The sequence below is a fragment of the Erigeron canadensis genome, chromosome 9 (assembly GCF_010389155.1).
Source record: "Erigeron canadensis isolate Cc75 chromosome 9, C_canadensis_v1, whole genome shotgun sequence".
Lineage (NCBI taxonomy): Eukaryota > Viridiplantae > Streptophyta > Magnoliopsida > Asterales > Asteraceae > Erigeron > Erigeron canadensis.
The window spans coordinates 27171122-27232069 of NC_057769.1; the positions used below are offsets into that span (position 1 = coordinate 27171122).

General features: G+C 32.9%; 8 protein-coding genes across 9 annotated transcripts; 3 read left to right on the plus strand and 5 right to left on the minus strand.

Annotated features, from left to right (window-relative positions):
- The first annotated feature begins 4806 nt into the window (after positions 1-4806).
- On the plus strand, positions 4807-6413 carry LOC122583454. Its single transcript, XM_043755856.1, has 2 exons — positions 4807-5364; positions 5439-6413. The coding sequence occupies exons 1-2, from the start codon at positions 4807-4809 to the stop codon at positions 6411-6413; spliced, it is 1533 nt and encodes a 510-aa protein (XP_043611791.1).
- A 10998-nt stretch (positions 6414-17411) lies between these two features.
- LOC122583455 lies at positions 17412-18636 on the minus strand. The gene is made up of 2 exons (XM_043755857.1): positions 18344-18636; positions 17412-18199 (listed from the first exon to the last, which is right to left on the minus strand). The coding sequence occupies exons 1-2, from the start codon at positions 18634-18636 to the stop codon at positions 17557-17559; spliced, it is 936 nt and encodes a 311-aa protein (XP_043611792.1). The 3' UTR covers positions 17412-17556.
- Positions 18637-19451: 815 nt separating this feature from the next.
- LOC122582560 lies at positions 19452-24260 on the minus strand. Its single transcript, XM_043754965.1, has 7 exons — positions 24087-24260; positions 22702-22811; positions 22359-22508; positions 22043-22281; positions 21804-21914; positions 21381-21425; positions 19452-19785 (listed from the first exon to the last, which is right to left on the minus strand). Exons 1-7 carry the CDS (start codon positions 24193-24195, stop codon positions 19626-19628), a joined length of 924 nt encoding a protein of 307 aa, XP_043610900.1. The 5' UTR covers positions 24196-24260; the 3' UTR covers positions 19452-19625.
- Positions 24261-26621: 2361 nt separating this feature from the next.
- LOC122581772 (B-box zinc finger protein 24-like) lies at positions 26622-29157 on the minus strand. The gene is made up of 3 exons (XM_043754048.1): positions 28818-29157; positions 27569-27895; positions 26622-27204 (listed from the first exon to the last, which is right to left on the minus strand). Exons 1-3 carry the CDS (start codon positions 29001-29003, stop codon positions 26983-26985), a joined length of 735 nt encoding a protein of 244 aa, XP_043609983.1. The 5' UTR covers positions 29004-29157; the 3' UTR covers positions 26622-26982.
- Positions 29158-31496: 2339 nt separating this feature from the next.
- LOC122583985 (protein STRICTOSIDINE SYNTHASE-LIKE 13) lies at positions 31497-33512 on the plus strand. Its single transcript, XM_043756354.1, has 4 exons — positions 31497-31873; positions 32049-32333; positions 32833-33000; positions 33113-33512. The coding sequence occupies exons 1-4, from the start codon at positions 31497-31499 to the stop codon at positions 33510-33512; spliced, it is 1230 nt and encodes a 409-aa protein (XP_043612289.1).
- Positions 33513-37474: 3962 nt separating this feature from the next.
- On the plus strand, positions 37475-43645 carry LOC122582787 (electron transfer flavoprotein-ubiquinone oxidoreductase, mitochondrial). The gene is made up of 18 exons (XM_043755225.1): positions 37475-37893; positions 38776-38852; positions 39005-39111; positions 39532-39613; positions 39894-40002; positions 40081-40127; positions 40206-40280; positions 40371-40487; positions 40593-40661; positions 40773-40865; positions 41013-41115; positions 41212-41336; positions 41845-41894; positions 41976-42042; positions 42274-42353; positions 42577-42705; positions 42794-42860; positions 43335-43645. The coding sequence occupies exons 1-18, from the start codon at positions 37524-37526 to the stop codon at positions 43416-43418; spliced, it is 1851 nt and encodes a 616-aa protein (XP_043611160.1). The 5' UTR covers positions 37475-37523; the 3' UTR covers positions 43419-43645.
- A 497-nt stretch (positions 43646-44142) lies between these two features.
- On the minus strand, positions 44143-45979 carry LOC122583456 (probable transcription factor PosF21). Its single transcript, XM_043755858.1, has 4 exons — positions 45394-45979; positions 45168-45300; positions 44988-45072; positions 44143-44474 (listed from the first exon to the last, which is right to left on the minus strand). The coding sequence occupies exons 1-4, from the start codon at positions 45966-45968 to the stop codon at positions 44143-44145; spliced, it is 1125 nt and encodes a 374-aa protein (XP_043611793.1). The 5' UTR covers positions 45969-45979.
- A 2153-nt stretch (positions 45980-48132) lies between these two features.
- LOC122582443 (flowering time control protein FPA-like) lies at positions 48133-57846 on the minus strand. 2 transcript variants are annotated; one of them, XM_043754832.1, is made up of 5 exons: positions 57434-57846; positions 55782-56024; positions 54775-55664; positions 52514-53613; positions 48133-48340 (listed from the first exon to the last, which is right to left on the minus strand). In XM_043754832.1, exons 1-4 carry the CDS (start codon positions 57656-57658, stop codon positions 52518-52520), a joined length of 2454 nt encoding a protein of 817 aa, XP_043610767.1. In that variant the 5' UTR covers positions 57659-57846; the 3' UTR covers positions 48133-48340; positions 52514-52517. The 2 variants fall into 2 exon arrangements, with proteins under 2 accessions (XP_043610767.1, XP_043610768.1); XM_043754833.1 differs by having other exon boundaries at positions 52500-53613.
- Positions 57847-60948: the final 3102 nt, after the last annotated feature.

Genomic DNA, 60948 nt, shown 5'->3' on the forward strand with positions numbered 1-60948 from the left:
AGCGCAAGTTACGCCAGTTGGGCCGTAATTTACGCCCCTATGGAAAGTCCAATTTTACTTTACGTCAGAAAACCTCTGATTACGCCACGCTTTACGCCGGAACTCATCTTTCTTGTAATGATCATAACTTTTGAACCGTAAGTCCGTTTCCGACGATTCAAGCGGCCACAGAAATGTAATTGAGTCTACTTCCCAATGGTATAGGCCTCTGAGTCAAAAACTTAGTTTGAATAATTCAAAAGTTTTGATTAAGCAACAGTGGTCATGTCCCGATGAGTCATTGTGAAACAAAATGTAATGATTCCACTTCGGTTGGATCAAAGCCTTATAAATGGACATAATAAAGCTTTTATAGTAATATTAGGTCAATATTGATAAGACCTTACCTCTTTATATGCTTTAGGATTAATGTGATACGTGTATGATATGTTTCCGCTATCGTGGACGTCGGTTCTACTTCCTTTCATCTTGGGATTGTATTGCACGCGTCAGGTGAGTTCCGTAGCTCCCTACTCAATTGAGATTCGAGCTGAAAAGTGGACACATATGTGCTTGTTTGATTGTTTGGTTAATTTGACTGACGACTTATTGATTGACTGATTTATTTTTGATTGATTGATGGATAGTTATGGTTGATTATTTGATTGATGGATAGTCTTGATTGATTGTTTGATCGATGGATGGATGGTCGTGATTTATTGAATGATGGATTGATTTACACGTTTGGTTGATTATGTACATGATTGTGATAGGTATGGTTATATTTAGGATAGTTGTACAAAAATGGAAATCGATTATGCCTTCAAAGGGTTTGAGATGTGGTGGGAAGATTAGGGGTGACCCTATATATAAGCATCGAGAACTCATTGAAAGTAGAATGATGGACGTATCGATTTAGATGCTTTGATGGTTTGACGAATGATGGACTTGTAAATGAGACAAACACGCATATGTAATGATATGGTTATTGATGAGACACACGCACCCTCAATCTATGGGAAACGTGAGTGGGAACGTACGCACCCTTTTTGTACGGCAAACGTGTGCGAGGTCGTTCGCTCCCGGGGGAACTTAAACACGCATTTGTAATGATATGAATATTGATGAGACGCCCGCACCCCCAATCTGTGGGAAACATGAGCAGGAACGTACACACCCCTTTTGTATGGGAAATGTGTGCCAGGTCGTTCGCTCCCCGGGGAACTTGTGCACTTTTAATGATTGTTGAGAGACACGTCATATACACTCATACATTGCTTGATCATGTCGCATGCACATACACCTTATGTATCCTTATTGCTTCGCATACTCATTGATGTTGATATTACTTATGCTTAATTGTGACACACATTCCTCATTCCGGTTGATATATTATTGGCTTGTTATGTGACGAGGTTTACTATCTGTCTACCTATCTTGGTTGACTTTGTGCCTTGTAGAGGCTACTTGTAAGGCACTTCTTACTTCCTCTTATACATATTGTGATTGTTGACGATGGTTCCTTGTGATCCATTACTACGAACTCACCAACCTAGTGTTGACTTTGTTTATTACATTTTTCAGGTAATCAAGTGAATCCAAGAGATGGTGGTTGATTGATGATTGCGCTAGAACTTGGGCTTAGACTTACATGGATCCAAGATTCATTTGCCCCTTATTTTGTATTATGCATTATGTTCTTGTGGTTGATGTTGGATTCACCGAATCCCTTTTATTCATATAGTTCATATTCTACGATAATCCTATGCATACGCTATATTTTTTTAGTAATATTCTGAGCCTAGCTTGGGGTGTTACATCTTATTAACGAAGTGTAGCATTTACGGATTTACTGATATTGTTAGTACTTTAAGAGGACCTCTAACTATTTAAGCTGTAATTTCATACTAAACATTTTACCTCTTATTGTTCATACTACGTACACTACCAATTTTTGGTAATCATTTAGACTCACAATTGGCTTAACATGTGTCTTTTTCAACTAGAGATGTTTCTATACTAGAAATTTTGGGAGCAAAATATGTTTTGTTTTTATGTTGTGAAGATGTGTTTTTTAATAAATAAAAAACTGCATCCAATCGAACTTTATATATCATGAAGGCATCACTATGTTAAAATTGCATATATCATAACAAATAATTCGCTGGTAACTTACATTAGAGATAATTATCTTAAGTATTTCATCTTTGTCTATCGCTTGCTAGGTAATAGATTAAGGTAATATTTGTTATGATCTTAATAAAATAAGTCATGGCTTAATTAAAAATATTTAATTCATTAAGTCAATTTAATTCATACAAATATTATTTATCCATTCAGTCATTTATATGTTAAAACAACAACATATCCTGAATGCTATACACACTAGGGGTGTTCACGGTTTGGTTTTTACCCGGTTAAACTGTAAACCGAACCGTTTAAAAAACCGAAAAAAACCAAACCATTTTTGAATTTGGTTTTGGGTTTGGTTTGTAACCGAAAACGAATTATATATTCGGATTTTGGTTTGGTTATGGGTAAAGGATAATGAATTTGGTTAAACCGAAAAAACCGAATAACTTATATTATTATTATGTATTATTAAAAATATTTAATTCGTATCTTTTTTTTTATGGACAATTATTAATGTAATTTTTAATAATGATGACAAACAAGAGTTTAGTTGTTTCACTTATGTTATTTGTTTATCCATATGGTTTAAATTTACTACTTTGGTGAAATTTGAAATTATGAACCTATTTTGGTTAATCACAACTTAGACAAAAAGAAATGGTAAATTTGTGTTTTTCATATTTAGTTTTTTCGGTTTTAAACCGAAACCGAACCGAATTCTAATTTGATTTTCGGTTTCGAATTAGGTTTTGGTTTTGAAAAATAAAAACCGAAAAACCCGAACCAAATAGACCAAATAACCGAAAACCGAACCGATGAACACCCCTAATGCACACAGACACGTATTTATCCATCCATACAAAAATTATACAGATAGTCCTGTTTTCAAGTTTGGCACTAAAACTACATCGTTTATTATAATACATACATGATTATACAATACAATATATAATAGTTATAAGCATATAGTTATATGGAAAATGATTAATACTCCTAAATTTTAGCCTAAAAATCTTACTAAAAACATATAAATATGAAAAGTGGATTCCACTTGATTTCTTTTTTAATCTCATATATAATTTCTACATGTTATCATTCTATAAAATTAAGATGAATTTTTGGTTTATAAATTAAAAGGATTGGTCATTCCCCTAGTTATATATATGTAGCGTACAAACACCACTTAACTCGTACTTATACATACTCCAAATTAGACCTCAAATTGGGTCAAATGTTTTTATACTTAAAAAGTGAATGAGTATACATTGTACCAAAAGAAAGGTATTGTCATAATATCTTCAATGACACTTTGTTTATTTGTTCAATGAAGTAAAGTTTTTATTTTCTTTGGTTAAACTTTCATTTTCTAGAACCTGGACCTTATATATGTTTATAAAGGTCTTTATATACTAGAAGCTAAGAGCGTGTTTCCTTTGTAGAAATGTTTTCTAATTTTTCATTTCAAATTTTCTATAAAGTGAAAGGAATTTTTATTTTCTAGAAAACAAATAAAAATTTTGAAAACGTGTTAAAACTATGTCAATTTTATCAAGTTTATCATTTAAACATGTTGTTATTTGTAAACTAACTTGATTTAAGTTGAGTTGTAGGTTATTAGAAGTAGATGGACTGCTATTGTTCAAAAGTAAACGATTAAAGCCGAGGGACTTGAATGGTAAAGAAGAAAAGAAGAGGAACTAAAGTGAAGATTGAAAATGTTATATAAACAAGATCGATTTAGGGTTGAGTATAGAATCCTTTGTTGCTGTTGCTGCTTATATTCATCAATCATATTTCTCTCTTTATATATTCATATATATATATATATATAATCTGGTTCTGTAATATAATCATCATTGATGATTATTTGAGTTGATATGTAATAATCTCTAACACTTCTTATTAATCATTCATAATAATAAATCTTATCACTTCGTCTTGGTTGTTTGAGAGATTATCTGGATTGATTGTTGCTTTCTTTCATGGTATCAAAGCCGTCACTATTTATCGGTGATTATTGATTTGATTTCTTCTTGATCTGATTAGATCTAGGGCGTATTCCACTATTTGGAACCCTAGATTCTAATTTTTTTAGGGTTTTTTAATTCGCTTGTGTTCGGGTTTCATTTGGAAACCTTTATCTACATTCTTCTGCTACTGTCCTTGTTAGTTTGCCTAATTTTTTTCTTTGACTAAGAGAATCAAAGAAAATTAGGGTTTCTAAGTTCAATTTCAGATCCTGATTACTTCTCTTGACTAAGTGAATCAAGAGAGGGATTAGGGTTCCTCTTCCATCGGCTTATAATCACTGTATTGTATTCTTCTCTTTCTCTATATTATTTGTGTAAGATTCTACTTGTATTTTCTTCTCAAGTCTAAAACATTCTATATATATATATATCCAAAGTTTTTTTCTGTCTTTAATCTCATATAAACACTCGTTTTAATACTTGACCTGTCTTCATTTGAGAGGTTAGGAATCATGTCACTGACACGTTTATGAGATTAAGATTTATTTTTCTACAATTTTTTTGAGAAGAAGATATTTGTGGATTCTTTTATTTGGTTGTTTCTATTTGTTCATTTATTTGGTATTGTTGTTCTGTGCTTGCTTACTTAATTGTTATTTGCTTGTTTTTTTGTCTATTTTTGAAAATTATCTGCTTATTTGATTGATTCATATTACTTGTGAAAATGGTGAATACTCCTCCTGGTTCTTTTCATACTAGTAATACTCCACCTCATTCTGTGCATGATGAAGAATCTGAAAGTGAATCTAATTTTAAAATTACTGAAATAAGCAAGTTAGATTTGGGTGATCCTTTGTATTTGCATGCTAGTGATACTGTTAGTACTCCTTTAATTGGTTTAAAATTGCTTGGTACTGATAATTACAAGGTGTGGTCATGTGTTATGGAACTTGCTTTATATACTAAGAACAAAATAGGGTTTATTGATGGAACTTGCTTGAAATCTGTAGATAATCTTATTCTAGCTAGTCAATGGGATAGATGCAATGTTGTTGTGCTTAACTGGATTTTAGGTTGTGTTTCACAAGAACTTTATCTTGTTCAAATCTTCTCTAAAAATGCTGCAAATGTTTGGCAAGAACTTAAGGATACATACGATAAGATTGATGGGTCTGTCATTTTTAATATTCATCATAAAATCAATTCTTTGACTCAAAATGGTGCTTCTCTGTCTGAATATTATCATAGTCTTACTTCTCTTTGGAAACAATATGATTCTATGGTACACTGCCTGTTTGTACTTGTTCTGCTGCTGCTACTGTGAAGAGTCATAATGATTTACTTAGGTTAATGCAGTTTCTTATGGGCTTGGATGATGTTTATATGGGTGTAAGGTCTAATATTCTAACTAAAGAACCTTTACCTAATGTAAGGATTGCTTATGCAATTATTTTCAAAGAAGAATCGCATAGGGCTGGGTTAAGTAATAAGGTTAATTCTGCTAATGTGTATTCTGCAAAAAGCAATTTCAACAGAAACAATTCTTCTAAACCTTCTAAACCTCCTTTTGATACAAAAAAGACTTTTGATAATAATTTTGAATCAAAAAGAACTTTTGATAACAATGCTAGAACATTCAAACCTCCTAATCTTAATCTTCAATGTACAAACTCTCATAGAATTGGACATACTATTGAAAGGTGTTTTCAGTTGGGATATAAAAGGCCTAATCATCAGAATAATTCTAAATTCTCTAACAATCATGTGAGTGTGGATTCAAAGTCTGCTTATTCTGGTAATAATGTGAATGATTCTGCTCTGTCTTCTTTAACTATTGATCAAATATCTAAGTTGTTGAGTTTAATAGAGAATCATTCTTCCTCTCCTTCTACATCTACTTCTGCTGGTTTGCATGCCAATATGGCAGGTATGCCTTTGTGCAGCAATTCTTGGTTCTTTAGTTGTCATACTGCTTTATATAATGCTATTCTTGCTTGGATTATGGATTCTGGTGCAAATCAGCATATGACTAATTCTGAAAAAGGACTTTCTAATATTGTTGATATTTATGATCTTAATCTTAAAATTGGACATCCAAATGGTACTTGTGCCGTTGTAACCAAAATTGGTAATCTTCATTTAAAAAATGGAATTGTTCTTTTTGATGTTCTTGTTGTACCTAAATACAATGTGAATCTTATGTCTGTTCAGAAACTTGCTAGAGATAATAAGTTGTATATAGGATTTGATGAAGATAAGTGTTACATACAGGATTTACTTCAAAAGAATGTTCTGGGGACTGGTAGTCAACATGGTGGTTTATACTTCTAAGATGATAATTCTGCTTGCTCTAATGTGGTTTGTAATTCTACTCAACTTCCTTCTGATTCTAAATTCTTGTGGCATATGAGACTTGGTCATCCTGCAGACCAAGCATTACCTGTTTTATATAAAGAACTGAATATTACCTCTGGTTCTAAAGGTCCTTGTGATATTTTTCACAAAGCTAAGCAGATTAGAGAACCTTTCCCTTTGAGTGAACATAAAACAAAAGTTTTTGGTGATTTAATACATGTGGATGTTTGGGGTCCTTATAGGGTCACAAGCAAGGAAGGCTTTAAATATTTTCTAACTATTGTGGATGATTATATAAGAGCTGTCTGGACTTTTATGATGAAATCAAAAATTGAAGTGTTTGATCATTTAATTTTTTTATAAACATGGTTTTTACTCAATTTTCTGTACAAGTTAAAATAGTTAGAACTGATAATGGAACTGAGTTTGTTAACAATAAAATTCATTCTTTCTTTCACTCTAAAGGGATACTACATCAGACTTCTATTCCTTATATACCCCAACAAAATAGGGTGGTTGAAAGGAAACATAGACACCTTCTTAATGTTGCTAGGTCTCTTATGTTTCAGGGGGGAATTCCTTTGTATTTGTGGACTGATTGTGCGTTAACTACTACATATTTGATTAATAGAACTCCTTCCTCCATTCTAAAAGGCAAAACTCCTCATGAGTTAGTATATGAATTTGAACCAAATTTAAGTCATCTAAGAGTTTTTGGATGTTTATGTTTTGCTACTAAACTAAATGTGTCTAACAAGTTTGAGTCTAAATCTGAAAAATGTGTTTTAGTTGGCTATTCCAATTCAAAAAAAGGTTACAAGTTGTTTAGTCTTGAGTCTAAAACTGTTGTGTTTTCTAGAGATGTCAAATTTTATGAAAGTATTTTTCCTTATACTATGAATAATAAAGAGATTCTAAATTCTATTACAAGTTCTACGAATCATCTTAATTTCTTTGATAATATTGATACTACTAATTCATTTAAGAGTAATGCCTATCCAATGTCCAATGATGATGAGGAAGAAAAAGTGGGTGATCATAATGTTGGCAGTGAGCCATAGTTTGTCTTTGGCAGTTTTGATGATCATGTAAGTGATAAGTCATCACTTAGCAGTACTTTTAGTGCTACCAGTGATCAATCTTCACATACTGATACAGAAAAGTCTACCAGACAATCTGCTGAGCATGCTACTACATTACCTGATATGAGTTTAAATATTTCTGAGGACAATTTGGTTGAAAATAATGAGGATCTCAATCTTAGAAGGTCAACAAGACATACAACTCTTTCAACAAGGTTAAAAGATTTTGAACTAACATAAAAAATTAAATACCCTTTGAATAAAGTAGTTAATTATTCACATCTTAAGCCTGAATTGTTTTGCTTTACAACCAGTTTGAATAAAAGTTGTGAACCAAAAACCTTTTTTGAATCAATTAAAGATTCTAATTGGGTAAATGCTATGAATGATGAAATGGAGGCTCTAAATAAAAATAATACTTGGGAATTAACTACTTTACCACCTGATAGAGAACCTATTGGGTGTAAATGGATTTTTTAAATCAAATACAAAGCTAATGGTGAAATTGAAAGATATAAAGCAAGATTAGTTGCTAAAGGGTCTAATCAAAGAGTAAGAATAGACTTTGATAAAACCTTTTCTCCTGTTGTGAAGATGGTTACTGTTAGATGTCTTCTTACATTAGCATTTAGTAATAAATGGTCTTTGTATCAATTAGATGTTAACCATGCTTTCTTGTATGGTGACTTGAATGAAGATGTGTACATGGATATTCCTCAAGGATATTCATGCAATGATACTAACTTGGTGTGTAAGTTAAATAAGTCTTTGTATGGTTTGAAACAAGCAACTAGACAATGGAATTTCAAGTTATCATGTGCTTTACTTGAATGTGGATTTGTTCAAAGTAAATCTGATTATTCTTTGTTTACTAGAAATGCAAATGATAAATTTGTTGCTCTTTTTGTATATGTGGATGACATAGTTATTACTGGAAATTGTGAGAAAGAAATTCAAAGTGTTAAGCATTTCTTGAGTTCAAAATTTAAAATCAAAGATCTTGGAAAATTGAAATATTTTCTAGGAATTGAAGTATTAGAAACTAATGATGGTTTGTGTTTATCTCAAAGGAAATACTGTCTTGAGTTATTGAATGATTTTAGTATGCTAGGTTGTAAACCTATACATACTCCTCTTGAAATGAGTATAACAGTTAAACCTATATCTGATAAGAATAAGCCTTTGGAAAATGTTGATGTGTATCAAAAACTAATTGGGAAACTTATATATTTGAATCTAACTAGGCCTGATATAAGCTATTCAGTTCAGTGTCTTTCTCAGTTTATGCATGCTCCTTCTAAGGATCATTTTGATCTTGGTTTAAGAATATTGAGGTATCTTAAGAAATCTCCAGGAAAAGGATTGCATATTCAAAAAGGTACAGATTTTTACTTTCTAGTTTTGTTGATTCAGATTGGGCTAGATGTGTTGTGTCAAGAAAATCTGTAACAGGATATACTGTGTATCTTGGCAAAACTTTGGTTTTCTGGAAAAGCAAGAAACAGTCAACCATTGCCAAGTCTTCTGCTGAAGCAGAATACAGAGCCTTGGCAGCTGTAACTTATGAAATTTTATGGCTTAGAAACTTGTTAAATGATCTTGGTATTACTTGTAAAATTCCTGTAAGTGTTTATTGTGATAGTAAGGCAGCAATTCAGATTTCTGCCAATCCTGTTTTTCATGAAAAAACTAAGCATTTTGAAATAGATCTTCATTTTATAAGAGAAAAAATCACTGCAGGAATTTTGAACATTATTAAGGTTCAGTCTGAATTCAATGTGGCTGATATCTTCACAAAAAGTCTAAGCAAAAATCAACACAATTTTCTGTGCAAAAAATTGGGTTTTATGGACATGTTTTAATGATCAACTTGAGGGGGGATGTTAAAACTATGTCAATTTGATCAAGTTTATCGTTTAAACATGTTATTTGTAAACTAACTTGATTTAAGTTAAGTTGTAGGTTATTAGAAGTAGATGGACTGCTATTGTTCAAAAGTAAAAGATTAAAGCTAAGGGACTTGAATGGTAAAGAAGAAAAGAAGAGGGACTAAAGTGAAGATTGAAGATGTTATATAAACAAGATCGATTTAGGGTTGAGTATAGAATCCTTTGTTGCTGCTGCTGCTTATATTCATCAATCATATTTCTCTCTTTATATATATATATATATATATATGTATATCGATGTTATACATATATATATAATCTGGTTCTGTAATATAATCATCATTGATGATTATTTGAGTTGATCTCTTATAATCTCTAATACTTCTTATTAATCATTCATAATAATGAATCTTATCACTTCGTCTTGGTTGTTTGAGAGATTATTTGGATTGATTGCTGCTTTTTTTCAAAATGCGTTCTAATTAGAAAATTAGAAAACATGTTAGAGATGTGAGAGGAGGCAAATGAATGAAATGGAAAATGAAAATGAAAAATAGAAAACAAGAAAAAGGTGTTTTCAAGTAATCTATGGAAAAATGGTAAACATTGTTTTTGTTTTCTTGGAAAACATTATTAGAAAACTATGATTAGAACGCATTTTCTGTTTTTCATGTTTGCTTGAAAAACGAAAATGAAAAACAAGAGGGGTTTTCTGCAACCAAACGCTCCCTAAAACTATGATGCACCGAAACCCCAAAGAGGTAGGCGTACCCGTTTCTGAAACTCCATGGGAATAGAAACTCGTACGAAACACGTAGGAAACATTTCCTTGAAGTTTCCATATATATTGAAACGTTTCTGTGAAGCTTCAATACCGTATCTAATTAGTATTAGGATTTCAATGAGCTTTTTCTATTCCAAAAATGAATGTCATCTTGCGACTATGCATACCCTCAAATACAAACCAACTACATTATACAATTGAGATCACCATCATGCGTTTTTTATTCCAAAATTAATTAGTAAAAATTTAATCCGTGATCACCGGTCACCATCAAGCATATATTATAAAATTATATACATAATTATACATAATCTCTCAAGTCTCTCTATATAAATCAAAATATTTTAAATTTTTAAAATTTTTTTTATTGCCGTATCTTTGCCGTACTCATATCCTAAATTTTTTAGCTTGCCGTTTCCTGTTCCCATATCATTCCCGTACCCTTTTGTTGTATCCGTTTCGGTGCTACATAACCCTAAATAACTTACATGTTTTGTTTTACTGCAGTTGCAAAGGGATTCTTATAATCAAAAGAATTCCACACGAACGTCTTGATATAACCATAAAGGCAAATCGAATTGTAAGTAACTGATAAATTTATATAAAAATTAAAATTATTGTTTTGTTGAATGTTAACATTTCATTTAGTTTTATTTTATTTCATTTAGTTTTATTTTATTTTGCTCTAATAGAGCCTATTAAAAGATTCGGAGTCTAACTGTAGACAAATGTGCAAATATTGAGTGTTGTGTGTAAATATTTATGTTTTTCAAAAAGAAAAAAACTAGAAACAAATGTGCAAAATTTTGTTTTTAACTTCGATTTACATTAAAACTTAATAACTTTTTATCGTCGCTCAAATGCCCAATACAATTTTCATATTCTGCGGTCCGTATTGATTTTCACATGAATTCGTCAAGTTATGTAGATTTTATTAAATATATAATGATCATTCATCATGACATCATGTTTACATATGAAGGCGTGGGTCTTGATGCAAAATGTATACAGGATAATAATATGATGTTGATATAATTAGTTTTATAAATATAAGAATACTTTTTTACCGATAAAAATAAGTTATATATTTTAAAAAGTGTAAATTACTCACATCTAGCATATTTTATCTTCACCGAGTTCAAACTATACAATCTCCTTGCAGAATATATACTTAATTTAAGAACCTTAATAAAAAACTCCATCACCTAAAAAATTGAAGTGAAAACTCAACCGGAGTTACTATAGATGAAAAATTAAATACTTGTGTTCACTCATAAATATACCTAAGATAAGACTCATGAATAAGGATCTTATAAAGTTGTTTCTAAGTTACTAATAAAGTTGGAAATATATTTACCTTTTGATTAAAATCAAAGGTCAAAATTCAAATATTTTAACTTTTGATTAAGATCAAATGGTCAAATTCCTAACTTTACTAATAAAATTGAAAATAACTTTAAAAAATCTCAATCCAACGCTCAGACTATTGACTTACCCGATCTTCTACACACCAATAGATGAATTCCATCATAAATGAAATGAAACCCCATGGCCCAACATAAAATACACCAATAGTTTGTTGCATGAGAGACTTAACGCTTAACTTTGGCTACACATCAAAACAAAAAACATGGTCACAAAGCACGTCCTATCCATCCCATTAGATTAACCTCATGCTAAAAAGAACTGATATGTAGAGAGCGAAGAAACCGCTAACCCGTTAAGGAATCGAAAGCATCACGACTTTATCTTGAAGAACGAAGTCAGTTGGTGAATTTTGGTTGTCTTTATTTTTAATAATAGTAAATTACGAGTAATATTATACTGACATAACAAGTTTTTTTTGGATAGGTATAGGCTATAGCTAAATATATATTCTGTCACATTAGCAATTCATTGAGTAATCCACTATAAGTCCTTAACCACTAAATTTATTAATAACCTTGCACCTTTATAGTGATGATGGGGTCATCAAATTTGCACCTTATGTATTTAATTACATAATTATCCTAACACTTAGATGTCTAGTCACTCCATGAATAAAATATACTAACTAACATCATTAATATTGATTTTCTTCATACAATATTGACCTTTGAGATCTGGCATGTGAAACTTGAGCAAATATTAAACATGTTTGGTGGAATATAGAGTATACTACAAATTAACATAGTTATTATTTTATTCAAACTACCCCACAATCACATATCTCACCTAACCATGAAAAGAAATCAACTTAGAAGGAAATTCATTAAAATCTTATAGCCTTATAGGGTGTTTGGGATCACGATATGAAGTGATTATTTAATTTTTACGTTTATAAAATGTAAGCAATCTAAAAGACGTTTGTATGAAAAAGTGATTATTTGCTATGAGAACGCAGTTTTAGAAAGTATGTACATGCATGTTTTTTCAAAACGCATAATTTACTTTAAAAACGCCATTTTTTTTATAACCGCAATACAAAACACACCCTTGATCCAGACAACTTATGGTAATAATGGACAAAATTTTAAAGCAATATTAACAAATTAATTCAACTACTCCCATTTCCAATATATTTTACAAATTATGTATAGATTGATTCATTGATTATAATTTTGTTTTGTATGGTTGTATCATTTTAACGTCATATTCTCACATGACTCATCTAACCTAAGACGTCTTCAAAAGTATACATATATAACTAATAAAAGTTCAAAAAAACAAAGTAATACTGGATAAAAGTATTGATCCATACTACTAAAAACTCCCAAATATATCCCGGTTAAAAAGATTAATGGAACCCGCTTAAGAGGCGGGGTCTTATGCGGGGAGTCCTATTTAAATGATAATAAGACCCGCTTAACAACCTGGTCCTTTTGATTATAAGACCCGCTTAAGAACCGAGTTCTCTACAAAAACAACCGGATCTTATTAGCATACAATAGAACCCCCTCTATGTTTAGATACCCCTTTCCTACTGTCGTAACAATATTAAACACATTAGAGCTCGCTTTTTATTAGATTGCCAAATATGTTATAGAACCCGTTAAAATTAACAACCAGATTCTATATTAGCTTTGCAGCTTGTGCTTCAAGAATACAACACCAAATTTATCGATAAAACTTCAATAACAGTGACAAGTTTACAGCAACAGCAACATTCGATGATAAAGGGGAAAATCGACGAATGAAGCATCTCTACTACTGAGAAACTGTTTCAAACATAAATAATGTTTACATATATAACAGAAAACACATGATTCTTATTAAATATTTTTTCATCACAATAGTAGTATGGATCAGAGTTTAGTTCCACAATGAAAACTTATCTAACCATATGTGCATTTTCGTAGACCACAATTGACACGGTTTTGCATATTCTGGCCCAAACATCTCTATTCTGGCCCTGTTCAGACCCCAAACACCAATTTAAGTAATGTGCAAAAGTAACAACCTAAGGGACATGAAATATTAAAGAAGTTAAAGGGAATGAAAATTGCAAGATTTGGTACAAAACAGAGCCATTAATCTTGAAATGTGATTAGAGGTGTGAAACGGTATAAAACTGAACAGGATTTGAAATGGTCGAAAAATATCTGGTCTGAGAACAGGATAGCAATATACTATTGTTTCAGTTTCAGTTTAGAACTAGCTAGCACGGTCCCAAACAGAATCATAAACCAACTCAACTGTTGGGCTTATCATTCAAGCTTAATGTTAAACAGTGTCATTTCATTGCAATAGAAAAAAAAAAAAACTTACGGTGAGATATATCTCACAATAATTCGACTGAATATCACACCTACTAACCTGCAACTTCCATATCAAGTATCTCTTGAATTCTTTGCATTATTCTAGACAATTTAGTACAGTTGAATCAGTTCAAAGGATGAATCTCACCACTTGGGTTCTAGGTGTGCTTATTATGGTATACTCCTGAGAAAATCTCTAGTTTTCGGATTTGTTTTTAAAAAGTCCAAGGCACTAAGGTCTTGAAGCAGAGAACTTAATTACCCGAGTTTGGGAGCCTTCACAAATTTTATTACCTGTCATTTATGCATCGATTACTATTTCCCACGCCACATTTCAAGAATACTCAACATTTGCCACATTACTTGTGGCCAGAAATACTTATATGCTTTGATATTAAGATCAGGGGAGACAGAGACAGTATGCATTGGAAATAAGACTACTCGTGAATCTTCACGAGGACTGACCTTCGTTGATCTACATGGTGAATTTGGATTTCTGATTTATAATGATGTTGACGCGGAGCTGGCGAGGCGAAGGATTTCTGTTAATATCACCCGAAATATATATATATATGTTTTTGAAAGCAAGCGATATATTATTGTACACAAATGAGATGGCTAAACTATGATCATTCCAAAATCATGATCTCAAATCCAAAATTAATCAAGAGATTCAGAAGTAACGTTTTCATATTCAGATTACAATCCAACTAATAGATTTAAAAAAATAAATAACGTAGAGCATATTAATTAAGCAATATTGTTAAAAAAACTTGAAGGCGAAACCAGGCTCTCCACATACTCGATCCCATGGATCCTACGAAAATAGCTAGGCCTTTCTGAAATGTCTATCAATTTATGCGAATGTTTCATTGTGTCATAAATAATTACAGGGCTGTACATATACCACCACTCTGGATTCAAATTTAACGTAAACGAAGATGCTTCCAACCATGACTTCTCACCACCTTCTCCGGCCTTCATTACCCACACCGCAAACTGATGCCTCCTCGGAGTCTCGAATATGCAAAGGCCGTACCCAAAACACACGAGTACTCATCAGATGATCTATCAAGAAAAGGTAAATGTATATGCGAAACTAGCATGTTTTTCACATCGAGTGCCACGATCTTTTGGGGCTGATCTTGGTGGTCTTTGTTATCACGACTATTTGCAATCCAATGCAAAGATCCATTTGCAAATGTACCCACATCATTCAACCCGTACGCATTTTGAACGAATTTTTCAACACGGTCCATGAATTCATTTTGGAACTAAAAACATCAAAAGTGTGCCGCTTCTTGTAATTAGAAGTAGAGTCATTTTTATTAGTACAACCTCTAAATCTAACAATCTTTAAGTCATCTGTATTGCATATTATATGATAAAATTTGTGTTGTAAGATACAAAATAGGGTTTCAATAATTATCTGGGATAAAAAACTGAACCAGTTTAATTTATAGAGTATTTGGCCCATTAACAAAATCCTCGACAAACATCTGGTTTGATCTAATTGTTATAGAATTAAATCATGATCCATATTGCATTATATCCCGGGGCCCGGGCTAATTGGTTTTGGGCCTTAAACAGAGTTGGTCCTTATAAAATACAAAAAAAAAAGTTTCAAAAAAATAAAAAGAGCTTGACCATTATTACATTGTTATAATGCAATTGCTTCAGGATACGTAGCACTAACTTCCATTCGCAACGACACTAAATGGGCTTGCATCCTTCCCACATACGAACCAGAAACGCCTCTGCGGCTCTGCCCAAGTTTCACTATCTCCATCTATGAAGGGGAGAGAAAAAAAATTAGTAGTTGAGATTTGAGGAGAGAGAAAAATAAGTGATTGAGATTTCTTCTAAGATTTTGAATGAATTGGATGTGTTGTACATTATGCATTATCATGTGTACAATGTTGAAATTGAAAGTTGAAACCTTTTTGCTTTACGAGAAAAAGCACTCGCGCGTTGCGGCTGTAAGATAGTGGGGGTGATAGGTCATATAAGGTGATATATCATAGATTCTAATAATCAAATGCCTTATCCGTACAGGCTCCGTCATCGAATTTAAAAATTCATCAAAAGTATATCGAATGACATATCTAACAAAAGAGTATGAAATTTTAAAAACACCCATATAATTTTTATAATTTATCGATGTACGGTTTTTGAGATAAAAGATTTTGAATAAATTAGAGAAATAAAATGATTTATGGAAGAGAGTGGTTGAGATTTGAGGAGAGGAAAAAATAAGTGGTTGAGATGTATATAGATGTATTGTACCTTAGGTGTACATTGTTAAAAAGTGTAAAAATTTAGAGTAAACAGATGTTTTATAATGTAGTACAGATAGAGATAGAGATAATATATTATGATTATGTATATACTCCGTGTATTATAATACCCAATTACCCATATCATCCTAAATATACGAAAATATGTTGAACTAATTAACACGTGACTGATGAGTAGTGGACTATCGGAGGGAGTGGGTCTAGCTTGATGACACCTCTTGCACACCCTGAGCCGGCCATGCTAAAATACCTAGATTGTTCTAATGTATAAAATCAAAATGATAAATTGATAATTTGTTTTATCTTCTTGACATAATAATCTTTCCATAATTTACAATTTTGAGATAAAACTTCTTTATTTGTGATAACTTAAAAATATATCATGTTCACTATACCCCGGTTTAAATGGGGAGTTTATATGGATATATGATTAAAAGACAACTTAAAATTAAATAAAAAGAGACCCTGTAAACAATAGTTTTATATAATCACACATGAAAATTGACTTACGGGACTCAAGGTATAGTCGTAGTCTCGTAGATAGTAACAATTGGCTACATGACATTTTAGGAATAACAACGTTTTTGGGCCTAGCAATAGTCCTGCTTGACTTGATTATTTCATATTTCTATGTTTGATATTGTATGGTAAAAATTAGTCTTCTCTTAATTCTGTAACACCACCACCATCTATATATTTGGGGTGGAAATTAGCCGCAGAGAAGTTATCAGGGTACGTTCTAAATTTGGTTGCTAACCCGGAGTCTTTTCCTTTCAAATACATTGGGATCCCGCTTGGAGCAAATATGTCAAGAATTGGCAACCGATAATTGAGAAATTTTCCAAGAGACTGTCAAGATAGGAGGCCAATTTAATGTCCATAGGGGGCGAATGACTCTCACCACTTTGGTACGTTCCAGGTGCTCTTATTATGAATTACTACCATATATGTTGCATCAGTTATTCCAACTGAGAAAGATCTCTAGTTTTCTATTGCGTTTATTCTACATGAAAAAAGTCCAAGGCACTACGTCGTCGTGTACCAAACAGATCGAGTTATATGCTTTGATATTTAGGATCGGAGGAGACAGAGACCGTATTCACAATATAAGAGATCGGATGGCTAAACTGTGATTTTGCCAATTCAATTATGATCTCAAATCCAAATTAATTAAGATTCATACATAACGTTTTCATATTTTAGATTACTAACCAACTAATAAATTTCAAAAGGAAATAACGTAGAACAAATTAACTAAGGGGTATTATTAAACAAACTTGAAGGCGAAACGAGGCTCTCCACATACTGGATCCCACGGTTCAGAAAATAGCTAGGTCTCGCAGAAGTGTATCACTTTGTGCAAATGTTTCATTGCGTCATAGATAACTAGTTTGTGGAGTTCATTATCAATCAATATAAGAACCACCCCGTCGTCCAAAATAATTACAGGGTTGTACAGGTACCGCAACTTTTGTTTCAAGTTTAATGTGAGTGAAGACGCTTCCAACCATGACTTCTCACCACCTTCTCCGGCCGTCATTACCCAGACCCTAAACTCATTCCCCCCCGGAGTCACCATTTTAGCGAATATGCAAAGGCTTCCATGTAGCGTACCCAAAGAACACGACTTGTAAGATGATCCATGAGAAAAAGGTAAATGTATATCTGAGAGTACCATGTTGTTAACATCGAGAGCCACGATCTTATTGCAATGATCTTGGTGGTTGATACTACTATAAGCAATCCAATGCAAAGAACCATTTGAGAAGGTACCCACATCATTCAACAGGTTAGAATTTCGAACAAAGTTTCTCAACATGATCCATGAATTCGATTTGGGACTAAAAACATCACAAGTATGCGGGTCGTCGTTAGTACTATATGAAGAATACTTGCAACCTCTAAATCTAACAATCTTTAAGTCATCAGGGGTTAAACCGTAACCAAATCCACATACATGTTTAGAACTTTCCCTGCATTAAGAATGCAAGTCATCTGGAACCAGCTTTTTTTCTCCCGTTAACGGATTATATAAAACCATATGAGTGCACACACGGGGGTAACGATAATCTTGATTAATGACTAAAAGGACTATCCCATTGCATGATCCAGCAAACGTGACAACGTTACCTTTAGGGTTCGCAAAATTATCAAGAGTGACCATTTTTTCTTCCAAATTATCGTCTTCGTTTTCTACAGAAACATCGTCATCGGAATCTTCGAAAACATCAACATTAGAGGATGCAAAGGGAAGGAGGATCTTTCGATCACCTCTCGGCCCGTAATACGGATCTGATAGAAGACAATTCCAACGCTTACATACGTATTTGAGCTTCACCGACAGGTTTAAGGGAAGCCGAACAAGTATATTATGTATGATATCGGCAGGTAGAGAGGAGATATCCCCCATCTGAACGTACTGTATATTATGATCTGATGATAATTATGTTGTAAGAAATAAATAGGGATTCAATAATAGTTTGGGGAAAAAGAAAGGGTTTCAATAATCAGTTTTATAGAATGTTTGGCCCATTAGCACCATCTTTCCAATTCGTTCATATGTCCATATTTGACAAAACCCTAGGTAACCTTTTGTTTGGGCTACGTACTTACTATTACTACTTATACTTAAGTTAAATTTAGAGAATAAAATATAAATACCCAAAATCATCCTTAATATATGAAAACCAAGTAAAACACAAAATAAGATGAACAACTCACTTGGAGGTAGTGAACCCCTTACACACCCCTTAATACATTGTTCTAATGTATTAAGTCAAAATGATGATTTTATGATATATGTTTTATCTTCTAAACACAATAATCTTTCCATAATTTACATTTTGAGATCAAAGTTCTTTATTTATTACTGACTCTGAGATTTTCTTTCAAAAGCCTTATGGATTACTTAAAACTAATTAGCATGTTTCTACTCAAGGTAGTAGATATCAGGAAAGAAACAATTGGCTATATGACATTTTAAGAATGACACTGTTTTTGAGCCAAACAAGAAGTGGCGTGTTGTTTGATTCAAAATTAGTATGGTAAAAATTAGTCTTCTCTTAATTCTGCAACACCACCACCATTTGGAAAGCAGAGCAATAATGAAATCTCTAAGAGGGGATAAACCGAGGCCCCCGTCCCTATTTGGTTTAGTCTCTTGCACCTAAAAAACCCAACATATCTTGTTCAGATCTGCATTATCCTTCCATAAGAATACATATGTACCGATTGAAGTTTATACTTATATTTTTAAATTCTATTATATACCAGAATTTTGTTTAGCCATCCGGTACAATTCTAGTCGACTAAAATGGTGATGCTAGTTAACAACCTAGGAGAACTGAAACAAAAACTGATTTTCAAAAAAACAAGAACCTGACCATTATTATTACATTGTTATAATGCAATTGCTTGAGGATATGTAGCACTAACTTCCATTCGCAACGACCCCCAAATGTCCTTGCGTCCTTCCCACTTTGCCTTCATACGGACCAGAAACGCCTCTGCCCAAGTTTCACTATCACCATCTATGCTCAGATCATAAGGTACCGAGAAACTGTTTCAAACATATATGATCTTTATATTTATAACAAAAAACACATTAATCTTATAATACTTTTCGTCACAAAGGTAGTATGCATCAGAGGTTGGTTCAATAATGAAAACTTTTAGCCAACGAAATGTGCACTTTAGTAAACCACAACTAACACACTTTTGCATATTCTCCCCATAACCTTGTCAAATGACTCCAATCCAGAGACCCATACACCTCTATTCTGAACTTATTCACACCCCAAACCCAATTTAAGTAACACGTAAAATAATGGACTTTCAACCACAGAAATGGAATTCCCATTCACAGCTTTTAGAAGATGCTTTACATAGACAAACATGAAATATTTTTCCTAAGTATGGGATGTGAAAGAAGTCAAAGGGACTGAACTTGCAAGATTGGATATAAAACGGAGCCATTTATGTAAAAATTTAACGATCAAATTCGAGGGATGTTATTAGGGGTGTGCAACGGCACAAAACTAAACCGAAACTGAAAATTTTGAAAATATCTGGACCGAAAACAGGACAACATACAATCATTTCAGTATCAATTTACCACTGGCTCGGTCCAAACAGGAACATAAACTGACTGGATGTGGTACTGAAACCAGCGTCATCCCATTGCAGTAAAAAAAACACACGTTTTACCAGACCAGTACCTGACTAGATGGGGTACCAAAACCAGTCTAGAAAAAACCGACTACCGAGAACTAGAAAAGCCTCGGTCCAAATTTAAGTATCACCATCTATGCTCAGATCATAAGGACTGAGAAACTGTTTCAAACATAAATAATCTTAGCCATGTCAAATCCACAGACCCAAACACCTCTATTCTGACACTGTTCAAACCCCAAACCAAATTTAAGTAACATATAGAATGTGAAAAACAGAAAAAGTAACAACCTAAGGGACTTTCAGCCAGAACATTTAGGAAATTCCATTGACAGCTTTTATAAGATGCTTTACATTGATAAACATGAAATTCTTTTCCCGGGGTGTGGGATGTGAAAGAAGTCAAAGGGAGTAAACTTGCAAGATGCCAAGATTTGCTATAAAACAGGGCCATTTATGTAGAAAATTAATTATCATATTTCCGCTAGGAATGTTATTAGGAGTGTGTAAACGTACAAAACTGAACCGAAACTGAAGAGGTTAAAAATATCTGGACTGAGAACAGGACAACGAATTATCGTTTCAGTATCAGTTTAAAACTAGTTCGGTCCCAAACAGGAACATAAACCGACTCAAAGCCGGGCTTGTAATTCAAATGCTAAACAGTGCCATTTCATTGCAGTAAAGGAAATGTATGCTTTACCATACCTAACTGGATGGGGTACAAAAACCAGTCTGGAAAGAACCGATAACTGATTTTATTTATAACTGGAAACAAGAACATAACTGTGTAATCGTGTATGCCAATTATGGTTAGATAAGAAAATTCCGGGTTCAACTATAAAAAGATTTCCCAGGTTTTACACACTCCTAAATACTAGAAAGCTAAATTTGAAGAATATGAACAACAATAAAAGTCAAGAAAATTAGAAAAAGAACGGATAACTTAGCAAAGATATTGGCCAAAGGATTTATGAGCCTTACCTCATTAATTCTTCTTGTGGAGGTCTTTTACTCGAGTTCATGTTCCTGCAATTTTATGAATGAGAAATTAACACTAGATTACGATGTATGTTATTTGATACAAAATGTGTTCACATAAAAAGCAAACATGGTATTGTGGTTCTTGATACTGTCATGTTACCCATCTATAAACTTACAGTGAGATATATCTCACAATAAGTGGCTATATTCGACATTTGAATGTCACGACTACTAACGTGCAACTTCCCGAGTTACAAATATTCTAACAAACTCTTGAACATCTTCATACCATATAAAGTATTTCTAGAATTTTTATATGTCCAGCTAACAATGTTTCATTAAAAATTACCAAATTATCAGTTTCCATCTATGAAATAAACTAATATGCCTCACTCCACAAATACTGGACCAGAAATCACTAACCTGCGGACATAAACGTTGAATAGATTTAGTGACTTCGTGGAAAGATTATATACAGCTTCATCTATATGATCTTTACCAAAAATATACACCACAGGGTAACCAAGAAGCCACCTATAGAAGGTACATTAGTAGCTCAATAATCAGATTGATTTCCAAACTTAAATATACAACAATGTCTCACATAAGGTATGCATGTAATATGTAATATGACTGTTTGTTATTCGGCTTTAGTGCTTTACCCATTTAGAGTTGGGACGGTGACAATTGTGTCTTGCATTAAATGACTTAGATCAATTAAGTCAGATGATGGAGTAGTAACAGAAAGCCAACTATGTGATGATTCAGGATTACTTGTTGAATCTTCCGTGCATTCAGAAACATCGTCTGTTGTTGCATCAACACAAAAGACTGATGAAAAAAGCTTCTGGAGTGATATAAACTGTGCTCCCACTAAACTCTGTTCGATCTCAGTTACCATCTAAATTGATGTAAGAAAAGAAATTAAAATAGAATGACTAATATTGAAATTTACGTCTGTGACATTAAGGTTTTAACCTTTGGTGGATCCTGTTCAATGTCAACAAAATGCAATTCTATTTCTTTGTTTACTGTTGACTTAATAAGTTCTGCAAGGCCTTTGACATGTATCAAATATATCATATCTTCAATGAGCATCACCCGTAAATTCCTAAAGATAGTAGACCCCTGAATACCAAGAGCAAATGAAAGAAATCGTTATCCTCAGATATCTAAAGCAAGTAAAAATGCAAATATTCTATATAGAGGAAAAAACTCTGAGAGTAACTAGGTGCATACATTTCAAGATATAAACTGGAGCTATGTGACAACAAAACAGAATGGAGAAATATGTATGATCGATCATAAGTTGTAACTATACCTCTTGGCTAAGCTTGAGAAATGAACATAGACGTTCTCTTAATTCGGGCAGCTTTCCACCATAATCTATCATTATAACTGGTCTCATCCCAGTGCATAATGCTAAGATATCTGCTGACATTCAAAATCCAAAACATTAATGAGTATGAGATGTGGACCAAATTATGCCCGAATATCACCGCTACTATCAATAGAACTACATTGAGATGCATTCAGTTCTTAATTAAACTTTACTACTCAGTTTTGAAAAGACGGGATATATACATTTAATCTTTCTGATATCAAACAGAGAACTTCCATATACAAAAACATAACGTTGGCTTTCTTTTAACTGGCGCCAACCAACAATCATCAATTCTAGTACTTGTTATGGGAGTTTAACAAAAGATAAAACTGCAAAACATGTGGTCATGCGGAAATTGACCAAACTTTTGAATATAAGCGAGTTGATATAAAACTCAACATGAAACTAAATGTCGTTTTTAATATAACTCCATAACTAGTTTCAACCGAATCAGTCGCAATGTAATTCGTTTGACCAGATATGACTATATATACCCTTTAGTACAACCAAGTAGTATAATTATAGAAACTAAAAAGACTTGCTCAAGAGAATGACACTCAGAGAAAAGGTATACTTTCGCAATTTGAACACTATTCTTTCGAATTCAAATTTGAGAACAATTTCATGATTCCCATACTCCATTCCAGTACTCTTAATATAAGCAAGTATAGAATAAAATTTCACACGGTCTTGCTATAGTTCTCTCTAAAAGCAGTCTCTTTACCCTACAGTAGAGATATGATTACCTATATCCCACTTCCCTTTCTACCCCAGCCATGATAGTATAGGGTATCGTTGATCTCGTTGTCGTAGTAATCAATGATTCAATCCTTTCATAAACAATATGTTTCTTTACCAATATAGTCTTGAACGTTATACGAGGTCAGATAGTACAACAACACACTAGAAATTCAAAACTTCAAAAGATATACATAAAAGAGCAAAATGTCCATAGAAACGGATACATTTTCACATAATTTGGCCTCGATATTACAACGCGATAAGATTTTATATAACAGCTATCTTATGTATCAAAGATACAATCTTTTATATTATTTGGGGTATGGTTGGAATGTTGGATAAATTTTAAAAACACTAAACCCTATTAAAATCCAATTTTCTAACTATTGGGGCATTTTTTAAGTATATGGGTGTTTTTTTTCCCTTTTTGCAATAAAACTATCAAACTTAAATGATATTGGTACAAATATGTAACAATAAATTTATGCATATGTCTGCTATAAATTACTATAACTCTAAATTAAAAAAATTATATATATAGGAAAAAAAAGGAGTACTGTAATGAAATGATGGAAGACTACCTGTTTGAAGACGACGCCTTGAAGAAGTTCTGAGGCGCCAATTGGTTTGAGAAAGTGAAGAATCAATTACCCTCATTATTTCATCATCATCAACTATATCATCCTCCATAATTAATATTATTAATTAAATTGTGAAGCTTTGAGATTTTGATAGTAGTAGATGTTTTTTATGACTGAAACAGAATACGCTATGTCAAGAAGGTGAACATGCAATGTTTTAAAAACGGATATTTTAGTTATACCGCTTGGAAAAATTTTTCGGTATTACCGGTATTATCGGTAATACCGGAAATACCGGCCGGTACGACTATTTTTATTTTATTATATTTTTTGTGTAAAAATCTTACAAAACTTGTTACAATTTAACCAAATATGTATTTCATAACAAAATATAGGTTTTAACATTCACTGATAACAAAAAATAACATTAAAGTATCACAAAAATAATTTTTTAAAAAATCAAAATTTATTTTTTGAAAATACCGGTATGGTAATACCGGAAAATACCAGGAATACCGAAAATACCGGCCGGTATTGAATAGTGAAAATACCGGACTTAAAATATCGACGTGGTCTCCGGTACCGATAATACCGGTAATACCAGCCGATATTTAACGATATTTAAAACATTGTGAATATGTGATTACCCATCACGTTTGTGTCACGTGATTACTAAGAAAAAAGTGTTGACTGAGGCCAAATAACTAGACCAAAAATGTTACAAATGAAAGCTAGAGATTTTATTTTATTTTTTTAAAGTAATATATATTGTATTCCATTCATATGCATCCGTATCAATTTTTACAATAGGTCAATATATTAAAATTAAACCAATCCTCCCGACTAGCTAATTGATCTCTTTTTCATCCTACATTTGTACCATAAGAATCCCAACGCCTTCGTGTTTTGCGCATATAGATCACTTGTTAGGTACCTGTAGGGTATCCACAGTGGTGTGGCAGTTGATATGCATCTGGTGTAAGTTGGAGCCACTGATAATTTTTTCGGTGAAAGATCTTATACAAATGCATGAGTTTTTAAGGGTATAGAGACGAAAGAAGAAGATCATTAAAGGTATAATCTTTATCACTTGTTGATGTATTTGGAAAGTTAGAAACGACATGAAAGCTAGAAATAAAACCTACAAATAGTGATACGGACGGAAAGTATACTCGTAATTAACTTAAAATAGTTTTTTCATTTTTGTTATTTTTCTACAAATTAGATTTTTATAAATTTTAAATGATTTAGTTTTTTTCATGTTGGTCATGACACCAATGGGTCAAATATAATTTTTACTACCCTTTTTGCACCCATATAATACTACCTTGGGTAAAGTGCTCCTCGTTGTCCTCGTCATGATGAGATATTCATATCTCAGTTTGTTTTTACATGGGACATCGAACTTGCGTTGACAACATAAGGAATCGTTATTGTTATGTATGGAATTTTAGTAAATTTGTATGGAATTTATTTTGGCTAATTGCATTGGGGTAACTGGATTTTTTTTTCCATTGGTTAATTGGTTTGTGACATTTTCCGATCACTTTCAAAATATGCCTAGGGAAAAATTCGTTGACGAAATTTCTTATGAAAAATCATAACTCTTTACCACCTAGTCAACTTAGTTTTTTTTTAACAGCGAGTTAGTAGTTAGTAATAAGCGGTTAGCATTCGATACACCACAGTGACATTCAATTGGGCAGTATGCGGTGCACGAACCACGCAAGCCTGTGATGAAACCCAGGACTCTTGAAACCCCCCATAGTAATCCACTCCTACAAATGTAGAAAGTGAGATTCGAACCCTGGTGATTTTTCCCAAGGTCAAAGACCTACCAATGGGCCACCAACCCATTGGTTAGTAGTGATAGTTATTTATAAGATCCAATATCCTACAAAATGTGCTTCATGCAATTACAAGTTGAGAAAATTGCGTCATTAGCCAAATTTCATTGCGATTATACAAAAGTAGCCAAGTTTTTTTAGATTTTCACAAAATAGTCAACAAAATCACAATGAACTGACAAAATCGCTATGAGATCTTCAAAATCGCAATGAGAACATCAAAATCGCAATAAGATTAACGGAATCGCAATGAGATTATGAAGAATCGCAGCGAGATTCTGATAATCGCAACGAGATCTTGAGAGCATAATCTCTATGAGATTCTTCTGCAGAATCTCTACGAGATTATCATAATCACATATAGATCATCAGAATCACATTGCGATTCTTAGAATCTCCTTGCGATTCTGCAGAATCTCGTTGTGATTTTGAAGTTCTTGTTGCGATTTTGTTGGTTATTTTGTGAAAATCCAAAAAAACTTGGCTAATTTGGTATATACTCGCAATGAAATTTGGGTAATGACGTGATTTTTTATGGGAGTGATATATATGTTATATGTACACATTTTATGTTTTACTTGGATCATAAGTTCGTAACAAAGTCGTATACTAACTTTTACTCGTATACTATTAGACTTGAAGTCACAACATAAGGCCATAAGCGTTACACACCCACCGGAGAAAGTAATACTGTATAAACAACATTTGCATTTTACAAGGCATGATGAAATATGGATACAAAAGTACCTATTTGGCCCTCGTATTATTCATATAAGTACATTTTCACCATTCAACTATTATAAGTCATAACTAACCTTCAAATTCATGTTTATCATTGCTCATACTTTCGAACAAACATTTCACATTTTCTAACGCATATTAGCTTAGCAAACGGCTGAAACCGACGGGTACGTACGTAAAAGACAGGGTAAACAAATAACTGTAGTAGCGAGTTGACCAAAACGCAGTTATCCAACAATACGAGGACCAAAGAAATACTTTCTTTTTTTTTGGTAAAATACGGATAATTTGTAGGCGTATCTTGGAGTCTAACCAAGATCAGGGACGGTGAAATGCTCTTCATCGTCCTCATCAAGGTGAGGTAATTCATATCTCGGCTTCTTGAGATGTGGGACATAGAGCTTGTTTTGTTTGTACGAGGCGTTGTTGATAGAGTGAGTTGATGGAAGTTGAGGAACTTCAGCCGCTTCGTCGCCAAACATGCCATAGTCACTTAACCACTCGAGCTCTCCAAATTCGAGATGTTCTTTCTGCACACAAATGAGTCACATTTTCAGTACTGTTATGTGAAATATTGGGGCAAATTGCAAATTAAGAATTATATGTAAAAATTGCAAACTAGGAAAGAATATTGGGAAAGGTTTAATACCCCTTAACTAATTAATTGTATCTTGTTTTTACACAAAAAATGTAGTAACATACATTTTTTTTTTAATGTAATTAACATGCTTATAAAAATAAAACCTTCATGTTTAAGATTGTTTTATCTAAATGCATATGCTTATTTGTATAATAGATAAACAATATCAAACAACTTTTAAAAAGAATGTTTATTAACTTGTTTTATAAGAAAATAACATTATGAAATGAAGTAATGATCGAACAGATTAGTACCTTGTCAGATGATTCGAAATCTGAAAATTGAAGGAGATCATCAACAGGCCAAGATGGTGGTGAATTGTATCCAGAAATCTGTTGTGGTGCGGATTTCATGGGAACGGTTTGTGGGACGTCGACATTCTTGTTGGATGATGGTGGTGGCGGCTCAGGGTGGTTCTTCTCGGGCTCTTGGGCAGAACCCGAGCTAAGAGCCACCCGGATCCCAGTGGCTAAGAAACGCTGGTGGTTGGCAGCAAGGCTGCCAGCCGAATGGATTGGTTCGTCACAGTCTCGACAAAACAAAGCACGATCCTCTACGCAGAAAATAAAGGCCGTTTTCTCCTGAAATGAATCGTTTTATATATACTAGCGTATATGAGAAACAAGTTCGCTTTCAACTTATAAAACGTGTTACATATGAACACAAAATTACTATAGATATATGGTTCAACAAATTAATTGTTTCAACTTATAAAACGTGTTATGAGTTCACGTTTTTTAATGGGTGTGGAGGCTTGGAAGATAATTAAGGTTCATACGAAAAATATTCATATATGAATATGGTTGATATTAGGTACAATCTAATATTTTAATCTGTTTTATTTATGAAAACTTTTTCTTTTACATATATATTCATGTACAAACTTTAGTTTATAATTTATAGGTTTTCATGGTTCTTTCAAATTTAGATAGTTCGCACATATGTATGTATATATGTGAATAAATTAATTAAAAAAATCGAATCACATAGCTTCATAGATGATCTATTCCATTTAGTTTAATCCAACCGATCGATCAGACTCGTTTTGTTTTGCCATGTCGTGGATGAATATGGTTCTTTCATTCCGAATAATTTTTTTTCTAGGGAATGAGTATTCTATTTAACAATGAAATGGAATACTTACTATATTTTACTATATATAAATCAAATATTTTCTAGCGAATCATTCTACGAGTATTAACTTCTTTTCTTATTCTATGTACTTGAAGAATAAAAATATCAAAAAATTAAAAAAGTACATAACATGAAGAATAATCTTTGTACTAATTAGCCAATACAAATTAAAGTTATAATCCTATGCTTATATATACTATATGAAACTTTGATAAACCATAAAAATAAGAGAAAAAAGTTGTTTGAGTAATTGATTCCACAACAAAACCAAATATATATGCATGATCTCATTGCTACATATATATATATATATAAATAGATATAGAGAAATTATAGATATAGTCATATTAGAGAAATTGAAGTAATTACTTGGCAAATATCACAAGGAGGGAGCTTATTAGAAAATGTTGTTTGCAATAACAGCCTTTGATGTTTGCTAGCAAGCTTATTGGCTGCATGAACTTCAACATCACATTTTGCACACAAAGCAGCTTCATCAGCACAGCATATCAAAGTTGCTGGTGCTTTCTCACACACATCACATTGAATCTTCATAATCTTTAAAAACACACCCCAAAAATCAATAATAATAAACACTCAAAAAATTTTAATCAAAAGTTCACAAAAATGTTGGTTCTAGTAGTATGTGAAAACACTTGGGTTAGGAGAGAAAAATGAGAAGATAAGGTGGTAGATTTTTTTTGGAGATCAAATGCAAGATAGAAATGAAGACAACATGGCATTTGTATGGGTCCAAATGTGTGTTTTTGTATGGCTAAAAATGAGTTTTGAATATAGTGGTTGTCAATTATTTTGATTGTATTTTTATTATGTGGATGTAGCTGGCTTCTAAAGTTCTAACCATCGCCGTACATGTGTTTTTGCAAGTTGTGATATAATGTAGTGGGTGGAAAAGGCCTAGAGATATCATAAATGATGTCAATTGTGTGAGCCTATATTCAATAAATGAAATACAATGAAATTATGTATAAGATGAATAAAAAGAAGATGAAGTTGGTTTACATGATCAAATAATATATTTATATTTTAAATTTAAAAATAAAAGAATTAAAGTGATAAAAGAGAATCCATCCAAAGAATTGTATTTTTTTTTTTCTTTAGTTTTGTTTTTCTTTCTAATAATTATCAACAACCAAATGCGTTAATTATCAACAACCAAATGCGTGATATTGATAGAACAGAAATTATAAATCTACAATAAATATATATTTTATTGTATAGTGTACAACTATATATAATAGATGTTATTATAGATGGTTAACTATTGATCATTCCCCCTAGTTTAATGGGTGGCTAATCAAAAGAAACTATAGACACAAGCTAGCTCACAATGTTTGATTTATATATACGCAAAAATCATATGAATAAAGCCTTGTTTGAATATTACTACATTGGTCAATGCTTTCAAATTAATTAGTCCATTACCCAATATGTCCGGCTTCAAAGTCATCTATCCATTAATCTTCTCTTTTCCAGTAAAAAGAGATAGATAATACAAGTAATGAAAACGACTATTAGGGCGCGTTTGGTTTACAGAATATTTTTGGAAGGAATAGAATCTTTTAAAGAAATTGGAATCTGAAGGAATGGAATTTGACGGAATGTTTTTGATTTTGTAAAGATTCAAGTGAGAGACGGAATGAAATTCCTTCCCTCATCCCCAAGGAATGGAGATTCCATCAAATGATGGAATGTTAACATTCCAACGGAATGTGATTCCTCCATCTTTAACCAACCAAACACACTAAGGAATGGATTTTAATTCCAATTCTCACATTCTGTGAACCAAACGCGACCTTAGAGATTTAACACAAGACTCATTTGAAATATTCTATGTTTCATCAATGAGAAAATTAATTCAAGAATGGACCAAATGGTCAGACTCAAGACATGACCAATTGGGATTGTTGGATTCTTGAGAAAGCGGGATTTGAATACCAACAATAACATCTCAGGTGAGTAAATGGACTTTGAATCAGTTCATTGCCCGGTTTGTGGAGGAATTCGATTGGTCCAAGTGGTACAACTTTAACTTCGAATCCGGTTAAATGGGTAAATGGGTGGGAACCTCTTGTCTCAAATACCCAAAGCGTATACCACATAAAACTTATGCCCGGTTGAATACCATTCTCATACATGAAGCATAAGATATATTGTTTAACTTCGCGCTAGTTCTTATGTTAATATATATATATCATGAATGTTATCTTGCTACCCCGGTATCGGTTTTGTGGTAGCTGGTTAGCTCATGGTGTAAAACCCCCCTTACATATGCTTGCTCTTTGTGAGATCTTTTTAAGAAAAATGGCAAAACTCAAGCTAATTAATGAAAAAAAGAACACAGGATTTATTCAAGCAAATTTATGATCATTGCTTCACATTGGATTTATCTGACAAAATTACATTCGTTGGCCAAGAATTTGCACATAACATATGCCATATCTAACTAGTAATTTCATTATTTGCTTATCAAATACCTTTAATTAATGATTTTTATAAGTTTTTAATTTATCTAATGTAGTATTTAGCTTTTAATTTGTATCTAACACTATACGTTTTTTTTATATAATTCAACTCAAAATAAATACTCGTAATTGAGTTCAATGCGATATATGGGTGTAATATCCTATCATGGCGAAGTGATGATCATATAATTAATGTAACCCATCATAGTTCATTACTTCATACCATATGCTATTATGCTTTAAGAATGAAAATATATATATATATATATATATATGAAGTCACACAAGATCAAAGAAAATCTTTAAAGTGACATAGGTGAAACACATTACATGTAGAAAATCACAAGAATCAAATATGCACAACTTTCATGATCAACAAAAGGCAACCTAAACTCAACCAGTTTATGATTTCACAAAAAGTGCATGTAGTATCACCCTACCACATATTTCCATGCTTTAATACCATTTACAAACTTGTATCACATTGTTCGTTCGTTCCAACCTTTCTTGTTCTGATTCCTTGAAATTAAAGCACGGATTAACGTTCATGCCAACTCAACTTATGGAGAAGAAAAGAAAACGAGAACAAGAACAAGAAGAAAGTCGGTTACAACATCAGTTAGTTCTGGTACTAGCTTTTGTTATTGGCTTTGTTGTTATGGACCCTTTTGAAATGAGCCCGGTTGGTGGGCAAGATTTTAAACCCGTGAGACACAATATTGCACCATATGACCAAGTGATGGGAAATTGGCCAGGTGACAATCTTAGTCGGTTAGGACTTGGAAACTTAGAGTTTGTAGATCAAGTTTTTGGACCCGAGTCATTGGAGTTTGATCCGCTAGGACATGGTCCATATAGTGGCTTAGCTGACGGCCGGATTGTAAAATGGTCAGAAGTAACTAGAAGATGGGAAACATTCGCTCTCGTTTCACAAAATTGGTAGGTTTTCTTAAACTGTGTTTTTATTTGATGAGTTTTTTTTTTTTTTTTGAAGGGCAAACTATTCTACTTATACTCCTAACTAGACGAATGTCTGTAATGTAACTTATAACTCTCGAAAGATGGAGTATATATATGAAATCTCAAATTCTCAATCAATTTGCAATGTGAGCAGGACAGAAAAGTTATGCGCGACAGGAAAAGACTCAACAACATACAAGCAATGGAAAAAGGAGGAGACGTGTGGGAGACCGCTTGGATTGAGGTTTGACAAAGGTAGCGGAAATCTGTACATTGCTGATGCGTATTATGGACTTATGGTTGTCGGTCCCAATGGTGGATTAGCTAGACCATTGGCCACTGAGATCGACGGGCAACCCATACTCTTTGCAAATGACCTTGATCTTCATAGTAATGGCTCCATATTCTTTACAGATACCAGCAGGAAGTACAATAGAGTGTGAGTTCCATAACATTTTTCAAGAAATGTTTTTTTGGTTCCATAGAATTTTTTTTGGTTCCATAGAATTACTATTATAAGTTACGTACTCTTCCATTTTAAATATTCTAGTTTTACTGTTTGAGTCTTTTTCTTACAACTTTGACCGTAGATATTTTTGTTTATGTTATATAACACTTGGTATAAAATATATGAATGAATTGAGTTTTAAATGTATTTTTCATTAATATAACATTCATCAAATATTACATAATACAAACACAAATATTTAAGGTTAAAATTTAAAGAAAAAAACTTCAAAAGTCAAATTAGTACATCTAAAATGGAATGGATGGGGCATAATATTTTTTTTTTTGGCTGTATGTAAGATCAAAACTAGTTTCATTTCAATTCCTCTTATGTTGGAAACTTGAAATTAATTTTAATCTATCCTAAACTTAATCCGGGCCGGCTGTTGTTTATGATCTAGCTGACATTTGGTTTTGCACTTTTACCTTAGGAGACATTTCTTTATAATGTTGGAAGGAGAATCAACAGGAAGACTCCTTAGATATGACCCTCCTACAAAATCAACTCATGTTGTATTAGATGGGCTGGCCTTCCCAAATGGGGTTCAATTGTCAAAGGACCAATCTTTTCTTCTATTCACTGAGACTACAAATTGCAGGTATATATACGGCATATATGTATACTATTTTAGTAAAAAATGTTGGTCTAAAACATATTTTTTCGTCCCTGATGATGCACATTCGTATGACAAGTTTCTCAATCTTTTCTAGGCTTATGAAGTTATGGATAGAGGGTGAAAAGAAGGGCAGCGTCGAGCTAGTGGCAAACTTGCCTGGTTTTCCAGACAATATAAGGATAAACGATAAGGGACAATTTTGGGTGGCTATTGATTGTTGTAGAACTAAACCTCAAGAAGTCTTGACAAATAATCCATGGATGAGGAGTCTATATTTTCGACTTCCTTTGAGGATGCAAGATTTGGCCCGGTTGATGGGAATGAAAATGTACTCGGTGATCACCCTTTTCGGCGAACAAGGGGAGATCTTGGATGTTCTTGAAGACAAACAAGGTGTTGTGATGAAACTAGTAAGTGAAGTTAGGGAAGCCAAAGGGATGTTGTGGATAGGCACTGTGGCACATAATCACATTGCAACTTTACCTTACCCTTGATGAGTAATTTGTTAGATTGTAATAAGCTATATTTAGATTAAGTTTGTTAATTTTTATCTGCCTTATTCGCCATTTCTATATATCCACATGGATTTGTATGCTTTTTTATCACATTTGACATCCAAAATACGAGTACTAATTTTGGGGAATTCTCAAATTTAAAATTTTATCAACGTCACAATAGGGGACAAAAAAAAAAGGGAAAAGAAATATATGGGTTTGAAACCGAACAAGGTTGTAACTAACTAAATACCCGCAACAAATATGTCACTTATTCACACTTATTTTTTCATGCTTTTAAAAAGTGTGAAAATTTTTATTAATTTGATCACATTTAAAAGTGTGTAGAAATAATTTACATTTAAAAGTTTGAATAAATTTAAAAAATCACAATAACTACACACTTATACATGTGAAAAAGAAAATTCACACTTTCAAGTGTGTAAAAATATATCAATTGTTCACACTTAAAAGTGTGAAAGTTAATTTATAACACTTATTTTCTTCACACATGGAGAGTGTTGTGTGAAGAAATCATGTGTTATAATTGATTTTCACACTTTTAAATGTGAAAATATTTGACAATTGTTCACACTTTTAAGTGTTAACATTTTGTTTACACATTTATAAGTGTGAAAAAAATTATAACTTTTAAAATTTATTCACACTTTTAAATGTAATGTTTTTTCTACACATTTTTATATGTGATTAAATTTATAAATTTTTTCACACTTTGTATAATCAAGTGTGAACAAATGAACTTTTTTTTAGTGACCGAACATAGGCGTGACACACAATAATAAATGAATTGAGGTCATAGACAGGTCAAACTTTCCGACCCATCAACTGGAATTCAAAAGATTAATAGGCTTTTGGTTTAGTAATTGGGTTAATAACTTAGTGGTAAGAAAGTCTATTCAGATTTAGGGAAGTCTCTAATATTGTTGTGCTTTTGGACGAACTATTAAAGGGTTTCCTCTAAGACAACACCGTCTACACACTCTGTTGTGATATTTAATCTGCACCTGTAAAAAAAAATTATATGGCGAATAATTATTAACTTTTTTTTAACAATAGTCATACTCTACATTTTTTATTTATTTTTTTTAATTTTATATTACTTTATAAACTTTATTAGACACCAAGATTTAAATAATGGTCTTGTCTTCAAAAGGGCAAGCTTATACCAAGTGAGTAACCCCACAATGATGTATAGTTACTAACTTGTAAAAAGTTAACTACAAATAACTAACATGTACTGTTAAAAATAAAAGTTTATAAATATATATATATATATATATATAGGATTGGGAAATATTCATCGTCTCACAATTTGATATTTGTTTCTTTGGAGTATGATTTTTTGTATATCAGGATTAACATGTTTAGTAATAATTGTGGCTTACATGGTTCAACTTTTTGATGATATAGTTGACAAAATAGATGTGTAAAAGTAGAACTGAAATTTGAAAAATATGAATATGACAACCCGATCGCAACATGAGTTAACAAACTCGAGATATTTGTTTGGTTTGGGCCTAAAGCAAAGATGTGGCAACCGTCAAACCTAGTCAATAGATTATAGATAACACATTAAAGTCGGCACTCGGCAGTATGAACCAAACCACAAACTAAAAATCCAACAAAAGTACAACTTGGTTTGCATGATATAAAGACAGCCAACAAAAACCCAACCAAAAGATATATATACTATTTTATACTCCTTCTATCCCACTAAAAGTATCATGCTTTAGATTTTCAAAGTCAATTTTTTACAATTTAGATTTTAAATAATTTTCTTTGTGTTAAATTATAATTCATGAAATTATATGAATTGATTGTGTTCTAACAATGTTTTCAATAATATAATTTCATTAAGTTTTATATAACACAAAAATATATTTAAAATTAAAGTTTATGAATAAAGACTTTAAATATTCAAAGTAGGACACTTATCATGAGACGGATGGAGTACTTAATAATTATCACTGTCCCTCTCATAAAAGTGTTAGACACAAAATTACTATTTTACCTTTAATAAATTAATTTACATTATCAATCTTATCTTATAAATTATCTCTTATCTTATAAATTATCTTCACTACCCCTTTATATTAATTACATGTACATATACAATGCTAGTTTTATTTTAAGCTTTAGCTATATTTATAAACATCTTAAAGTTTAATTATAAATATATAAAAGTTTTAATTCTACATTGTGAATCTCATGCTATACTTCAAATTTAATATTTTTTTTAAGGATTAATCACTGGATAATAAATATACTTTACTTGTTGTACATGGTTGCACATTGAACCAAAATATTGAAGTGTATAACCAACGAACTTTTTAAGTTTGTACATGGTTGATTAAATGTTGATCTGTTCATCTATAATAGCAGGTTACATGCTTTTTATTTTTTTTTTAATTAAAATTATTGATAACATGGATATGTATATTAGTAATTACCATATGTTGTTTAATTTACTCAAACACATATTCCATCAACATTATTCAGATCGAGAGTCCAAGATTACTCAGATCGAGATATTCATCACCATCATATCGAAAGTCAAATCAATTAGTACACTCAAACAATAATGTCTTATTTGTTAACTATCATATCTAAATCCTCATAAAACACACACACATTAAATCGAAGGTACCCAATAAAAACAGTGGGTGCAGTGGATGTATTCATTTCAAGAACACATGTCAATCGAGGATAACGGAACATATCGTCTCAAGAACATTGTAATCCTGTTTTAGTTTATTCTTAAATAATACTATAAAGATAACATTTAATTCAAAATCTAATAGGACTTTGCTAAAACATGTCTTTTGTGTCTGAAATACATGTAACTTCAAGGTAAGGCTTCGGTGTTTTCCTAGAGCCCGTTGTTGTTGTCCTTAGCTTTCTACTTGAAACGATACATCTTTTCACTTATGCAAGCAGGTTGATTTTCCGGAATTGAGTTCTAACTGATATCCCCAAGTCAATCATTGATCCAAAAGCGTATCGATAGGTCATTTAAACATTACCTTTGAATAAAATATTTCAATTAGTATACTCAAATTTGTAATTAATAATTAAATTTTTTAAATAACATGTATTCATCATTTTTTTTATATGATAATAATAAGGATGCTTGAATGCAAATTTTTAAACAATTAATAGATATTGTATATCAGTAGACATCTCATCATACAATGGTGAAATTATGCATGTGCTCATAATTTTATAAGATGTATTCATGTAAATTATAAATCGTTACAGTTTAAAGGAAAAAATTCTTAACATGTTACTCTAAAAAGTTGAATTCATAACTTCTAATACATGAGTCGTTACATTTGATTGGATGTAACTTAGACACTTCTAACGCTATCTCCAATATTAAGGATGTCTTTAACGTCTTTAGGCGTTTTTGAGTTGTCACATCATATCTTTATACATCCATATAAATACTTTAAATTCTATAATTTTATCTTCAACCATAAAAACATCATTAGATATCATTTTACCTCCAACTAAAAACAAAAATATATTAGGTAAGGACAAGTGTCCTGAGGTAAGGGCATCCCTAAAAAAGATTTAGTTTTGGACAAACTTCACCGGCAAAAGAAATCCAAAAGCATCTAAAGACGCATAAAAACAACCCATTAGAGACAGTCTAATGATTGTTGCGCGTATCCCGGCGACAATTATATAAGAACCTTATATTGAATTTAGCTGCCTAAAATAAACAAAATGGAGTTTGGTGATTTTCTCTTAAAATAAAATAAAATGCATACATATCCTTATAGAGCCGTGCTCATCAGACTTTTTATCACTATTTCGCCTTATAGATAAAGGTGACACATGGTCTCTTCTACAAAGAGAAAAAACAAAACAACAAAAAACACACATAATTTCACTTTTTTCCCAAAGTATAAAAACCACCCAAATTTCTTATTTCCCCCTCTAAAACAAAACATACTCGATCGATCATTTTAGACACTTCTTCCATCAATGTTCAAAACCATCATTTCTTTGACTTTAAAGTCAAAATCAAGAAACTCTTTATATAACCCCATAAAGCTACTAACTTTATCATCAAAAACCAATTTTAATAAATCCTTTTCATCTGGGCATCACTTAAATTTGAAGAATTATAATGGGTATAGCTTAAATTTTAATAATAATAATGGATTTTGTGTTTTTGGAAAAAGAGGGTTCAGTAGTAGTAGCAGTGAGGGAGGTCGTGAATGTATTAATTATGATGTGGTTATTGTTGGAGGTGGGCCAGCGGGATTATCGGCCGCGATTAGATTGAAACAAATGTGCCGTGAAAATGATGTGGATTTTTCTGTTTGTGTTGTCGAAAAAGGGGCTGAATTAGGTACATTTTTCTTGTTTACTAATGTTGAATTGTTATTGGTTTTTTGTGAAATTTTTGTGGTGATCACGTTTTGTAAGTTGGTACATTTGTGTTGTTTGGTGTAGTAATGTTTGAGAACATATGCAACTATGATCCAAAATCTGTTGTATATATTAGTATCGTATGTATATTCGATTTACAACAGTTGCGTTATTTGCTTCAAGTTAAGCTCATTTATCTTTTTTTTTTTTTTTCTTTTCTAATTGCTGTTCTTTTGAAGTTGTATGGTGATTTGTCATTTTGTTGACTAAAATAAAGTATTCTTTGTATTCGGTAACCTCTTTATCATCTGACTAGAACTTATTGTTGATGTGATAGCGATATAAGTTTCCATGTCGTCCAAATTGTGGTCACATTACATATTTACAAGTTATACAAGGTCTAATACTTCCAATAAAATAGTTGGAAGTTAGATACATATAACTAAATGTTTAAAAGATGCATACTGATAGATTTTCCTGTAAGTTTGACATGTTTAGAAATACCTACCCTTTAGAAATTCATATGTCCTGTTTGATCTTTTTAATTCAGTTTTCTTAGAGCCATTGCTGATTGCATTTTCAATATCAAATGTCGAATTCACTATATTAATGCCATCCATAAGGAAGTTATCTGTATTCATTCTAACCCATAACGTTAATTAACACGGTATCCTGTTTTTATTATACCAATTTCTGTAATATTTGTAAATTTGATAACATTAAGAGTCCTTTTTGTGTAAATTAACAAGTTCATATCGATTTTGGGTATGATATTCAGTGCATTTCAATATCAAAAACTTAAAGTGTATCTCCTTGTTATATATGCATCATTTGGTTATAGGATTTTTATAATTGTTTTCAGGTGCACATATATTATCGGGAAATGTATTTGAACCTCGTGCGTTGAATGAACTTATTCCAAACTGGAGAGAGGAGGAGGTACATTCTGATTTCTTTAGTTTGGTTTGTGTTCGAGTGAAAATGACCAAGCTACCCTTTGGACTAAAAGAGTGCCTTAGATAGTTAGATATTAAAAATTGTTTATAATGTGTAGGATAATGACATATGTTTATATATGAACATTTGTACAGGCACCAATCAGTGTTGGCGTATCTTCTGACAAATTCATGTTGCTTACAAGAAAACATGCTATCCCGATGCCAAATCCTTTTGATAATAAAGGAAATTATGTTATAAGGTAACTTGGATAGCTCTTCTTTCAACTAATCAAGGACAAGGTGGATTACTATTATGATAGTTCTTGCAAAAGTTGTCCCGGACCATATATTCCATCTACGATTTAAAACTGGATACATTCTTAAAGGTTACCTGAAGAAACTGAATCACTACTCACAACTAGTCACATTTTACAAATCGTTGCTGATTAAAAAATTTGGCACGTTAAAAGTTTCTTCATGAAAGGTAGTCAGTAGTCCAGTATTTGTTTCTCCATCTAGCCAAGTTGTCTATCACCATTTTGAGCCATCTAACAGTAGTCCACGTAAAAATTGTTACATGTTACGTTAATCTCTTCTTGTTTTTGTGTGTTTATATAATGTAATCAGAATTAGATTTGAGCTAATACCTACATGTGTAAAACACATTATGTTTGGTTCAGTTTAAGCCAGTTTGTGCGTTGGCTGGGACAGAAGGCTGAAGAACTAGGAGTTGAAGTTTACCCAGGCTTTGCAGCTAAAGAGGTACTATGCTGCCTGAGTATGTCGTTAAACAATTAGCTTAAAAGGTGGGTCAACTGGGTTAAATGGGTCAAATATCTCCAAACATGTATCTTATTAAAAGATTTTAATTATTTTTGTCACCATATTTTGTACACTAATAATCTTTAAAGACTTGGACAAAAGTGTTCCGGGTCAACCCAACTTTTTCTGATCTTCACGGAAAGCTGACCTATTAGACAATCTCTTAATTTTGCAACCTCTATGCATGTTCATATCCATAATGAAATTCAAAGCCCTACAGGTTTTGTTTGATGAAGATGAGAGTGTTATTGGGATTGCAACTAATGACATGGGAATCGGTAAAGATGGTTCTAAGAAAGATAATTATCAGCCTGGTGTGGAATTAAAGGGTAACATTCATCCTTGGTCAAATGATCCTTATTCTCAGTTATTTACAATGCTAAATATGTTCCCTGCTTTCTTTTCAGGGCGTATAAATCTTTTTGCTGAAGGATGTCGAGGTTCACTATCAGAGGTTTGTAGAAATAAATATGTTCTGGTTATGTCATATCAGATTACTTTCTTAATCTTCTATATATAATTTTATGTACAGAAAATAATAAGAAAATATGATCTCAGAAAGAAAGGGCAGGGCCAGCACCAAACTTATGCGTTAGGGATTAAAGAGGCAAGTCCATTTGGCTTTATAGCTTATGTTCAGAGAATTTTCTTTAATTTTCTGCTTGGTTATTTTAAATCAATATCTGAAAATTTTTAGGTATGGGAAATTGATGCCAGCAAGCATAAGCCTGGTGCTGTGGTCCATACCTTAGGTTGGCCCTTAGATCACAAAACATACGGGGGATCCTTTCTATACCATATGCAAGATAGACAGGTAAGCCAGCACCTGCATGTTTATTAATTATATAATGTTCTGATGTTAAAATTTCGGATTTTTGCCAATAGTCAATAAGATGTCTATGGGTTCAACTGTATGCAGGTTTCCATTGGACTGGTGTGCGCTTTGAATTATCACAACCCTTTCTTCAGTCCTTATGAAGAATTTCAGGTAATTACTTTCAACTTTTGGGTAATAAGGTTATGTAAATTGGTTAAAATTGATTTAATATTTCATTTAGTAAGTAATAAACCAATAGTCTGTAATCCTTGACCCTGGCAGAATCTTAAATGTCATCCTGCCATCAGATCTCTTCTTGAAAATGGGACTGTTCTCCAATATGGTGCCCGCACATTGAATGAAGGCGGTTTTCAGGTGCATCTTTATTTTACTTTGTATCAATCTAAACAGAACATAGGGCACTGCATCCGTTTTTCAGGCTGTAAAATCATTTTGGAATAATTCTTCTGCACAGTTTTTTCTACTTGCTATAATACCAATATAATGCTAGTTAATTTTCAGTCTATTCCATATCCAGTGTTCCCCGGGGGAGCAATTGTTGGCTGCTCAGCTGGCTTTTTAAATGTTCCAAAAATAAAGGGCACACATACCGCCATGAAATCAGGTAAGCGTTTTTCTCATTTTCGATTTGTGTACCAATGAAACATTATATGGAACATAAACATTTGTAGAATAGTTTTCATATTATATTCCGTTATAGGAATGCTAGCAGCAGAATCTGCTTTTGGAGTACTTCACGAGGGCTCTAATATGAAAACCTACTGGGAATGCTTAAAAAGTTCATGGATTTGGGAAGAGCTTCACCGTGCAAGGAACTATCGCCCGGTTAGTTACTGTTCGATTTTGTTACTTGTCATTATTATATCACATCTTTTTGTTCATTATCTTCTTGGAAACCTCTTGTGTTGTGAAAACTCTAAGGGTTTGATTAGAGGTGAAATATTGTGACCCATTAGCTAAAATGGATTGATCTGGATTTTTTTCCCTTCTTTTCTTCAACAGGTTAAAAGGGGAACATCTTAAAACTTGGCTAATAGTGAACCATGTTGAAAGTTGAGAGAAGTTAATTCAAATGCTTATAACCTCCTTACTTGTTCAACTTGAAATTAATATATTGTTAACTTAGTAGTGTAACTTTTGTAATCAGATTCAAGACATTGATTAATTAAAAACATAGAAATGGTAGTGTTGACCGGTCAAACCTAACCCAACACGATTTAAAGGTCACCTGGTTTGACCTGACCTCGTTTTGTTCTGCTGCCCAACACACCTGTTAATTAGGTTCCTTTTTCATATACATCATTTTCTAATTAGTAATGCTTCATGTGTTCAGGCATTTGAATATGGGCTTTTTCCTGGTTTGGCTGTAAGTGCTGTGGAATAGTAAGATCTCCTTCCTTGTTTCATACTTACAGTACACGCGCCATATGATGAAAGTTCACTCGTTTATTTTATCTTTCACAGCTATCTATTCAAAGGAAGAGCCCCCTTTACCCTGAAGCACGGCAAACCAGATCATGAGGCAACACATGTAAGGAATTCTATATGCATAACCTGTTAATATGATTATGTGATATTGCATAATGAGAATTGGAATCAACTGTAGAATTAGCGTTTGGATGTGCATGTTTAAAGTTGTAACAATCGAATTGTAATGATTAGGATTTGGGTATAGAGTATTTGAGTTCCAAAAAGCAAATCCAGATGCCCCCTAAATCTTATGCATTATCTAATTTTTACAACTGCATCATTATGCAAACAGGAAGCAAGTGTATGCTCCCCAATTGAATATCCAAAGCCAGACGGTATAGTTAGTTTTGATGTACCAACCTCCCTGTACAGGTATTAATGTTGTATATTTATTTCAGGGCGTAGTATTGGTTATAATTCCGTTCAAAAAAAAGTATTGGTTATAATTTTTCACCGAAACAGATAAATCCTACCCAAACTTTTGGTAGAACAAAAACTAACAAGCCCATTATACATTTAATTTTAAAAGTCCTCTAATGTTTTAACATTTCAGATTCATCAGTCTTCCATATATTTTTCTTGTTTTCTTTTCTAGGAGCAATACGAATCATGATCATGACCAACCAGCTCATCTTCGCTTGAGGGACCCTGAAATTCCTGAACTTGTAAATTTGCCAAAATATGGTGGTCCAGAATCACGATATTGCCCTGCACGTGTATATGAGTAAGATTTATTTTTTTTTGGTATCTTTCTGCTCGCCTTTAGTTCTTTTCATTGTAATTTTTCTTCAAAATCTTTTCTATTAATGCAGGTACATTCCAGATGACAAAGGTCAAATGAAGCTACAGATTAATGCTCAGAATTGCTTGCACTGCAAGGCAAGCTGCTCTTTTATTTACTATTTGTGGCAAAATGACCGGTTGAGGGGGTTGGGTATCAAAAGGATAACTTTTTAGTACTTTTTGCAAAGATAACAATCAGTAGATTATTTCAAGAGTAATTAAATATGTTTCTGCATTAAAATGCACTTTGGGTGCCTTCCGACCCCTTTCCATTTAGCTAATCTCTCTGCTTTTACGATGAGAGATATAATCCAAGTGAAATGGGTCAAAGTTCTGATCTCTACTATCTGCACCAACAGAATAGATAGATTTGTTTTTTGAACAGCCAAGAACATAATCGATAAATACCTGGCGCTATGTGTCCAAATCAATAATAATACTCGGTTGACCAATGACATAGGTGGTCATAGTAAAATGGGCATGTAGGGACTTGTCGGTGACATGTTAAATGGTCTAGTTTGTAGTTGTACCTTGTTCAACGATAATTATTTGTTTGTTTTCGAGCTGCAGGCTTGTGATATCAAAGATCCAAAACAAAATATTGAATGGACGGTGCCGGAAGGCGGAGGTGGGCCGGGCTACTCGGTAATGTAAACCAGTTCTGGTCAATATAGTTTAAGAGTAGTAGAAAAGTGGGAATGCATATACATGTAACACTTTAAAGGAATGCTGGTTGCCAAATGACTTCTAATGCCATAATAGTGTTAATCACTTGTGAATTTCACTCTATTAGATACTTGTAGTCTTGTACTATGATAATCCCAATTTTTTATGACATTTGGGAACATATATACAAATGTTGCTGATTTTGTTGGATAGTATTAGAAATACGACCCAATCCGGTCGGTGGAACCTGGATTAATAATTTCTTACCAAAATTTACAATTACCATAAGGATTTAACCTACTTACCCAGTTAAGAGCATTTCTTTCACCCACAAACTTTCTTTTAAAAGGTTAGTAACAATACAATGCAGGTAGCGTATTAGGCAATATCCATTCGAGATGTGTATTGCTCAAATGAATACTTACTGACTATTAACAAAAACATATATATCTGAATTAATGTAGAAACCAAACTATCAGCATCTTGAAAAACTAGAACCTCAATTTCATATGTTTACAACACGGGAATTACCCATCATTTTCTTCTGTATAGTAAAAATTTCACTGAAATGTCAAATATGTACTCATTTTTGGGACGTACCGAGGTAGTATCAGATACTGGCCTATTGACAAACCTAAGTCGATTTTAACACTACAACATAACCTGCAAAGATGTATCAAGGAAAAGTGCCATCCAATTTGACAGTAAACTTCTAACCAAGATTTTGGTGCCGTTGCTGTTGCTGATGGAATTGGTGAAGCTGCTGCTGCTGCTGAAATTGATGGAGTTGTTGCTGTTGCTGCTGATATTGGTGGAGTTGTGGTGGTTGAAAAAAATGCTGCTGCTGCTGGTTCCGGGACTGAAACTGGAGTTGTTGAAACTGCTGAGCAGTTAACATTGTTTGCATGGCTTGGTTGTTGGGGTGAAACTGCTGGTTTGGTCTATAAGGTGGCGGAAAGTTCATCATTGGTCCACCATTTGCGAGATTCTGACCTGTAATTACTCTCAGATGTTGTATCTCCTTCCTAAGTGCATCACTTACAGCTACATACAATAACAAATTGAATAAGGTTTCATTGGCGCATAAATTGTACTATCGGTAAACTTGTAAAAAGTTAATAAACCATCTATTTATGACAGCAAATATATATGCAATCCAGTAATCGTTGAAAGTTCAATTCTTCATATAAGTTACCAAGTAGTTTTGAAGGTCACAAAGAAAGGTTTTTGTACTGCATTGCATCTACATCCTGTTTCTTTGTACACAAAAAGAAAAAGAAAACCATGCGGGTTGGGCAATGTGAATGGGTCATGCCATTGACCAAGTTTAAGTTGTTCAACCTGTTTTGACCTGTTTTTCTGTTGGTAAGTTTTTTTATAATTTTTTTCCTGATTTTATCCCTTTGACCCATCAACGTTAAAAATAAATCCCAGTTTCACATAGACCAGTTAAAATTGCCACCATTCCCTTAGTAAAGCTTGAAAAAAGTCCCTGTCACAGGGTCACTTACAAATTACTAGTAACAAAGTTTCCAGCAATATAGTCAAACAACTTACCATCTTGCAAATGAAACTGTTGCTCCATGGCTTGTATACGCAATTTTAGCTCGTTGTTCTCAGCTGTCAAACCATGTGTATCTCTCTGAAAACAATGCGATAAAAAGGAAAATAGGTAAAAATTCATTTAATCATTCAAGCCTGACCCTACTGATCGACATTATATGAGTGCAGACAAACCTGCAAAAGCGTCAACTGAGCAGACAATGCTGTTGTTTCTGTTTGCAGTGTCTGGACTTTCCTTTCAAGTTCGGCTATGTATCTCATCTTTCTTTCCTTCGATCTTGCAGCAGACTGCCGATTTGCCCATATCCTATCAAGCAAGAAAATTAAATTCAAAAAGATTTATATACAATATGAATATCCAAACACACATCCAAACGCCCTTACAAGTACAAATTCCTACCTTTTTGCTCGCTTTGGGTCAACGAGAGCAAGCTCAGCAAGCTTTGTGGCAGACATTGATTTCTTATCTGCAATTGAAGATGTCTCTTCTGGCTTAAACGTAGTAGAACTATCCATAGACATACTATGCAAATGTTTAGTTCTAGGCCTATCACCCGAACCATAACCATAATTTTCAGGCATTGTTGTTGCAGCCATTTTTGTTGTCTGCATTTCTACAGAACACGGTGGACCAGGTTTTGCAGACGAAGAATTCAACTTATCGACATCAAGATACATAGAAAACAAATCTTCTTCGGTTTCATCAGTATACGAAGGACCATCAAAACCACCCACAACACCAAGATCACTATCAAAACTTATATCATCAGGAAGAGTAAAAATTTCCGAATGGGCTCGTCTATGACCCATATACTTTGGTGGGCTATCAGGCATTCCGCTTATATCATGACTAAAATGACCCGAATCAGCTTTAACCCTGTTTTCGGCTAAATCCAAATTCACATTTTCTTGATTACCACCTATTGAAAAACTTGAAATCCTACCAAAAGGTGGCAAGACATGATCTTTATCCATCTATAACAATCTTTTTCTTGTCTGGCAAACCAAAAGAAAACGCAATGTATGTCATTATAATGTGAAAAACCGAAAAGGGTATTAAAAAGTCAGAATCTTGAAATCATAACATGGATATACATTGATATATATAATATATCCAAGAAACAAGATATGGGTTTCAAGAAACTCAAAAAGTTGGTAATAATTCTTACATTTTTAGAGATAATGCGTGGGATGGATATTTGTTGAATGTGGGATTCTAATGAAGAAAAGAGAGATATAATCAATCGATATTCAAAATTTTAAAGTTATGTTGGAAGGAAGATATTTAGAAAGAACATGGAAAAGCTTGTGAATTCAGAATTTTGGAATGGTGTTCATTTATGAGAAAGAGCAAAATTTAGGGTTAATTATGTAAATTTAAAATACCTAGAGGGTTATATAGATTAGTTTTGAGAAACTATATTCTATTTTTTCTTACTAAAAATTTGGAAATACTAATTTTTTTTATTTAAGAACGACATGTAAGTTAGTTAGTGTTTCAATACCTAGTGGTGACATCCATGCGTGACATATGTTAGAGGTTGGAACCCGAACATACCCTTGGAGACTAATGTGCGATAACACGGCTTGCACGTGTCCAAAGAGATAAACCCGAACACCATGAGGAATTGAGACATAAATCATCTTGGTAACATAGATGCAAATTTCTTAAGGCGTTATTTGTGTCAAGTTATTATTTTTTTTTTATAGTTTTGATAAGGGTCGTTAGTAATAAGTAATACCTTTATCAAAAGTTGTATTCTATTATTCAGAAATTTAAAGGTTGATGTTTAGTATTAATTTTGATGTATGTAATTACATATTAGTGACTTATGTTTCTTAAGTTTTTTAAAACTTAGAAACATCAACCTAATGTTTTTGAAATAACGAGAGCAAGTACCCGTACGTTGCGGCGGTGAGATAGTGGTGGTGATACCTAGGTCATAGAATGTGATAGGTTATAGGAGTTGATATGTCATAGAGTATGATAGTCAAATGCCTTAGCCGTACGGGCTCCGCCCTCGGATTTAAAAATTTGTCGAAAGTATATCGAATGACATCTCTAATGAAAGAGCATGAAATTTTAAGAACACCCATACAATTTTTATAATTTATCGATGTACGGTTTTTGAGATAAAAGATTTTGAATGAATTGGAGGAATAAATAATTTATGGAGTAGAGAGAAAAAAGATGATTGGTTGAGATTTGAGGAGAGATAAAGAGTATTATAGTTATTTTAAATAAATATATAATAGATAAGATGGGCATTTTGGAGAAGTACTTAAAATCAATATTGAAAATTTCAAATTCAATGTTGAAAATCTAGGAGAAATCTGCTTTATAATATAGTATAGATATAGGATGTAAAAGTTATACGAAGTAATATAATGATCTACAAGTGAAAAACCATTGTGCAATCCATATATTGAATACAAAGTTACGATTAATTTACACGATTCATTTTTCGTTACTGACTTTTTTTGTTAATTACATTCATTCTTTTGTTTTTTCTTTAAAAAAAAGAACATAATTAAGATTTAACTTCCATAAATTGTATTTGAAAGTGAAAATAAGAGTGGTATTTCCCTTACATAGTTAAATTGTTATTTCTTCTGTTAAATACTTTAATTCAAGATTAATCTATAGAGAAAAAAAAAAAAAAAAAGGAACTGTGACCATTAAAAAAAAAAATGAACGATACGTAGGGATTTCAGGCAAAAACACCCATTTTGATTTTGGATGGTTTTGGCCCACGGTTTACTATTGATGTTTGATGTCATGAGTTTGAAACTGGGTATAAAATTTGGTAGGTATTTTAGATATAATTTAAAAACCCATTTGATTTTATTCTAAGATGGAATGGAAAAATAATAGCTATCCTCATGGAATGGTTGATTGAGATTTACAAATAGCTAGCCAAACATGTCATTTAAATATGCCATTCCATTTCTATTTTTATTCAACTCTACCAAATGCGACCTTAATGCATAGTCATGTACGATATGTAGAATCAATAGTAATCTTTTCATCAAACTTTCTAATGAATTCATTTCTAAAATGATTTAACGTTTGTTATGTTAATATCTTGATTATTTTGGTAAATATTTGAAATTTCATAATTTTGTTTTGCAAGTGGAATTGATGCACCAGATTTGGCCATTAAAATATTTCTATAAATGTATATCAAAACCAGAAGTAATATTAATTAAACAAAAACAACTACAATACAGAAAACCGAAAGTAGAGATAGTTCATTATTATGATTTAGAAATGCGAACACATCTCGAGTGTTGCCTTCCTCGGCGAATCAAAGCCATATCGAGTTGCTTCTTGAACTGCCTTCAACCTACATTACATTACATGTAAATCACGTTAGGCGCCATTTAACGGTTTCTGAAAATATAATAACTCATAAACAAACCATAACACATGACAATTCGAAACCATATATATAGCATTCTGAGTTTTTATTTATGGTTCTCAAAATACTCATCCACACAGTATAACACTAAATTACCAAATCTACCTTTATAATAAATTGTCACTCCTAAAACAAAATTCCATTACAAACGCGCGGGTATTATATATATAAACAGAGAATACTTCGCAAAATACAACCATGTTCAAACCTACTATGGGACGACACAAATAAAAAATCAATAATGTGGATTTCGACTTATTAAACTTCAATTAATATATAAGTTATAGACCATGATACACGTCATGCTTGGATAATGGGTATAACAATAAAACCCGTAAATGCGGGTCTTAAATAGGATACCAGGTCATCCCTTCTTTCTTTCTTTCTATCTTCCTTTCTTTGTTTTTCATTTTAGAAATTTTATTAAATATAACCCTTACATTAACCATTCCTATAAAGAAATTTCGATGGCTATATATAACACCGAACTTCGATAGCCTTGAGGACTATGATTAGCATATTTTTTTTCTATATAAATCAGATAGACTATAACGTTACCTTAGTTTTTATTTATATATATTTAATTAAAATCTATTTTCTTGCAATTAAGCAATATATGGTGTTTTATCATTTACTGTAAAACTTGAATGAAGAAACTCGTTTGATAGTTCACCTATAACTTACACAACTATTTACAACCCCTATGAATGTCATAATTCATAAGCAATAATAATTTTTTTTCATAGACCATTCGAAAGAAAAATATATATATATGTGACAAAAATAGTGTTAATGGATACATCAAGACGGCCCATTTTTCAGCAAACAAAGAAAACCCAAAAGATACATACAATATGGACTGTTTTAAGAATTTAAGTATAAAAGGTACCAAACGTTTAAAACTTGATACCGGGTTGATCCAAATCGTAGTTCTCCACTTTTTTATTATTCGAGACCGAATGAGTGAACAAAAAAAAAAAAAAAGCAATATGAACTTTGCCTGAAGTATCTTCAAATGCTTATAGCTCTGTTTATTTGTTTTATCCAAACTATCAAGTTCATAATACTAGTTTTATTTATATATATACGTTGAGTGTTAAGTTCACAACTGACTTGTAAGTTGTAATACTTTTACGAGTCTACTTGCAACAAAACTAGTTCTTTTCTTTTCTTTTTTTTGTTTTTTTTTTTCACACGTCACTCAGTTCTATCATTCAATGTAAAATTATGATAGTATATAGCTTTAAGATTTTTATATTGTGACAAGATTCAGCTTTATACATTGTTCCGTTAGTTGTATTATTTCAAGTGGCAAAAACGTAGACGGGTCCATGTGAAAAGTTGATTAGAAAAGCTTATCAATGCGAGAATGAAAATCCTATCAAATGACATTAATCATAACTCGGGAGTATGACATTACTACTTTTATTTTTGTTCAAACCAGGATAGTCAGTCGGTTGTAAGTATGTCGTCAAATGGCATAATTAAGCCAACACCTTGAGATAAAAAGAGAAATATTACGCCTATAAAAAAAATACAAATAAATATAGACCAAATACCATATCTGTTGGTTTTTCTGATAGATGCTACCTTTGTAAGTTTGTCTTTTTTTTTTTGGTATATTATTTCTAAACGTTGGTTTCCCAACAACAATCATGATGCTACGCATGACTTGTGATTGGCTTAAAGCTTCTTTTTTTAATTTTTTTTTTGTTTTTATACAAGTCTACATTTGTATGAATGAGTTACTAAAAACTCAAATTAACCAAGATGAACCTTTACCCAGAAAAGTCATGAGAATATAACGTACTTTTTAAAGACATTTGTTTTTAATCGTGTATTAATGTTTGTAATTGGGCCATTGTACTATTTGTTCTGAAAGTCCTATAGTATTTGTTAGAAACTTAATAGTACAATGACCTAAAGGAACAAAAGAAATTACATAACTAAAAACAGATAATTTTGAAAAAATACATTGTATTTTAGTGACTTTAACCCTTATGATTATATAAATCTCCAATCAAACAAGTAGTAATCATATTTGCATAATATATGCTTCATTGCTACACTGGACGCGTTGTGGATATCCCAAATATAGGAAAGGACGAAGGAAAAAGAAAAAAAAATGAAAAAAAGAAAAGATAATGCCACTATTGACCGTTGTCTTTGATTGAAATAAAACATACCATTTGCTATGCCTATTTTAAAAGCAGTGAACTTTTCCCATGTATAAAAATTATTGCACATTTTACTTTTTATGAGTTAATAAAAAGATAAGTTTTGTAATTTAGGAAAAGTTTAACAAGTTTTTTACTCGAAGTTGGTATTAAAAAAAATGAAATACATAGATAAAACTTTGTATAATTGAGTGACCTAAAAGAAAAAAGCCTCTGGATGAGGCACAAAGGCATTATCCTAAAATAAAATTTATATATTACTGTACTAAAAATTGCATATGCATATGCTTACAAGATTACCCAATAATATATTTGCATAGTCGAGTATATATTATACATCTGGAATCAACCAGCTTATGCTTAAGCATCCATATTATGATTGTTTGAACGAAACCATAGAGTAGAAATTAAACTCTAATAAAAAGAGGTTATCCACAAACGTGAAACATTTGGGAAATTTTTTTGATGAAATGCATTATGTATAACTCAATTAAGTTAAATTATTTAGAGGAACTGGTTAACCAAGCCAAACCGTTTACATATATCAACACATTTAAAATTACGTTGAAAATAGGTTATGTTTTTAAGTTCAAGTTTTTGGCCTAACCGTGTATGAGCTTTTGTTTGAGGTTTCTCAGAACGAAATAACTGAATCGCGAATATGCCTACATTTAGTTCCCCTTTAAACAATAAAGCATGAGAAGGTTATAGGTTGACCTAGCTCCATGTATATCATAATTTATGAATATAAAAATGACTCACATATTAACACACAAATGTCTACAGAGGTTGAAGGGGTATGAATCTTATATAAATATTACAACTTGTATGTACAACTATAAATGAGGGTAGTAAAATGAAGCAAGAAACTCAAATTCCATTTAAAAAAGAAAAAGAAAAAGAAAAAAAGCTTTGTGATGGCCGTTAGATGCAACAGCATGCAAGACGGCAATAGGCATCCTATCAAAATTACTTTGAGCAAAATTGAGGAAAAGGAAGAACTACATCTATCTCTAACATCATGAGCAAATTAGATATTCAGCAGAGACTATGATATGCAAATTGACACTAAAAAGAAAGTAAACTGACAGAGTATACGAATTCCATAAGTATATATCATATCAAGCACATTAAAGCATAAAGATCATATTGCACAACAAATCTTAAACCTGAAAGAACGAGTGTAACACATTGGGAAACACGTTCAGCTATGTCCATAATTCTTACAAAAATGGCATATCTTGGTTGTGCAGTTTATCTAATCAATTCTCTCCAAACTAGATCCCTCAAATCATTCATGAGTACTTACATCTATATATAACTAGTATTTTAGAAGTAATATCATGTACCAAAAAACTATAATCAACAAAAAACTGGAAGGAATTGTGACAGTCAAATAAAGGTATTTCTTCATGTGTGTATTAACATTTCAAAAAAGGATACTAGAATTACCCAACCATCTGATAAAACCAAAGTAACCAGATCAATTAACTCAATTAACTATAACTTGCTTAGAAGTGGTTAATAAACCACATCAATTAACTCATTTGAAGATGGTAGTTTATGAGCAGATTGTAAGACAAAAAAAATTGGACATGATTAGCCTGGCTAGTGCTTAAGCACCTATTATAGCAGAAACTTAATGTCACGTTGCACTAGACTGCACTCTTTCCTACAGAAGCCCATAAGCCACCCAGAGCTCATGTTTCAAGTATCAAACTAAACAACCCACCCACAACCACAGTCAATGGCTATTCATCTTTCTGTTGAAATTTAGATTTATTCCTAAGAATATATCACAAAAAGGAATGACACTAGCCAAATAATAACTGACATCTAGATGCAGATCTAAGCATGTATAAACTATTTAAAAGACATATATAAAAGAAAGATGGGGTCAGCAATACCTTGACTAACGTACCTTCTTAGCGGTTCCCATTCCCTTTCCCTGTTTCCGTTCCCGAACGCTTCTGGTGTATCTGAAGTAAGAGATTAGCTGCAAATTGCAGAGTTGATTGGTATCGCTCATTCTTATTTGCATCGAACTCCAACTTTTGTTGACTTGCTCCCTTCAACCCCGGTTGTAGTTGTTGCAGCTGTTCTGGGAGATGCATACCAGAGCTCACCATACTTTGAGCTTCATTAAAATTAACACCAATTACCTGGTTTGAAGATGTGACACCATTAACTCCACGATGAAACACGGAGGAAGTATCAGTGTTCAAATCCTGTGGGTTATCAAGTTGGTATTGCTGAGCAGCCTGCACGGGAAGTTCAAATTGTACACCTTGTGGAGTTTGATAGCTAGAACTTGTCATAGATGCTGTTGCCTGATTGTGAGACAGACTGAAAGAAGGGTCGTGAATATGACTATCTCTAATAACTGCCAAATTAGAGGCATTGGTTGTATTTGATGGATACGTCTGTTTTTGTGTGAAATGTCCAGTTAATTTGGATGTTTCATTTTCAGATATCTGTCCCTGAAAATTCTTTTCGTTCAATACTGGCCCTGCCAACGTACCTAATGGTTGGTGGCCATTAGAGTTAACCTTGGACAAAGAAGCCAGAGTGGCAATAAGTTCAGGTGTCAAAGAAAGTCCAACAGAGGTGGTTGGTGTGGCTATAATAGATTGTACAGAGTGCACAGGTTGGGGATTACTAGATAGGGGAACTTGCAAATTATCATTATACTGAGGCTGGCTAATTGAGGGACCAGATACGTTGTTAGATACAGGCTTCGGAAAGTTCAATACGACCCCATAGAGACGGTCGGGACCAGAAACTTTTAAAACCATTGTAAGAAAGTCAGATGGTGGGACCAAGAATAAGGTAGTCCCATCAACAAATTTAACAACACCTGCTCGGTTACGGTCACCCATGTACCGTAAGAATTCAGTATACGAAGCAAAATCCTCTTCACTATCAGGTAAGAAGTAAACAAGATCAAAACCTATAGCATCTGCGTAATGTTTTGCCAACGTGTCTAATCCTGTTCTAGCTGAGCAATTTACAATTTCAGGGCTGCAGGTTCAAAAAACCAAACGTTATTAAGATACTGAGAAATTTGTACACAATCAATAGGCACAAATTGTTGATTGATCAAGCAAGTATTATGCATACCCTTCATTAATCTTGTTACAGGAATTCCAATATTCTTACAAGAATTCCAATCCTAGTTTAAACTTAAAAGATTTAAATAATCAATGTACTATCCTTATCTTAAAACTTCAGTTAAAAATGGACTTGTATGAAAGAGTTCTCTTCATAACAATATATAATCTTCCTAAGCATCTTTTCTTATATCAAATCTCATATATGGCTCATATAATCAACAAAGTGTCGACTTCATTACATTATTAGATAGATTATAAGACACCCAAGACTCAACCAGCCCACTCCTATAGTTTTGATTGTATAGTTCATAAGCTAGATTCCTAGATATTTCTTAACATTCTAGAAATCTAATTTGTTCATAACTTTCAAACCTGAAACCGAAGGCTCAAGTAAACTACATATCAAATTGGTATTTATATCTTGATGTGTCTTCTCAATCTCATTTATTTTGTTTCTATTTTTGCAACCAGAGAGACAGAGAACGAACTCAGATACGTACTCGTTTTTTTTTAACTTTGGCCTTTATTTTATAATGATAGATTATGATTTTTAAACTTGGTAAAAAAAAGTTGTTCCTTGCAAATCCTTGAACTAGTGGCCATGAACTTAAAAAAGGATACATGATCATGTACATGAGGTCAAACTTCTATCTTTTGCCAAAAAATAATAAAAAATAAAATAAGAATGATATACTATCATAATGCAAACTCGGGCTTAATGAATATGAAAGAGAAAAAACAAGAAATCAACTCCAATTTTCTGAAGCAATGAGTAAGACAGATACACACTACTTAAAAGCAAAAGGATGATACAAACTATCTAAAACCTTTAACTTGACGTGTCTGCCTTTTTTTCTTAACTCTTTCATAGGCATAATTATCATGTTTATCTTTTAGTTTCATTTATATTTTGCAGATAACGACTTTTCATTTAAATTTTGGAAAAAGATGAACAGATATTTCCCCTTGCACCTCTTATCAGCCCCACCCCCAAAATAAAGTGCATACATGGGTTCATCATTATTTTGTAAATAAAAAAATAAAAACAATAGAGAAAGTGATAACTTACATCTCATATCCAATCCAATCTCCAACAGGAACACACCGTGCACAACAAACAGGAGTTCCACCCTTAGCAATGATGCCTCGCCAGATATGATAAACACCAGGACGGTCAATGTTGGGGTTCACGCTTTGGAATCTTAAGTTTGAGCCCTTCGTTTGAGGATTGGATAAATGATCAGTTCGCAAAACCCGATCATTTGTTTCTTTTAGGGGCATTGGACCATCAGTTTTGAACCTTTTAAGCTGCCTCTGATTTTGGCTTGCATCAAAAACATCCCGTGTCCGAGAAGCAGACTTGGTCAAAGGGTTAATACTTGCTGAAGGCAAAGAAAGGATCTGATTTGAAGGCCTCCAATTAAGGCCGCTTACTGGATTTATAGAATAAGGGTCTGGCCCCGAAATACCTTGACCTGGGAGTATTGAATCAAAACTACCTTGGGGAGCAAAAGGGTGCATATAACTATCATCTGCTCCCACAAGAGGACGCACACGCCCATGGAAGCTATGTGACACTATAGATGGACCAATCACATCGAACTGTGGTGCTTGGAATGGGAAGTCTTTGAATAAAGCATTAGGCATTGGGCCTCTGGTTCCATTAAGATACTGGTTTGGTGAGAGTTCTTCTGTTGAGAATGTGATTTCTATTCTAGGATCATTAAAAAGTTTTCCCTGCAATCCATTTTTGGCCTGCTGTGCCTCTTCAATGCTTCTAAATTCAACAATTGCACGGTACTTTGAAGGAAAACTTTTTATTTTCTCAATCTCACCAAATAATATCATGGCATTGTGTAACATTTGTTCATCAATATCAAGATCTGAAGGATAAGATACACATAACACGTTACTTGGTTGTTCTTCATCCCCTTTCCGACCTTCTGATGAAAGAATGTCCTGTAAGAAAACATTGGTGGCAACAATTAATATTACCATCTGATACGAGACACGAAAAGATAAATGAACAATTGTTTTTTATTATTTAGAAGTGATATTAGAATATTAATAACATACTTTTCTAGAATGAGATCTGGAATAATCCACACGAATCACACTTCCACCCTTATATTGTCCATGCATAGCTTTAACGGCCTTAGTTGCATCTTCTAGTCTAAAATAATCAATGTATGCGACATTTTTATCGGATTGGAATTTAAAATCCTTGATTTTCCCAAATTTAGAAAATTCTTCCAGTAAATCTTCTTTCGATATGGAAGAACTGATACCACTGACCCACAAGCTCTTGCAAGGTTTAGCCTGTTACACAGTAGTAAGATAATCGATTGATTACTACAACTCGGTTAAGCAATGACAACACCAAAGAAAACTAGAATCCTAAAAAGTAGGCCTTCAAGAGAAACCAATAAGTGCAACTATGCGTCAAATTTGAAACAGCTAAGCAAGCATAAGAAGTCCAAATAGATGCAAACCTAATATTATTACTTTATTGAGTAAGCCTTGGGAATTTTAGCATAAGAGTTTACATTTTTTGTTAGAGAAGAATGCCCATGTTAAACAATTAAGATATATTATAGCTTTATAGATCAAGCCAGCAAATGTGTACTCTGAAATGAGTGTCTATGTACAAAAAAGCCACTCAGATACAGTATTTATTGGAAATACTTAAAAGGTCAATTTTGCAAGTGACGCAGGTAGTGTAGCAGTAGCATGCTGACTGACGAGGCATCTACGGGTAGAAAAGAAAGTCCAACGTTGATGGTAAAACTTGCAAAATAAGACATGGGAGTTAAATACAAAGAAACAATGATATCAGTAAACTTGTTATATACAATTTACTTAAAGGTTATTTCTTGCGTCTTTGTAGGATTTATGATTTATCCATTACTTGCGATGTTATTTTTTTATCTCTGTACTCGATTCATCAGTGACACATAGGGGAAGGTTAGCCATAACCTAATGATGTTTGTTTTAAGTGATACTTTGATTGTCTTCTGAGTTTACGTTTCCCACTTGACTAGTTAAGTTGTTTTTATATAGAAACATCTTTTATAAAGTACTGGAATGGCCAACTTAACAGCAATCAAACCAGGCTCATTTGCATGTTATGCGTTACAAATCATATCTTTCACAAGTTTGAAATATGATCAAATTACCAATTACATACCGTTAAGTATCACCTACTAAGAAAGACATGGCCGGCAGCCTCAACTAATTTAAAAAAACCGTTCAATGAAACAATGTTGGTTCACGTATTTTCGGTCACAAGGTTGAATTCAATTATAAGCCTCCAAATCGTTGATAGGCTCATAGGCATAAGTTTCATTATAAACAATTCGTTCGTTCATTATACTAACGTTATGGTATGCATTCTAAAAACAACTCCCAACTTGTGATGTTAATATTGCGTAACTTTGATTTAGCACACGACTAATCCGTTTCTTAATCAATACGGTTTGAGTCAGGAGTTCCGATTTTAATTGCAGATTTTAATCACAAGTTTTAATTGATACAAATCATGAGGCAATCATCGAATTTACGAAGAAAATAAAAAAAATTTAAAAAAAAATATCTATTTCACTACATTCAATGAACCAAATATCAACAACGATATATACAAATCATTTATATCTAAACACATATATAACAATAACGATAACATAAACGATAACGAAAAGACATCGAAAACGTAACGGAACGACACAAACCGGTTTCGCAAACTCGATCTTCAGCGGAATTCCATGAACAACCACGCCTTGAAGATTATCTCTAGCTTTTTTAGCATCATCAGCGTTATTTAAATACACAAAAGCGTAATTCCGTGAAGGATAACAACACACACTATCCACGCCGCCGTGTTTTTCGAACAGTTTCCGTAATTCCGTTTCCGTTACGTCGCCGGCCAAGCTTCCTACCCATAGATTGTTTGACATTTATATTGATTATGATTAATATTGTTATTATTTGATGTATAGATATATATACAGTGTATATATAGGGTGGTGAATTAATGAATTTGGTGGTTTTGTTGAATTAGGGTTTGTGATTGGAAGCGAAGAGGTGAAAAAGGGGAAGAGTTTTATATATAGGATTGGGGGTTGATTATGGTGACGTCATCATATTGTAATTTATTTTGTTTATTACAACAACTTTAATGAAAAGCGAATGATCTTGGTTCAAGTAATAAATGTCACGAATTGTTCAAGTTCTATAAAACATACGAGTAATAAATAGTAGAGTTTTTATATAATTTTAAGATGATCGGGTGCTTTAATAACTCGTCATGATATAGTCGTTAGGTTAATATTCGTCCTTGTTATAAGGCTAAAAGGAGTGGGGCTAGTTGGAGAGGGGAGATAAAAGCCATCTGGTGCATAAGCAAGAGAGTTTTGGCGGGAAAATGGAGAGTGAGACAAGTTTGATGTTGGAGAGAGTTGTGACACTTGTCATATTCCAATCATTGTTTTTTTTTTTTTTCACCTTAAATTAATTTTTTTTAAAATAAACATCTTACTATAAATAAAAATTACAAACATAATAAAATAAAAACTATTTATTAAAGTTCAAATACATGATTGTTATGTATTCAGATGAATTTATAGGGAGTTTTTTCAACTATGTATTAAGTGAGTAGACTTTCTACCGTGAACCCGATTAAGACAACATAATCTAAACTTTCCTTGTGATATTCGATCTGCACCTAAAATTTGGGTTGAAGTTGTGCAGATTCATTTTGGGACTAAAGTTTGGGTTGAAGTTGAAGGATCTTAAAGCTGATCGATGCTATGTCTGCAAATAAAAATGGACATTTTGCTAAAGATTGCAAAAAAAAAGAAGACCCAAGCATTGATTGAAGCAATCAACAAGATTGAGCCAGTTGATGTTTCAGATCTAGAGTCCTTGTATTCCTTAGATGATAACCCTGGAGAAAAGACGATCTGCTCAATCTGATACAACAAAAACGAGTCAAACACGGACGAGTCAGATACAGACGAGTCAACTGACTCAGAAATAGGTCCTAGACCTATCTACATGGCACAATTGGCGCTCCTTGAACAAGAAGATCGCCCGCCCCTATCTTTTCCTCAAGAGACATCACTGTTCATTGACAAGAAAAACGCTAACATACAAAAAAGGGACCCCCCAAACAAGTGGAGAGAATCTGTCAGACGACAACTCACAAATGAGGTCCTACGAGTTATTGATAATAGACCCCAAGGCATGATTGCACCTGCAAAGATTCCCAAAGGTGAAAGCAAGATAATGCTCAGACAAAATGCCCATACTCTCAACAGTCCCCTGATTAGACAGAAGATGCCGCCCTTCTCGAAGAACCAATGGACATTTACTGTTCAGCACAGGTACATGAATAATCCTGAAAATGATAGTTATAAAAAGAAATACAAAGGCATGAAGCGCCATCCACAAACTACAATGAGTACATCCAAACCAACCAAGCCACTTCATCAGCAACTAAAAGAAGAGGGCGTCCCAGAAGAAATTACAGAAGTGGTCAAGAAAAACAACATAAATGACCCATCCCTCTTATCCTGGAAAGCATTTCTCACCATCACTATACAAACATGTGGCAGACCTCTATATGGCCTTCATTTCCACCCAGACCACCCATACTTAAGTACTCTACGTATTAAAAAACTGGATGCTCTGCCAGATGAAGCTTTAAGTTTCCTTTGGTACCTCACTAAAGAGTTCTGCACAGCTTTCGCCTTTAACTCCCAGAAACTTGTAACCTACCTGGTGCGTTGCGAATTGGGTGAATTGACCAAAAATGAACTCAACACCTACCGTCTTCTACAGTGGTTTCTCCCGATGGATGAATGGATTTATGCATTACGAAGAGCCCCTAGGAAACATTGTATCCTTACTCTTTACAAGCCTAAATTCCATAAAACCACCCAACGATGCAGCCCAGATGAGTTCATTCAAGGATGGATGGATATGACTCCAGCAGATTCATTTTACAAACAAAATCACTATGAATCATGGATAAGAACCCGCATGGTGTTGGCAGAAGCAAACAAGTCTGATGTTGCAGAGAAAGACCCAGAGATTCTAAATGGGACAAAAGATATTCATAAACATCCGCAAGTGCGTGAATGGGATCAAACTTATACAGATTATCTCAATAAGCTTCCAATATTCACCAAAGTGCACTATTTCCAAGTCCCAGCTACAACAAGTGATGAAGTTTAAGGGTCAACAATGGTAGTTCGACGTCAAGATACTTAATCGGCAGAAAGAAGTTTAGCATTGTGTGTCGTTACGTTAATATTGTCTAAATAATGTATTAAGTGTGTCTTAAGTGTTAAGTGCGTCTTAAGTGTGTTTAATGATTAAATAAGGTCTTAATCACTCTTATAGTGATTAAAGCATATCCTAGGAATATTCCATCTAGATAAGTATGTCTAGATTTTTATATTATTGTTATGTTGTCATGGAGTCCTTTCCTTTGCCTATAAAAGGAAGTCTCCCCATCATTTGTAAATCATCCAAGAAAATAAATAAAAACTTCTTTCTATACTTCTCTTTCTAGTTCTATAATTCTCTCTTGGTTCCTAAGAGCTCCTTTAAGCCTTAGCCCTGTATAGCTCCTTCCGAGCTACTAAGAACTCCTTTCGAGTCTTAGTGTTTCATAGCTCCTTCCGAGCTACTAAGTGCTCCACTCGAGCCGTAGTGTAGAAGTTCCGTCAGCTTTAAGATCCTTCAAGATCTTCTAGCTTAAAAGAACATCTAGTCCTCTTACTGGTCTTATATAAATCAGCCATACCCTCCCCCCCTATCTGGTATCAGAACCTTGCAGATTCATCTAGTCCTCTTACTGCTTTAAGGAACTTCATCTCTTCTTCATGTTTGCTAAGGAATTTCCAATCCTTTTTGTCTTTTTTATTCTTCTTCTCAGATGAGTAGTAATTACTAAACTTTTTTATTATAAGGGACCTCTTTGAAAGACGGGAGCAGCTACATGATGATTCATCTTTGCATTTGATTTTTAAATGCCTTTCATCACTAGCAGATCCAAGACTCTTTCCAGTTTTCTCAAATTCAACCAAAAATTTCTTTTAGTTACATAGCTTAGATAAAGCATTCTTTATGAGTTGGAAGAGTTCGTCCAGGGTGACATTGGCGACTGTCTTGTTTTTGTTTTCCAATGCTCTATACGCTTCATTTGCAAGAGATTCTGGGAAGGAGTTTAGAAAAACTT

Bases quoted from the DNA above. Each gene is read 5' to 3' on its own strand.
- LOC122583454 (XM_043755856.1), top strand. From the start codon at position 4,807: ATGGTGAATACTCCTCCTGGTTCTTTTCATACTAGTAATACTCCACCT. The intron at 5,365-5,438 runs GTACACTGCCTG...AGGTTAATGCAG, and splicing joins GGAAACAATATGATTCTATG to TTTCTTATGGGCTTGGATGA.
- LOC122583455 (XM_043755857.1), bottom strand. From the start codon at position 18,636: ATGGGGGATATCTCCTCTCTACCTGCCGATATCATACATAATATACTT. The intron at 18,200-18,343 runs GTTTGCTGGATC...TTCTTAATGCAG, and splicing joins CCTAAAGGTAACGTTGTCAC to GGAAAGTTCTAAACATGTAT.
- LOC122582560 (XM_043754965.1), bottom strand. From the start codon at position 24,195: ATGGAGGATGATATAGTTGATGATGATGAAATAATGAGGGTAATTGAT. The intron at 22,812-24,086 runs GTAGTCTTCCAT...GAATGTCAGCAG, and splicing joins AAGGCGTCGTCTTCAAACAG to ATATCTTAGCATTATGCACT. The intron at 22,282-22,358 runs GTTAAAACCTTA...ACATCAATTTAG, and splicing joins TTGAACAGGATCCACCAAAG to ATGGTAACTGAGATCGAACA.
- LOC122581772 (XM_043754048.1), bottom strand. From the start codon at position 29,003: ATGAAGATTCAATGTGATGTGTGTGAGAAAGCACCAGCAACTTTGATA. The intron at 27,896-28,817 runs GTAATTACTTCA...GATTCATTTCAG, and splicing joins CTCCTTGTGATATTTGCCAA to GAGAAAACGGCCTTTATTTT. The intron at 27,205-27,568 runs GTACTAATCTGT...ATTTGTGTGCAG, and splicing joins ATTTCGAATCATCTGACAAG to AAAGAACATCTCGAATTTGG.
- LOC122583985 (XM_043756354.1), top strand. From the start codon at position 31,497: ATGGAGAAGAAAAGAAAACGAGAACAAGAACAAGAAGAAAGTCGGTTA. The intron at 31,874-32,048 runs GTAGGTTTTCTT...CAATGTGAGCAG, and splicing joins GCTCTCGTTTCACAAAATTG to GACAGAAAAGTTATGCGCGA. The intron at 33,001-33,112 runs GTATATATACGG...AATCTTTTCTAG, and splicing joins ACTGAGACTACAAATTGCAG to GCTTATGAAGTTATGGATAG.
- LOC122582787 (XM_043755225.1), top strand. From the start codon at position 37,524: ATGTTCAAAACCATCATTTCTTTGACTTTAAAGTCAAAATCAAGAAAC. The intron at 40,662-40,772 runs GTAATTACTTTC...TGACCCTGGCAG, and splicing joins GTCCTTATGAAGAATTTCAG to AATCTTAAATGTCATCCTGC. The intron at 40,866-41,012 runs GTGCATCTTTAT...GTTAATTTTCAG, and splicing joins TGAATGAAGGCGGTTTTCAG to TCTATTCCATATCCAGTGTT.
- LOC122583456 (XM_043755858.1), bottom strand. From the start codon at position 45,968: ATGGATAAAGATCATGTCTTGCCACCTTTTGGTAGGATTTCAAGTTTT. The intron at 45,301-45,393 runs GTAGGAATTTGT...CTTGCTTGATAG, and splicing joins GACCCAAAGCGAGCAAAAAG to GATATGGGCAAATCGGCAGT. The intron at 44,475-44,987 runs GTAAGTTGTTTG...TATTGTATGTAG, and splicing joins ACAGTTTCATTTGCAAGATG to CTGTAAGTGATGCACTTAGG.
- LOC122582443 (XM_043754832.1), bottom strand. From the start codon at position 57,658: ATGTCAAACAATCTATGGGTAGGAAGCTTGGCCGGCGACGTAACGGAA. The intron at 56,025-57,433 runs GTTTGTGTCGTT...ACTGTGTAACAG, and splicing joins AGATCGAGTTTGCGAAACCG to GCTAAACCTTGCAAGAGCTT. The intron at 55,665-55,781 runs GTATGTTATTAA...GTTTTCTTACAG, and splicing joins CCAGATCTCATTCTAGAAAA to GACATTCTTTCATCAGAAGG.